At 37.6% G+C, this 60,948-nt stretch overlaps 3 protein-coding genes and 1 long non-coding RNA gene across 7 annotated transcripts; 2 read left to right on the top strand and 2 right to left on the bottom strand.

Annotated features, from left to right (window-relative positions):
* Positions 1-3,384: 3,384 nt before the first annotated feature.
* On the top strand, positions 3,385-5,753 carry LOC110681126 (carboxylesterase 5A-like). Its single transcript, XM_021856897.1, has 2 exons — positions 3,385-4,905; positions 4,964-5,753. Exons 1-2 carry the CDS (start codon positions 3,422-3,424, stop codon positions 5,148-5,150), a joined length of 1,671 nt encoding a protein of 556 aa, XP_021712589.1. The 5' UTR covers positions 3,385-3,421; the 3' UTR covers positions 5,151-5,753.
* Positions 5,754-14,485: 8,732 nt separating this feature from the next.
* LOC110673984 (sphingosine-1-phosphate lyase-like) lies at positions 14,486-17,847 on the bottom strand. Of its 4 annotated transcripts, none has more exons than XM_021856892.1 (6): positions 17,732-17,847; positions 17,246-17,420; positions 15,424-16,286; positions 15,118-15,356; positions 14,902-15,048; positions 14,486-14,847 (listed from the first exon to the last, which is right to left on the bottom strand). In XM_021856892.1, exons 2-6 carry the CDS (start codon positions 17,385-17,387, stop codon positions 14,622-14,624), a joined length of 1,617 nt encoding a protein of 538 aa, XP_021712584.1. In that variant the 5' UTR covers positions 17,388-17,420; positions 17,732-17,847; the 3' UTR covers positions 14,486-14,621. The 4 variants fall into 4 exon arrangements, with proteins under 4 accessions (XP_021712584.1, XP_021712583.1, XP_001656538.2 ...); XM_021856891.1 differs by having other exon boundaries at positions 17,246-17,437; positions 17,646-17,846; XM_001656488.2 differs by having other exon boundaries at positions 17,646-17,846.
* Positions 17,848-37,940: 20,093 nt separating this feature from the next.
* On the bottom strand, positions 37,941-38,824 carry LOC110681122. The gene is made up of 2 exons (XM_021856889.1): positions 38,714-38,824; positions 37,941-38,624 (listed from the first exon to the last, which is right to left on the bottom strand). Exons 1-2 carry the CDS (start codon positions 38,822-38,824, stop codon positions 37,941-37,943), a joined length of 795 nt encoding a protein of 264 aa, XP_021712581.1.
* An 11,440-nt stretch (positions 38,825-50,264) lies between these two features.
* Positions 50,265-51,350, top strand: LOC110681127. Its single transcript, XR_002503101.1, has 2 exons — positions 50,265-50,542; positions 50,809-51,350. It is a non-coding gene; the product is annotated as an uncharacterized LOC110681127 (long non-coding RNA).
* Positions 51,351-60,948: the final 9,598 nt, after the last annotated feature.

The raw sequence follows: 60,948 nt of genomic DNA, 5'->3' as shown, positions 1-60,948 counted from the left end.
TTATATGGAGAATGTTGGGCCCCCAAGGAACATCGGAATATCTTCAAAACTAGATCACCAATGATTCATATCGACACAGATTCTTAAACTGGAATAGTTTTTTGAGATCTTGTGAAAAAATCTTATGAAAATACTCCATGATTTGGACTCACGATATCATGAGTCAGATTGTCGTAACGCGACACAAGTCGCAGCTGTGTGCTCCAAATCATGCATCGAATGCTCGCGCATCCATTTCGGATCTATTTATATTTTTGTCAGCCAACCCGATAAAATAAAAACAAAAAAAAAATAAAACTTTCTAGTGCAAGATTCGAACTAAGAACATTCTGATTGAGAGCCACGTACTTAACCATAATACTAATTTATCGTGATGAATGAAGGGTGATCGATGCGAATGACTTGAAGCAAAGTGCAGCTCTTGTGTTGTCGATCTGGATGTTACGTTTATGAAGAATCATGATTATGACTCCAGGAACCATGATTTGTCGTTCTGATATCATGGCCTAATCAATTTATGAGTTTCATGACTTGTAAATCATGGTGTGGGAATCAGATTTTTATCCGTGCAGTAAAAAATGAAGCTGCCGGTAGAGGGGTTAATCAATAACATTTCAAAGTTTGTCGTTAGTTTGTTTTAGCCATATAAAATTTGAGTATTTCTTGAACCTGGAATTATTTTGTAAAACCTGGAAATATCAGGGAATTTCGTTTCGGTAACCGAGTAGACATTCTGTTGTTATAAGAAGCACTTCAATACGACGCACAGTGGGACGAAATCAAAAAAAGTGGGACATGTGTGTTTGTGCTGAAACTATTGGGTTTAGCGTTTCGACATGTTCTACAAAGTTTCATCATTTGTTGAGTACTTAATTTAGACACTGAAAAAAATTTCACTTAAAGTGATATACACTGAGAAAAAAATTAACTTTTTTAATTATTGTCAAAATTGAAAACTGTCAAAGGAAGTATTGTAGGCGAAATCATTTCATGAAAGTTTGTCGAAGACAGGAAAGCTCTATCTCCTACACTGACGAAGTTAGGGGGTAAAAATGATGGGTACCCCCTTAAAACTCATATTTTCTTAATAACTTCTAAATTTGAATTTTCACATTTTTACAATGTTCTACAATGTTTAAGGTACTGTAAAAATACACATGTTTGCCGAAGACACTGAAGCTCTAGCTCTCCATTTTGAAGATTTACGATCCATTTTCTGATTTTTTCACATCAAATATAAGTGTGCATATCTTGTAAAGTTGCAAGTAGTAGCAGTTAATTTTAGCATCATGCTGTTCCTCAACCTATACCCTTTTAATATATGTACGAATAATTGCGGGGTCAAGCGGGGCTCATCGCAGTTTGTTTAATTGAAAATTGTATTTCCTATGAATAAATGTATGTTTTCTAAATTTTTATTAATGTTTTTTTCTATCTGTTAATTTTTTTTAATGTTTTGTTATAATATTTAACTCTTGGCCCATTTTAAACGGCAAATTTATAATGTTTACTGTTCAAGTTTCAATTTGACACGGCTATAGAGGAGAAGTTGTTGTTTCCGTGAAAATTATCGGATTTTTTCAAGTGTATCAGGCTTATTAATAGTTAAACACAGTTTTATTAATCCTTAAATACTCAATTTTGTCCCTATGCTAGATACCGTCTGTCACTTTTTGTAATTTTGCAAATCTAGGAAATCAATACATATACAGATATACGCTATGATAGATATCCAAGCAATGTCATTGATAGCTATCAAAACAAATTTGTATCTTTCTATGTTTTAATGTTCTTAGGATTGCAATTCATTTTTTTTTTATTACTAAGATTGTAGTTTTTTGAATCAGTTGATCAGTTGATTTTATTCTTATAGCGTTAACATTACTTAAAAACTATACCACATACATAAAAAACTGCAAAAATTTATATTTAATTATGGGAAATACAATTTTCAATTAAACAAACTGCGATGAGCCCCGCGTGACCCCGCAATTATTCGTAAAAATATTAAAAGGGTATAGATTGAAGAACAGCATGATGCTAAAATTAGCTGCTACTACTTGCAACTTTACAAGATATGCACACTTAAATTTGATGAGAAAAAATCAGAAAATCGTTCGTAAATCTTCAAAATGGAGAGCTAGCGCTTCAGTGTCTTCGGCAAAAATGTGTATTTTTACAGCACCTTAAACATTGTAGAACATTGTAAAAATGTGAAAATTCAAATTTAGAAGTTATGGAGAAAATATGAGTTTTAAGAGGGTACCCATCATTTTTACCCCCTAACTTCGTCAGTGTAGGAGATAGAGCTTTCCTGTCTTCGACAAACTTTCATGAAATGATGTCGCCTACAATACTTCTTTAGACAGTTTTCAATTTTGACAATAATTAAAAAAGTTAATTTTTTTTCTCAGTGTATATCACTTTAAGTGAAATTTTTTTCAGTGTCTAAATTAAGTACTCAACAAATGATGAAACTTTGTAGAACATGTCGAAACGCTAAACCCAATAGTTTCAGCACAAACACACATGTCCCACTTTTTTTGATTTCGTCCCACTGTGCGACGTGTTGTGGTTAAAAAAGAGCTCTGTAGCATTACAAAAAAAACTTTCGGAGTAAATTAAAATTATCAGGAAAAGGAGTAGGCTCCCTACTCCATGAAATAAACAACTTTGTCCCACACAAAATTTAAAAATATATCGATCGCCTTGTGTATTTAGCACACGCGGTAATATTCGCTAGTAATACACAGCACGAGTGTGGTGCTGCTGACGAAGGCTGAGGATGGCAGCAAAACCATCCTCATATTCATTCTCATAGACCGCTATCTGTTTTGTCTGCAGAGTGCACACACGAAAGCGAATGAGATAAGGTACAAAACGAAGTTTTGCGCTTAAGTTCGAGCCTGAGCTGTGCGTTTGAGCTACGCACTTGAGCTGCGCGCTTGAGTTGCTAGCCTGAGAAGCAAGTCTGAGTTCACTTGCACCTCGTTCATGCTGTGCTTCCAAGTTCAGCGCTTTCGTCGAACATGAACATAAAAGAGAGCGTGTGCTTAGGTTGAACGCGCACTGCCGAAAATCGCTCACAAGCTCAGCGTCGCTCATGCTTTTTTTGAAGACTGGTTGCGAGCCACTTCTAACATGTAGAACAGACGTTTTATATTTAGAAGCAAACCTCTCGTTCCCTGTCAGCATAAAATTATAGTTCCTATCTTCCCTATGGTTGTCCGTACCTCGGCCGGTATAGGACTCGTTAGACAAGAGGCTAAGAACAAAAAAGCGGTTTTATTTTGAAAAACATCGACTTCTTTTGGGCTGTGTGTATGGCATTTACCTAGTACAGTGTGCAATCTTATCGCATGCTTAGAGTTACCGATTTGATAAAACATATGTACCAGTTTGTTCTACAAATTATTGTACGATGGACGTGTTTTGGCTGTTTGCTGCTGTATTAATTACGGGAATATCCGCACAAAATCGACCAACGATAACTACACCTTCTGGTCAAATCCAAGGCACTGTCGAATCGTGCGGATTATTTTGCTCCTACTATTCTTTTAAAGGTATACCTTACGCGCAGCCTCCCGTTAATAATCTTCGATTTCGAAATCCGGTACCTCATCCGGGATGGAGTGGGGTTCGCGATGCCAGCCAGCACGGATCTTTCTGTCCTCAATACGAACTTCTAACTTTGGAGATCATCGGTGACGAAGATTGCCTGTTCTTGAATGTTTATAGTCAGGAACTGATTGGACAACGGCCGGTGATGGTCTGGATCCATGGCGGCGGTTATAGCTCTGGATTCGGAGATGCAGAAGTGTACGACCCGCAAAAGTTAGTCCGAGAAGGTGTAGTAATTGTAACTATTAACTATAGACTCGGTGCATTAGGTTTCCTTAGCACAGGAGATGAGCATGCTCAAGGAAACTGGGGCCTCAAAGATTGTATAGAAGCGCTTCGGTGGGTACAACGAAATATTGCTGCATACGGTGGCAATCCAAACGACGTTACCATAATCGGGAATTCAGCTGGAGCTTCCTTGGTACACTTTTTGTACCTTTCCGACATGGCAAATGGTTTGTTTCATAAAGCGATAGCTCAAAGTGGAACAGCAATAGTACCATTTGCCTTTCAAACCAATCCTAGATTTTATGCTGATAGATTGGCTAACTTCTTCGGCCTATCAAGCGATAGTGCAAATTACGTAGACCAGCTTAGAATGCTTCCAGCCAGTAGTTTCATTCCGTTTCAAGAGGCTTTGCTGACGATACCAGTTCCGAGATTCTTGCGGGCATTGGATTTTGCGCCTACTGTTGAACCAGTAAACTCTCCAGAACTTAGAGCGCTGACTACTGATCCGATGAGCTTAATGCAAACACGACAACATACTATTCCTTTTCTCATGGGTTATAACGATCTTGAAGGCTCTTTCTTCACTACCGTAGAGTTTGCGGTTGATCAAACTGTTTTCGCACAGTTCAACGCCAATCATGATTTGTTTGTACCCTTTTTCTGGAACATTTATACCGCATCTCCAACCTCTGCAGCAGTCAGCAGTGCATTCCGCCAACACTACTTCAATAACCAGCAATTGAGTCTCGCCCTATTCTTCGAATGGAGTCGATATTATGGAGATCATATGTTCCTATTTCCTATTCACTACACGGCTCAAGTTCACGGCCAGAGCCAAGCGCCGGTTTACTACTATCAGTTTTCGTACGATGGAGATTTAAATCTGTTCAAGAAATCTCTCGGCATAACAGATCCGGGTGCGACTCATACCGATGAAATTCCGTATCTGTTCGAGTTGGCTGAACAAATGGGAGCACAAATTCCACCTGAAAGCCATGCGTTCACCGTTAGCGATCGAATGGTACGAATGTGGACTAATTTTGCTAAATATAGGTAAATATTCGTCACGTTACAAGTGAAGAACTGCAAAATTTAATCGTATATTTTACAGCGATCCAACACCGAATTTTGACCCGTTATTGCAGAATTTAGAATGGCCGACAGTACAGGAAAGTGACGATGGCATTTCGATTATGGATATCGGACAAAACTTGATGATAACGGATGCATCGACAACAGAGACATTCCGGCTGTGGCATCACCTACAAGACCAATATGCAACCAATCCATTTTCATGAACTTCAATTATTAGAAAACCAAATCTAAAATCGTACCATTAATAAACTCAATTTGAACGTTTTGGAGAACTTTGTATGCCTAAGTTATCTATCAAATATTACTTTTATACCAGTTGTAGGTTTTTGTAAAGTTTAAGGATACTTTTGGATGTGCACTATTCAAAATGGCGGCGATATGACGCGACAAGAGTTGTTTTTCATGAAAATCATCAAAATTACAAAAGTGAAATACTGAATAGTACTAAAACTTCAGGCAAATATTGTTTCCATCCTTATGCTCGATAAAAGTGTTGAACCATTGAATACCTAGTCCATGAATGTTGTAGTTTTGTTGATTAGCACATTTTTCGATTTTTTACTCTTGCCAATTGGGTGGCATTAAAGTTAAATAAATTAAAAATTTTAATCCAATTTGAATCAAGGATCATAATAATAAAATACATTAGGTATATTTTAAAAAGATAAAAAAACATAAAAATCTCAAAATCATTTTTGGTAGTTTGTGCCGCCCTTTTATCTATAGCCCGATGCATTGGAACATTTTTCTCATTGTTCAGAATCAACAAATCTAAAAACCAGTACAGAATATAAGCGTGTAAATTATTTTTCTTGTTGTCTAATGTTTTAGGTTCCAGGTACGTCGATAGATTGAATTTTCTGGATTCAACATTTGAAAATTCAGCAGTTTACATCGTTAGTAACGGTTGATTGCAAAGAAGAACCTCCTTGATATATACCGAGAATTACAAATGTTTCTTCTTTTTTATAACAAAAAATCCATGCTGAGACTGATCCTGTTTCTTGGCTCAGTGTTCTTGTATAGTACTTCTACAGCTTTTTTCGTCAACTTATCATTTTTGTTTGTGTATATCGTATGGAAAATGACGATACTGTATGCCCTGAGACGTAATCAAAATGTCCTGAACGGAAAGAATCTCGACCGGTGGAATTTGCACCCACGACCCTCATCATTGTCTTGCTGAATAGCTGCGCGGTGTTAATAAACTAAACCGCTATTATCAGTCAGTCTGCTGGGTTAGTCTTGAATCCCAATACAGTTTTGTATGGAGTAATAAGGAGACCGTTGAAAAACACAAGTGTTACGATTTTCACGAAGTTTGTCCAGTTACATGGTTTCGACGAGGACATCGTCATTGTAGCACGCAACTTTAATAATATGACGGAAACATACTTCAGTCGGAAGGGTGAAGCAAAGTGATTCAGACTGGCCTTCAACGTTACGAAGATAAAGTGGTAATGGTGTGGGTTCCAGAGAAGACAATAAAGCTTTCCACTTCAATTTCGCATTGTCGGTGACGGAATTTGCCATTTGACCATGACTGCATTTGTATATCGTGAGGCAAGCACTAAGATACTCTATATTCTGGGAATTCAAGAAAAATTCCATCCAGGAAGGATCCTTGACCGAATTTAACCCGTATAGGCCTGAGTGAAAGCAAAAATACTAAAACCCTTACCACTCAGCGAATACTTAACGGATTCAAATATTTTTTTGTCAGTATACTGGCCCACATATCTAGTTTCTTAAAGTTGTCGGAGGAACTCGGGAATACTCCTGTAGTCTGAGTTATTGCGGTGGGTCACTGGGTCAAGTCGGGTAGAAAAAGGTGATTTTTTGGCACATGCCAAGTTATCTCATTAAGTTTTAAAAATATAGAACTTGCGATATTTGCATTTTCAAATGAGAAATTAAAGAAATATAAATTAAAATATAAATGATCAATGTTACCTCAGATTACGGTAAGTGGGACCTTCCATCATAGCTCATTTAGGAAAAGTTTTCAAAATAGTATTCTATTAGAAAGTTGAAGATATAATCATACAGAATGTATTTTATGCAAAAAATGTTGTTATTTTTATTATCATGCGCTCCACGTAGCAGTTGTCCATTTAGTGTCGTTGTCAACTTTCATGATGAATTTTGACACGTTTCACCATCAAATTACCATCAGCAAGCTACTGTTTTAAGTATTATTACAAACTGATAGCATAGCATAGACTGACTGTACATGTCAATGGTTGCTACTCCGTGATTGATCGGAACTGGTAAGAATTGCACTAGGATCCAAATGACTAAGGGATGGAAGTTTCCGCTTACTCGCGAAGTGCAATTTTAGCAGATCAATAACGGCGCCGGCCAAGTCCTTACAGTCAGTTGGGATGGGGAGGGAATGTTAGGGTGTAATGAGGTTTCTGCTCGTTCTAACTAAGCGCTTTCGACCAGATTTTCCCCAATTCCTAAGCAGAGCCGTCATAGTCGTAGATGCCCGTTCACTGGCATATTCAACGTGGCAACTTGTTGAATTGCAGCTGAGCAGCTGCATCGTTCACAATAAACACCAAAAGTTCTACGAGAAGCTCAACGCACCCCGTAAAGGCTTCGTGTCGCGAGCCGAAATGTGTACACGGGAAAAAATTCTGTAGTAAAAATTACAATTTTAGCTGACTACGCCCATTCTTGAAACTACCATGCAATTTCAGACCAATTTACTATATTTACGGTACATCCCACCACATTACTGGTACATTTGACAGAAATAATTTACAACAATCTGATTTCGACTACAGACATGGTAAAATCAAGCGCATTTCTGGTCTGCTGAAAATTTCCGGTGCGAGCGCTTAAGTTAACCCCCTAAAATGGTAATTTTTACCGCACATATTTTTTGCGTGTAGGAATAGGGATGGAAGCATCTTGACGGACGGACATGACGTGATCGAAAGATGGAAGCACTGCCCATAACTGCATATTTGTAACATTCGACAAAAGTAGGCATTGAGTAAATGGAACATCAAGTGTGAATTTTATGGCAGTATGGGAAGAAACTAAAATTTCAAAAAATTACCAGGAACTCAAAAGTGCTCATTTGAGGCTGAAAATTTGTACAGCTCATGTTATATATTGGGTGAATAAGCAGAAAAAAATTCTGATGGAAATTTCTTTGCAACTACATTATGAGGCTCATGCATAATCACAATGTGACTGTTATGCGGTTACAATTATCAGTGTGACAAAACAACTTGGTATTTTTTCGAATTTTCTAGAACAAAATCACAGATTTTAATAAATTGATCGAAAGTATGCATCATTTGATGACTCTCCACGGTATTAACTCGAAATTGTTAAAAATGTCGAATGTGACTGATATGCAGTCATGGGCAGAGCAGCACTACGATGAGCACCTGAAAGGCCCGCAGCAGTCTTACCATGAACAGAACCGATGTTAAACTTTGGTTTGAACCTTGCAACTTGCGTTGAATCGCAAACGCGCTGCGTCTCTGTACCGGAGTACCACGCCAAACCCGGTACATGTGTACTTCGGTTTAAACTTAGGTTCAACTGATGGCGCAATGTCTGCTTTGATAAAGAACGATTGAAATCCACGCGGATAAATTCATACGATCATATATAGAACTTCTTGGCACAAATCACAATACTCTTGAGGCTTGAATAAATGTTTTATTCAAGTAGATCACCTAAGACAATTATTTAGGTAACATTTAGCGGTAACTTAATGAAAAAACAAAGGATTTTACTATACCATACAACAAGACACGATAAGTAGAAATTAATAAGCGTGGGTTTCACCGTTTTCTGCCTTTCTTTTTTGCAGCATCCGATGATTTGCACCAAAATTTGAACCGCGGTGACAATCGAGGTTCAAATGGACCGGTTTTTAAACCGGTGAACAATGGTCGGAAAAAACGAAGTTTGGCCAAAACTAGTTTTATCGCCTTAAGCGATGAAATGTGTAATCTGAATATATTATTTGGCGTTTTTATTGTTTCCTTAGGGGTTATTCACATATTACGTAACTTTTTTTTAAAGTTTTTTTTTATTAGAAATGTAATTAAATTTGGCTGAAAGCACAAATTTTGTTTGTACTTTAACGAGTTTTATCAAAATATGTATGAAGAGTGGTTAAATATATTTTATATCAAATTTGTATGGAAAATAGCATCAAAATGTATGAAAATATTGAATAATTCAAATAGCTCTAACTTGCAAAACAGCAAATTTCTGCAAAAAATTTAAACGTTTTTTGTAAGATCTAAGGATGCATTTTAAAGTGTAGTATTCGAAATGGCGGCGACATGACGCGACAAGAGTTGTTTTTTATGTTCAAAATCATCAAATTTACTAAAATGTAAAATTGAACAGTATTAGTATTTAAGCTTCAACCAAATATTTGTTGAACCATAAGCTTTCAGATAGTGCGTAATTTTGGGAAAATATTGCATTCCTTTAATATGAATTTTGTAGTTTATTTTATTGTTACATTTTTCATTTTTTTGACTTCTGTCAGTTCGACGTCATAAAAGTAAAAGAAATTTAAATTTCAGTTCAATTTCAATTAGGAATCATAAAAATATAATACATGAGGTATATTTTAAAATGATAAAAACCATAAAAATCTCAAAAGAGTGTTTTGCTAGTTTTGGCCGCTCCTTTATATTGAGCCCGACCATTATGCGGTGTGCAAACCGATGTTCACTTTGCACATGTTTGTGTTTAGGATCAGGTTCGAGCGTTTCGGTTTACACACGAGAAGAGAGTACAAGGAGCGTACCAAACCGCCTGAACCAACGTGTTTGGTGTTCGTTTGGGAAGACTGGCCCGGAGAACAAAAACACAGAGGGTCACGACAGCGGAGGACATGACTACACTGTGAGAAGTAATCATGTTCAAGTCATTACCAAAAACATATAGCTTTTTTCCATAATGCTTTTCAATTAACTCTTATTTAGAAATCGTATAGATAGAGTTCATTATGAAAATCACATACCTTTTAACCATAAAGACGATGGATATGGAATCCAGTGGAAGTTGGTATCATAGACAAAATCATATACTTTTCATCCGAAACTAATATAGATAATAATTGTTTCTTAAATAAAACTGAAATGGTTTTCAAATGGCATTTACTATATGATTATTTGAAATAAAATTTCAACAATAAAAATGCGTTCAAGTTGTACATTTTAAAATTATTTATTCAACATAACATATTATAATCTACGAAGAAGATTTATTCGTTGACATGGTTTGAGAGGAACCCAAGAAACAATTTTGGCCTTAAGAAAAGTTTCTCAGAGCTGTTTTATTAAACTATTAGTCGCTTTATCATTGACTTAGTGAAAATAAAACTATTATTCAAGCCTTATTCGCCTAGAAATGGAGAATCTATTCAACAATTACCATTTTATTAACGTAATTTAGTACATGTTTATTCGATGATATTACCACGGCTGTTCAACAGTTGTAACATCATAAATAGCTACTACAATGTTTATACAATATTTAAACCACCAGATTTCCATAGAGCATAATAAGATGCTAGTTTAACATTTATTCAATAGGATTGCATGATGTGTTATTTCTTGATTGTCGAAGAAAAGTTGTTGATGCAATTATTACTTATGATCATGAGTACACAAAATAGAAGCCCTTGTTCAACATTCGCTCAACGGAAAAACATGCTGAACACAGTTTGTTTTAGTGCTTTGTTCGACTTGAATGGGTATCATATTTATTTATAGAATTGGTTGTATAAACGTAGCAAAAGAGGTTTCTTAGATGTTTCTTCAATATTTATTTGATAACGAAAATATAAAAAAAATGTTTCTATTTGTACACTTTATTACATATTGAAATCTGTGTATCTATAATTTGATGCATAATTATTGAATTTCAATTGTTCAACCATTTTTGTGGTTCCGGGACTCGAACTCAGGACCTTCCGATTTACAGGCGCATGCTACTCAACTGCTCCAAACAAGGTAACAAACATCTGCAGGTTCAAAGCAGTATTTAAAGATACAATAAGATAATCGAACAAGTTATCGTGCATATGTTGTTTAAACATCGTCTAAGTCTTTTCCTCGCCTTCGGTGTATGTAAACACCATTGTTGAACATTGTTTGTGAAAAGGTCTCAATAGCAATACTTATCGAAGCTATCAGCTTTATTACAGTTTCACAATAGACGAATAATCTCGTTATCAAAATATGTAGTTGAATTAATACTGTACAAAGACTATTATTTTGAATAACGGTGGCAATAGACTTCTACACTTCTACAACTTTTCTTCCACAATTTAGTTATTACTCGTTATAGAACCCTGGTAGATACACGCTGAACAACTATTTCTGGAAGTTCGATGGATAACTGGTGGTTTGAAGTTGAATAAACATTTTAGAGTCTACTTATAATGTTACTACTGTTGAACGGCCGAGGTAAGATCATTGAATAAATATGCACTATATAACGTTAATAAAATGGTTGTTATTGAATAGATTCTCCATTTCTGGGCGAATAACGATTGAATAATAATTTCTTTTTAATTAAGACAGTTATTAAACAACTAATAAAACAGCTTTGAGAAACCTTTATCAAGACAAAAACTGTTTGTTGGGAAGTTGGTTTTTAATTGTATGTTTAAGAGCTTTCAGATTTCGCGCAATGACTTGTAGTCGGTTAAAACGTTGAGTTTAAAGCATTTTCAAGCAAACATGTTTAAATTCACTGTAGTTCTGTACCATTGTTGAAAATTGATGAAACAAGTGTTGTCAAAGCATGTAAACTCTATGTCACGTATGGAACAACAGAATCTGAATCGCTAGAAACAGCTCTATTATTAAAGAGATACTATTAGACAACCAAACTAAGTTATTAACCAACGTTGTATCAACTTTGGTTCAACGAGCTTTTAAAATAACATGAAAGTGAGGAACAAAAGCGCTGTTCAGAATTTATGCAACATTTGATCATCACTTTATACAGCATATAATTTTGTTCAACAGCCACAGCTGTTGTTAAGCACTAGTTCAGCAGACATGTTTATTAACCGCCCAAAATTGTTTCTTGGGAACCAAGTACTTTTCCAGTCTTCAAATTATCCGGATATTCGGATCCACTACCTGTAAAGCCATCTCAGTTACTACTGGAACTTAAACAACAACATTTTAACTGTAGCATGGTCGGTACAAAATCTAAAACAATAAAACCATGTTAACAAAATTTAAGCTCAAAATTAACTGCCGAATAAAACAACTCACCTAGACCAACTACATAAAGTTCTCAGTTGTATGGAATTAGAAGCGAAATTCTCCAACGAGCAGTAAATAATGGTTCCACATTCTAAAATCTATACTTAAAACTATATAATCATTTAAAAGCTGGTATTTGTTAGCTTACCCTTAAAAGCTTGCAAGAATTTGTCGTAAATCTATAATCTGCCAGCAAATTGTATGTAGTGGCCGCCATCGTGTCACTTAATATGAACACAGATTTTTTCATAATAGAAAATCATATAACACGTATCTGATTTTTTAATGACTCAATGGGTAAGCTATGTCCATTAAGTTATATGTGAAATTCAAACGACTTCCATATGGTTATTATTTAAACCTCGTTGGACCTTCATATAGCCTTTATTGGGTGTTAATAAAACCTATCTAATATGAATTCTGATGCGTGTATATGATTTTCCAGATAAATATAATCGGATTAATAGGCTCAGTGTACGTCAGCAAGGCGGATGAAGGAAACCAACCTGTTCCCACATTGGGGGAAGTGAAGGATGCCATCAACCAGATCAAGAATAACAAGGCGGCTGGTGAGGATGGTATTGGAGCTGAACTCATCAGAATGGGCCACTTGTTTCCATCAGCTGATTGTCAGAATCTGGGAAACAGAACAGTTTCACACACACAAGTTACATCAACGGCCGCTCAACGACGGACCAAACCTTTACTGTACGGCAAATCCCCCAGAAATCCTCATCAATTTTAAAAGCGGCTTATGATAGCATCGACCGTAAAGAGCTATAAAAAAATATGTATGAGTACAGCTTTCCCGGGAGCTCACGAGACTAATAAGAAAAACGATGGACGGTGTGCAGAATAGCGTGAAGATTTCGGGTGAACATTCTAGTTCGTTCGAATCCCGTCGGGGACTTCGACAGGGTGATTGACTTTCGTGCGTGCTGTTCAACATCGCGCTGAAGGTGTCATGCGGAGAGCCGGGTTAACCCTCTAATACCCAAATTTTTATTTTCGATCTAAATATCATTTTTCGTTATCTAAAATCGTTCTAAACACGTTTTGGGCAATTATTTATTTTTATTCGCAAATCTATGAATTTTGGTTTTTAATTTTTATAATTTTTATTTTTGAACATCCCTATCTTTTTTTATTTTTTCTTGAAGCCTCTCCTGAGTACTGATTTTTGGCAATAATAAAAAATCAAATTTTTACGGTACTTTTGAAAATATTATTTTTTTATTTTTTTTTCTGAAGCATATTTTATTTTCCGTGTAACTAACGGAAAAACAGATTGGAAATTATTTCAATACCATCAGGCTCTTCTTCTGTGATAGGTTGATTGTAGAAAAATATTAGAGATACGATTTTTTATATTACACGTTATATTAACCCCAGGCATTTGTAGGTTATATAAGAATACAATTTTTCAAATATTTTTCAAAAATTCAAAATTGTTTCAAAAGTCATAAAGAACTTCCCTAATATGCGTGTTATGAGCCAAGGTTTAAACCAAAAATAAAATCATTTTTATTTTCGAGCTACAAAAAATACACAAATTTGCAAAGTGTACCCCGTCTAAAGGCGGGGTTGGGTATTAGAGGGTTAAACAACCAAGGTATGATTTTACGAGACCCAGTCAATTTGTTTGCTTCGCGGATGATATGGTTATTGTCAGCAGACCTGTACACTAGCTTGAAACGTGAAACGACAAAAGTTGGTTCGGTGGTGAATGCGGAGACGCATCATCAGTGGAAGTCGGCCTACTATGGGCTCCAGAAGAAGCTGCTGTCGAGAAAGATTCACCCCCGCATCAAACGTACCATGTACAAACGCCAATAAAACCATGCAGGAAGAGGAGCTGCAAGCACTTGGAGTGTTCGAACATAGGCGGAGAATGAACCACGAGCTCGTCAGGCTCTACGGCGAACCCTGTATCCAGAACGTGGCGAAAGCCGGAAACTTGTCCTTGTTCACTCATTACCCCGGGATGTTTGGGCGATCGCTTGGACTAAATGGTGCAATCACCTACCGAGATAAACGCCTTTCGCTCCGACATACGGTTGTTGACCACGACTACTTCCTCTATGTCATATACTAGAATCCTACACATCTAAACAGCTTTTTAGAAGCTTACATAGCTGGACCGAAAATCTGAGGGCCAAACACGGCCAAAAGAAAACAGTTTTTCCCATGCATTTATCTTTCTTCAAGCTCGTTGAATCCCACTTAGACTTGATCGATTTTGCTAATTTACTCCAATACACAAGTTTCAACTTTCATAAATATATTTCTTATGAGTCAGTTATTTTTAACACTTAAATGCATTATCGGCACATTCTTCGGCGACTTGATCATGTCATCATGCCGACATTTTCGTGCCTTATGCACATCACATCCTTCACATTAGTGGCTGTCTGGTGTGTAGTACATGGAGTCGATGAAACATTTGGTGAAATCACCTATCACTTCCCGATCAGGCACAGCTTGAGCTACTCCATAGATAGCCATCTTTCCTTCCACTGGTTTCTCCGGGTTCTTCATGACTAATGCGACCTTGGTGCGGACGTCGTTCACGAACTTGTCAGCAATTCCATCTTGAGTATGCATGTAAGTAACGCATATGTGAATCCTATAAGAAAGTTTTTGTTGAAAAATATACGGATAACCAACTCTAACATCTTACCCTGAAGGGAACTGAAGTGAATTCAGATTCCACCCTAAGGAGTTCAGCTCGGCGGATAGACGGAAAATATCGAAATCTTTCGACCCAATAGCCACCACACTTGTCGCTGGAGTACCGAACACATAAATACTATCGACCTTGCGAAGCCTAGACGTTTAATGAAAACAAATTCATGTGACGTATTGTTTGTATCTTTGAAGTCAGTTATCAACTTACTGTGCTTCTATGTAGCGAGCAGTGTCAATTATTCGCTTAGTAGCTTCCACGTAGCCGTCGAGGCCGAAGTTCATCATCGTGGCCCAAGTGGCTGCAATAATTCCACCGGCACGAGATCCATTGACAGTTGGTGAACCGTACACACCTCCTGGCCAGTCAGTCGTTACTGTGTACTGATAATGACGATATTTTTTCTCCGAATACAATATCACTGATGATCCTTTTGGAGTAAATCCATACTGCAAGGATTAAATGAATCGATAAGTCACGAGTCTACATATATATATATATAGTTCTGTAACATACCTTGTGAGTATCCGCAGAAATGCTGGTAACGCCATCCAAGCTGAAATCGAATGGTTTTACTTCGTATCCAGCACGTCTCATGAAAATAATCAGGAATCCTCCTAAACAGGCATCCACGTGTACAGGGATGTTGTACTTTTTGCCCAACTTGGCAATGGCTTCGATATTGTCCATAGTGCCGTACGGATAGTTCGGAGCTGATCCTACCAACATGACTGTGTTTCGGTTGATCGCTCGTTCCATAGCCTTAACATCGACTTCAGTAGTTGCAGGATCGATTGGCACCGTTTTGGTAAACATTCCAAAGTACTTGGCAGACTTATCGAAAGCAGTATGAGCTGTTACTGGCAATACGATATTTGGCTTTGTGATACCCTTCACGTCTCGTCCGTAATCTCTGTAGGCTTTGCAAGCCATCATGATGGACTCAGTCCCACCCGTAGTCATCGTGCCACATGCCTTCGCACTACCGTTGAATAGTGTTGCCGTCATGCGAATCACTTCAGCTTCCATTTTGCAAATTCCAGGGAATACATCCGCATGCAATGGATTAGTGTACGATGCCTTTCCGTACACTTCCGTCACCAACTTCACCAAGTCCGGGTTGAAATAGTATACCGCCCCGGAAATAAAGCCTTCCTTCCATTTGTAGTGACCGAGGGCAAGATACTCATCAACTTTTTGCAAGATTTGATCTTGTTTCAGACCATCTTGTGGCAGAACAGTGGTGAATTGACCGTATTGTGCGGCATCTTTGGTAAAACCCTCGTTGATTTTGGCTATTTCGGTTTCTATTTTTTGACGAACAGATGGAATTCGACGTGCCAGTTTGAAGAAACTCCGTTTGAAGCGCGAGTAAAGACCTAAAATGAGTATAGTTGTTACTGTAAACTTAAATGAGAACTCAAGCTAATGCCTATCACACCGTTTATAAAATGCTGCATTCTATCTATTCTAGGTGTAGCATATGATTTAATTTAATTTTAAAATATGATTAAAGTTTGAGATTGTCTAGTTTGTCAAAAAGTGAAAGTGACAAAACCGAAACCACACTGTATCCCTAAATGTAAGAACTGTATCGGATATAAGTAATAAACATATTTAATGATCCCAAAAAAGTTACGTAGATCTTATAAATGACCCGGCAAACTTCGTGATGTTTTTTTTGCCCAAAAACCAAATGTATGGAAAACCAAAAATTTCAAAACTTCAATTCCAGTAAAAATTACCATGTTTTAAGAAGCTTTATGATTCTTCGCGTGGAAATTAGTTATACGAAATAGAATCGGTACAAATCGGATGTTCTGAGGCTATGCGCTCACAAAAGTGTACATTTTCATATAGATATAGATTTGATGATTCTTAGTGCTGTGCATATCCTATCCATTACAAACTATGTAATGGTACTTTTTTTCTGTATCTGATTTGGGCACGATATTAATTTTATTAAAAATTATTCATAAATTCAACTGTTTGAGAATCTTATTGTCCTTCCTCCAACCTCATGTAAGTGTGGATATATGTATGTCAGAATAACTGAAGGAAAAAGATTCATTGAGAGTGGAAATCAAGTGCTTTGAGTTTTTCCAACCTATTACCTAAGAATGAATTTTAACGATATTTTTTGTTCGCACCATTCAGTTGAATAATGATAATTAGAGGAAATAAATTACTCGATCATTTTAAAATTATGTTTTCACTTTTTCCATATCATCACAGGCCACCAAAGCCATAACGATCAAAGTGCACCCGATAAGCACCTAGCAAGTTTAATCTTATCGAAATATACACTCACTAGCTACCACTTTAAGATTATACTCACTTTCATCTTCACTCAGCAATTCCCACAGCCATATAGCCCCCAAAACCGTGCTGGTTGTAATGGCCACAATTTGCCACGGTGCTTTGCCAGCAAAGGCACGATCCACTGGTGCTGTAAGCAATTTCAAATGTTCTTGCACCATGAAGAATTATAACTCCGTAAAATCCGTCAGTATCTACAACAAAACAGAAACTGAAATTAAAGAGTGATGTGATTATGCCGTGGACACAAGATAGCCACTCTGCGTTGAAGGAACAAGTGATAAGCGATGGTCGATTAAATGATGATAACTGAGCTGCTGATAACTATTTACAGAATAACTTCAATCTAGATCCAGGTGTAATCTCTTTGTTCTCGTAGAACAAGGGCATACCACCTTCGTTTTACACTAATGTATTACCTATGTGATTAACTAGTTAAATAAGTTATCCAATTAAAATAAAGTGATGTGCTCAATCAGCTGGGACCCTATAATTGAAACATTACCAATGTTTTCGGCAATCTTCCACTGACTGTCAAAATTAATTGTAACTGCACTTTCGGAATTTTGATGATAAACAAATCCCTTTTCACAACCACATCTGGCACCACTCTGGCAATCGCAACTGTGTGCTTATGTATTGAACATCGCTTCGGTAGCTTGGCCGTTCAATAATTATGTACAAATTTAAGGGGCGGTATTTAATTTAAAATCTTACATATTTATACATGGGTGTAAATATAAACTTTCATGTACTTGAGTATATTTTTTTCTAATATTTAAAATATGTTTTAATTAAACAATTGCTTGTCTTGATTTCAATCTGTACAACACAGCGATAGAATCATTTAAATATTGGTTGATTAAACCGACTCAATTGGATTAGGCCTTATATTATGACACATGCATTTGAACAATGTGAATAATCAGTTGTTGAAAATTGCCATATCGACTGAATCACGTAATGAAGTTCCTTTACAACTAACGAGAAAAGTAGTAAAATTTTGTATGCATTTTTTTTTCTCATAATGCAACATAAATGCTAGTGAACTGAAACGTCTTAAGTAATGCATTAGAATATGCTGTATGAACATAGAGCAATCGCACTAAATTGCAGCAAAACTCATCCAGTACAGCTAAAATTCCATTTTATTCTTAGAATTTTGCTTTTACAAAACCAATATTTAACCCCTTACACCCTCATGAAAAACTGGAATGTATTTTCTCATATATCCTGTTATACAGAATAAAAATGCTCAAAATTTCAGCCTGATTGTTTGATTATTAGATGAAGGAGACAGTTTCGGTTTAATCGGCTATTTTCAAATAAATTTTGCTCACAATAAAAAATAAGACCGTTTGTATAAGTAAGCTTCTATAAAGAAGCATGTAGACATTAGAAGCATTTTTATTCTTCTAAAGGGGGAGGGATCCAAATCCGATAACGAAGTTATTGAATGGACCCTTATATGGGTGGTACTGAACAACCAGTGGGTATCGTACATGTGTTGTATACAGAAAGCGAAATGTCTGTCACTTGAACAGGTAAGCTTTTCTGATTTTGTGTATGTATGGTGGACTTTCCGATAAACGGCGCGTGATGTCATATCAAGTTAGTCTCAAATATAGCAATATTGTTTGCATATAATACCTGTATCAATTTTTGATCCGATCGCAACATTGTGTTTACGTAGGTTTTTTAAACTATTATATAATTTATGTACCCATATAACCTATATTTTCACAAAACATCAGACATAACTTAAATTGATTAAGCTTACAACACTCACTTAAAAATGCTATGTCCTTTTTTAACCCTGCGATCGACTTCTTCAGCTTGATAAAAGTATTTGATTCGGAAAGCGTGGAAGCCATTACAACTCTTTAATGAATGTTCGAATCCTCTGAGCAGAATCTCAAATAGAGAAACTTTAAAGTAGATGGAGTACCGTGTACCTTTTAATTCCGCTCCTAAATGACATGACAGGTATACTCCTGTCGAAATTTTTCCTAGAAAATTTTTACTAGGTAGTTTGATTGTGAAGGTACTTATCTGGTGTTAGTATTTAAGGTAGAGAGATGCGACAATTTCTTCAGTGGATACGAGTAACTGACACTGAAGAAGACTGCAAGTGGTAGTCGAAATACGCGTATCTGTCAAAGATAAGCATTTAGGAGCGGAATTAAAAGGTACACGGTACTCCATCTACTTTAAAGGTTCTAAAGTAATTATCATTCCAAGAACTGATAAAACAGCAAAATATAAAAATGGTTAACATTTAGCTTAAATAATTAATAAAATTTTAAACAGTATAAATTGAAAGAAGAGCCTATTTTTAAAAGAAGGTGAAATTTATGAATAAATCAATAGAAGATTAGACGCAAAAGTTATTGTGGCATAATAAAACGAAAAGACATAAAAAATTGCATTCAGAATCATCGAAGTGATTGTTCTCCTTTTCACTGAATGTCGGTTCCCCGAATGCCAGCTCCCCGAAAAGTGTTGCAGTTTAAATAGGTGCTATAATAGTCTTCAATGGCTGAATGGTGAATGAGAAAGAAGGATAAGCAATCAAAAGAAGGAGGTATTCTGTCATTACTCAGCTAAACACATGTTGGCAAAAATGCTGAGGACGGCAAAACTCGAAAGAACCGCCAATTAAATAAAGAAGGGTGCATATTAGATGACCAGTTCGTTCACCACCCTGAAATGTATAAAGTTACGACAATTATGAATGCCAAAAACTTTTCGGGGAAGTGGGTTATTCGGGGAAGCGGGATATTTGGGAAACTGGCATTCGGGGAACTGGCGGTCGGGGTAATGACTTTCGTGGAACCGACATTGGGGGAAAAGTAGCACAACTCATAGAAGTAACTGCACTAATCGATAACTTGAGCAGATCAATGTTATCGATTGCCACCCTTTTGTCAGTTGGAAACAAAAAAATATCTAAAAATATAGCTCCAAAGAACAGCCTATGTATAAAAGAAGGTGAAATTCATTTAAATTTCAAATCAACAGTTTTTATAGCTATTTATATGATTACATCATATTTAGAAAAAAAAGAATGTTTGAAAGAAGGGCAAATTTGTAAATCTTCAGTGCAAAAATTTATTACAATAGGGGAACTCAAAAAAAGAATTCTTTTTTTGAAAGAAGGGTGATTTCTGGATAAATAATAAAATACTATTGGCAATATCTTTCCTAATATTGTTTAGTTTATTAAAGAGCATATGATTGTTGAATAAAGTGACATTTTGTATCAATTGACTCCACAGCAAGCCTGTTATTATCAGAAAGATTCAATAGAAACGTAAAAATGAATGCAATCTCAAGAAATCCTTGGTTTCAGACTCATTATGCCAAACGATCATTATGCCAAACGACTTTATGCCAAATGACCATTATGCCAAACGACTTTATGCCAAATGACCTACCACCCTATTTTTAGTTTGAAATAAAAAAGCAAGGGACTGTCAGATTGTGATGCTTCCGTAGCCAGCATCAAAACTATGCAACACTGCATTGAGGTTGACTGTCAGCTTGGGACTATGGCTTCAGCCTTGTAATGCTGGCTACGGAAACATTGTGTTGGTTGGTATAGTGCTGCCAGTCCCTTGTAAAAAAGAGTAACCGTTGTTTCCAACTTTACGGCAATAAAGTGTTCTATCACGTTGAAATTTTATGCAAAATAACATTATAATAACTGTAATAGAACAGCAAAAAAGGCGTAAGTCGACTATACAAGCCCTTTTTGTAGTATTGGAAATCAGAGTGTGAGAGATAAAATAAACTGTTTATGCTGCGCAAAATTGCTGAATGGTAGTTTTTTCCATTAACTTCCATTTGATTACAATTTCCAAAATAAAAAAAAAGTTCGTTTTCATGCAAAATAGTAATTTATGGAGGCTTTTACTTAGGTATGTCCAAATGATACTAAATTTTAGTGAGAACTAATCTGCTCATAGAAGAATAATTGTACAAATGGATAAATAAGGCATTCGTACATAAAAATAGGATAATATGTTTCACAAAATCATGTCTTTTATTGAGTAAATATTGTTGCTTACCTTGTTTTTGTAACTGTTCTTTCTCAGTTTCTGATGATGAGCATATTTCTGTAGTATTTTTTTACGCCAAGATGTTGTTTATTTAGTTAGCCCTTTCGGGTGTTTCCGGTCAATATAACCCCAGAGCACTTTGATGGGGCTGTAACTTTTTGGCATAGACAAACAGACGTAACACTTAGAGCAAATCTCAATCAAAATCATAGTCACGAGGACATGTACGCCCAATGCTAAAATAAGCGTGTTTGGCCGATGGGCCAACAGATGGCGGTAGTGTGTAAACGTCAAATGCGAACAAAACGATGCGAGCGCTGCGGGTGGCGGATAGGCCAACTACCATATTTTTGAATCGACCGTTAAAAAGGTGGTCGATGGACAATGATGAGAGTGTGACGTCTGTTTGTCTGTGTTTTTGGTTTATGAAATTTTTTCACACGTTGGTGAGATTCCGCGAGTTTTTTTTTTATTTCCGCAAGTTTTTTTTTTTCAATAATCTTGAGAAAAAGTTTTTCAGAGTAATTTTCATGAAACTAGTACGTTGTCTGTGTTTTGGAATTATAATGGCTCCAAATTCAAATGGCTGTAACTTCGCGAAATACAAATAGATTTTATATTTTTCTGCAGTTTTGTAAAGCGAATTTATTTGAGTTTTACTAAAATATATAAGAAAAAGGGGGATGATTGATCGTGAGGAGGCGAATTTTTGAAACTTTGAAACTCTATATAAAACTATACTTTCCTTGGTGGAGATTTGCATTAGGGAAAGGACCAAAATAGTACACAATGGTTAGTTGGAAATTTCACCGCATGATAGCGCTAGCTTAGAAAATGCTAATACAGTCGACTTTCCACATCTCGATGTTCTACATCTCGATATCTCTCCCTATGTCGATGATTTTTTCGGTCCCTTCATTCTGCATACATTTTCACTCTCCATATCTCGATATCCTCCTTATCTCGATATCTCCCTATCTCGATGTGATTTTCGTTCCCAATTTTCTCTCCGTATGCCGATAAGCCCATTATCAAAGGTTACTAGACTAGATTTTAGAGATTCAAAACAATTTGCGAAGACGAAATGACATCTGTTTGTTTTTGATTTTCCTGGCAACGGAGTGATTTTCAATCTAGTATTCGTTAAAAAATTGTTCTATGTCTCGATCTCTCCCTATCTCGATGATCCCTTCGATATCGAGATGTGGAGAGGCGACTGTATATGGAGCTCATATATTTGTTATGATGTTCTCAGTATCTCAAGACACTGAGTATTTTGAAGAATGATTACTTAAGCAAAGTTGCCGATTGAATCAAAGGCTATAAGCTGTATGTCTGCTTAACTTAGAAAAACTGCCACTAAGAGGCGCTGATGAGCCTTCCAATATTAGAAGACTAGTGTCTTTGGCAATGTTGTTCATTTGTTCGACGACTGTAAAATGGTTGTTCAGTTCAGGTTCCATATGTTGACTGAGCAATAAAATTAAAAACTCATATATTTCAGTATGAAGATCAAGTAGCACGTTGTGTTTTCAGTAAAGTTGTTTGTTAAGCCAAGAGCAATGACTGGCATACCTGATTAGTATGGAATGGTGTCACTAGTTGGCATTTATGGCCATCAAATATTTAAAACCCATATGCCTCAAGTTTCTTAACTCAATTTTGAAGATTGGTGCTTTCGGAAAAGTTACACTTTTGTTCGAATTAAATCAAGGTCATATGTGTTTTCTCTATAACCTGGCATTTCGAAAATATGGTAAAGCAAACGAATACTGCAGGTTTCTAAAACCGTTAACACAAAATTCGATGGCTCGAGAAGCAACGAACATTTTTGTCGACAATATTACAACTAAGTCACCAGTATTTAGATTGGGTAAAAGCATCGGTTTTGGCCATACGCCAGTTGTAGCCATAGTGGATTATACGCCGTTTTAAAAAGCCAATCAGCATGAAACCCTTTTGTTCAGTAGATCACATTTTTAAAATTGCTGTAAAAATCGAAAACCCGATTGAATTTGGCAAAGTTATTGCGATTTGAATTTGGGATCCCCGAAACACAGACGACGTAACTTGTTTTTCGCACAGACAGAAGGTTAATCATGGTCTGCATGCACCTATCTCTTGCCAAGTAGCTTCTGATGGTATACAAGATGTTTTTTTGTGAACTGTCCGAATCTTGACGTTTCAAAACAACCTGGGTAATATGTCCCTCACGTGAAAGAAATAAATAACGGGAGCTCGTTTTCTATGTCTGAATACGTCATTAAAAAAGTGTTCCATTCTATTTCACGTAAAACATATTATACACTATTATAAAATATCAGGATACTGTTCCAGTAATATCCATATTATCTAATGTTGCTCACTGTATGCAAGAAGTTTGAAATCTTTATCAAGCGTTAGCATATTTTTGATCATCGGAACAGTCTTTATCGCCATCACATCATGTGAAGCCCCTGTTGAAAAAAGTTTTTTGAAAGAGCCGCCCCTAAAACATCTTCTAAGCTCAGACGCAAACCTCACCAATACAATTTATTTTGCGCCGCATGTATACTGGTCATGAAGAGAAATTCAATACTTCCACCCACCCAGCCAACCCACTCAGTCCAAAACAGGATAATACCTACATCCTGGCCTCGCTTTGAAGTATGTGTGTCACTCTGCTGCTCCAAGCATTAGCACATGGTTTTTCCCAACCCCACCCGTCGTCGTCTGCGCCATTCCATCACATTTAAATTCTGTTTGCCGCCAAGTCGTCGGCGTTATGGGTGGCTAACATTTTCTCAAAAGCGTCCACGGTTGTCGATGGTGTCATTGTCTGCGTTTGTATAATAATATTGCTAGGAAAAGCTGTTATCGCCTAGAAGGCATAGGTTCTCAAACTATGTTTTATACACCTATAATTAAAGCAATGAAGTGTGATCAAATTGGAGTTCTAAGTGATTTACGCTTCCACTACCGTTCTACGTATGTTTGACCCGCCAGCCTTTCTTAGTTTCAAGGTAATGTACGCGGCTATCAAAGCCATACTGAAGGTGTCTAGGCTCGTTCAGGATCTTTTCGTAATGGATATTTAATTGACTAACTTATGCACAAAGTATTTTTTTCCTTTTTTTATTGAGGGATTTTCTGCCGTAGGCAGGTTCATCTCCAATCCGATAAACAGGACGAGTCAGAAGGACTCGCCTGAAAAAAAAACTGCAAAGTGTTTGGATTAATTCTACGTATCTAACAGAGTTGTTACTTAGCAGACTGTATCGCGGGATCGTATAAAAAGCAATAGCCACATGTTAAAAGTTGCAGCACAACAGCTGAGAGTAGCTACAGGACTACAAACACATGAATCAGAATAAAAGTTCAGAACGGACGATACTTGAAGAGTTTGAAAATCACAGACGTACATAGAGCGGAGTAAATTAAAGCAAGGTTTAGATCAAGATGACAAGAAAACTAAATTTTAGAGTCCAGTATCCTTGACGAAAGATACTATCGAAGCAGTTGCCGTGGGATCATTTCAAAGAGCGTCTCGGATGCTGCCTGAAATCCCGTAGATTTGCCTGGAATTTCTGTAAAGCGGGCATACACAGACTACGTGTTCAACTGTGTTTTTTTGTATCGCAGACCTCGCAGACTTCGCAGATTCGATGGAAAGGTGTCCCTTCAAGATTGTGGGAAACGCTCGTATGGCAAGTTCTCAACCTGGAGATGATTTTCTGGTCCTTTATCGACTTAGTATCCGTCCAAGCATCGACACTTTCTTTTATTTTCCATAAGTACCTAGGTCCCTCGCAAGCTGGTCCACTCAGTTTGCCAAGCCAGGCGTATCGTTGATTTTACTCAACGTCGAATTTCAGGCATGGTTACTGTTGTTGTATACCGGAAAACCTGGAATCTGCTAGGTGATCGGCTCTACTATTACTGGGAACGCCACAGTGTCCTGAAACCCACATGATAGTAACCCCGGGCGGTGCATGTCGGATTATCCCCTGAATCCACGGATGACGAGGAACTTTCGATTGAAGAGCGAAGTAGCAACTTGCTGAGTCGGTGATTATGACGATGCACAATGATACGAGGGCGGAAAAAAGTCGAAAAATTTACTTTTACTATTTATTCCCAGCATATTTTTGTATTTTTATACGATAATTGAAAAGTCTTTTCTAAAAATTTTATGGAGATTGAGTGGGAATTTATTTTTTTAAAGCATTTTGTCCAAAGTAATTGTATTTTTTACTCCTTTATTGCCGTTTGCATTTGAGATGCAAATGTTGAGCAAACGTCCTTCAAATGCGTAACACAAAATAATCAAAGGACACCTAGCAACGATTACATAAATCATAGCCGCCCTAGCCCGAAAAATCTATCTTTGACATCGCATTTCTTGTGAAAAATCTTACCGCGTTTGGTGTTCCCGCATTTAATATTTGCATTTCAAACGCACACAGCAATATATGAGGGAAACCAAACGGAATTCAACTTAGTTTTTAAATGGGAGCACACACTCGTACATATATCACACTAGTTTTAATTAGAATATTTTTCCGTCAGGTTTCGGTAAATCTTTACCCTTATCTTCCGCAAACTTGCGCAACATAGATTTTCAGTCGTTTGACTAACCGGAGTAGATGCGACAATACTGAGTGCGGTCATATATTAATGAGTGTAATGAATACTTCTGTTTGGGCGCCCATAAAAAGGCATGTTTGTTTAAAAATAATTTAATAACATACTAATTTAACTATACTTAAGGATTCTATTTTTCAACCAATTCACTAGATGGGCTCAAGAGCCATATATCTTGACGAAGCCAATAAAACATGTTGGTAACATAAAATTCCGTAGCGGTAAACGCGCAGCCATACAGCATGACCATGCTGAGGGTCGAGGGTTCGAATCCCGCTGGTCGAGGATCTTTTCGTAAAGGAAATTTTCCCGATTCCCAGGGCATAGAGTATCTTCGTACCTGCCACACGATTTACACATGCAAAAATGGTCAATCGGCAAAGAAAGCTCTCAGTTAATAACTGTGGAAGTGCTCAGAAGAACACTAATTTGAGACGCAGGCTTTGTCCCAGTTGGGACGTAACGCCAGAAAGAAAAGAAGGACATAAAATTCTGTATTAATAATATGAAAAAATCATCTAAAATAGGTTAACCATGCGATGATGGAGAGGAATCACTGTGCGATCGTGGGAGGTTGGCTTGGTAGCAGCGTATAGTATAGCCGCTGCTTCAGCGGAAAATATTGATCACTGTTCGGGAAAACTTAAGTTTACTGCAAGCTCGTCATTCGCAATGCCTATTCCCACCCCTTGCGTTAAGAGGGATCCATCTGTATAACGCCGCTGATGTGTTGTATAATCGGATCGAAGGATTTTGGCGACGGATTGCCGCAATCGTGTTGATGAGTGTCCTGCCCTGAAGTTGTCCTTTATACTGCCGTCGAATTTGAGAGAAGAGTGGCGCCAGTCGCGCTCACCGTACCAGAGGATCTTGGCGACAGGAAAGTGGCGAACACTTCTTCTGAACTGGAACAAAAACAAAACCAAACGCTCCCGAGCGTCAGAGCGCTGGTTTACTCGCATCTGTCGGCTCCCGAGTAACTGAAGCTAAAAGTGATTCGCGAACCGCTTCGGAGCTGTTCAGAGTCATATTGTGCTTTTGGCAAAAAAGCTTCTTCCCCTCCGAGATTTATGGTTTTCAAGGGCATTTGATTACAAACTAGTAGTTTACTGTCAATATGATGGTTATACAATTAATTTGTCTGTCAAAACCATAATAAATCACACCTTGTTCGGTTACTCGCGAGTAAACGCTCCCGAGCTTGTTGCTACTTCTTTTGACATGTTCTCCCGAGCAGACGGATGCGGACTTACTCACACCTAGCCAGTTCCCGAGTCTGTGATGTTTGTTATGCGTTGGTATACACTCGTGAGCTGCTTCGTGATGCGAACTTTTCCAGCACTGCCCGCAAGATGTCGGCCTCCTCTAGGAGGTGGGTTCTGTCGTTTCCATCGGTCCTCTCTGCAAAAGCGGCCGCTTTCGTACAAAGTGTAGCAGTAATCAAATACCGGAAGGGAAGAAGGCCGGCCTCGACGCAGGCTGTATCAGCCGGAATGGACGGGAGGAGACCCGAAACTATTCGTACGTAGCGATTATAAATGGGAGACAATGTCTCAATTCATGTTCATCGCAAGAAAAGTTTTTTTTTTTTCATTTCTTATATCTAGGTGTTCTGTGTAATTAGACAACACTATCATCCTAATTTGGTAAAACAAATTTAAGATTTAATTAACATTTTGTTAACAACATATTACATTTCATTTGCCGTAGCAGTTCAGATTTTTTACAGGTGAGTTGATTTCACCTGCTTATAAGAGAAAAAAAACGCTTTGAATATACTTAACCTAACTTAACCTAAACATATAACGCATTAATCGTAGATTGTAAAGATTTTTGCCTGAAATTATTTATTATTTTATTTGACATTTGTTCCAATGTTTCAACATTGGATATTCTATGTAACTCATTGGTACTATACCAGGGAGGAAGTCTCAGAATCATTTTCAAAATTTTATTTTGAATTGGGTCCTAAAATGTTAAATGAAATCTTGTTTTTATTCAATAACACGAAAGAGCACCTTACTGCAACAACTTTAGCAATTTTTTCCGCTCAAATAACGGCTATATCATGTTTAAACTTTAATTTAAAAATTGGGTCCATAAATGAACCTTGACACTTAAGATCATGTTTGACGTTCGCTTAGTCGACAAAAACACCACAGGAGTTTTAGTTCGACCACTGGGGTTGTTCCTATCTGACATTTCGGAAGGGACACGGAAAACAAACTACACCCAAAATTTGAGTTTAAGCCAAGGGGTGTGACAAAATTTAAAAAAATGTTTTTTGGGCTCAAACCAACGGAAAACATTAGAAAATTGAGTAAACATGTGTTATTGGCCTAAACTTAAGCGTTTGGCACTAAAATAGGGACAGGGCTTTAGGACTCTATTCTCTGCAGAGCTTTCTTCCTGGTATTACAACAGCTAGTCCATATTGGTACAGCATACAACATGGCTGGTCTGAAAATTTGTTTGAATATCAAAAGCTTGTTCTTAAGACAAAGTTTTGATTTTCTATTAATAAGGGGATAGAGACATTTTACATATTTATTTCATTTGGCTTGAATGCCCTCAATGTGATTTTTGAAAGTTAAATTCTTATCTAGCATGAGCCCTAGATACTTAACTTCATCTGACCAATTTATTGGGACCCCTCTCATCGTGACAACATGTCTACTTGAAGGTTTTAAATAAAGAGCTTTTGGTTTATGTGGGAATATTATTAGTTGAGTTTTGGAAGCATTAGGAGAAATCTTCCATTTTTGCAAGTATGAAGAAAAAATATCCAAACTTTTTTGCAATCGACTACAGATGACACGCAGGCTTCGTCCTTTGGCGGAGAGGCCTGTGTCATCCGCAAACAAAGATTTTTAACATCCCTAAGGTAACTCAGGTAAGTCAGATGTGAAAGTATTGTATACCCAAGTAACCAGTAAGCACGATAATGCGGCACGGTAACAGCATTATATGCGCATATAGGGTAATCATTTGATGCTTGTCAGTTTTATATACGCATATAATGCTATTATAATGCCAGAAAAGGCGAAATAGCGTGCCATTATAATGCCAAGATATAACCGTGCTTCTCGGCATCACTAGTGCTGATATAAGACCACGTGAGAAACGTCAGTTGTTTTCGCCAGGTTTTTCGGGCGAATATTTTGTGCTTTCGCGTACGCAGCCAGAGAGCTTTCGCGTATGCGGCCAAGCAGCTGGTACACGAGGTAAATAAATAAATGAATGAAAATGGAAACCTCGAATAGTATGCAAAATGTAATAAAATGATTGAGATAGTACTTCTCCGTATCAGACTTATTCATTTTGGTGGTTTTAATCCTTTTGAGGACTTGAAATTGCCACATATTGATCCTTGTTTTATGATGATGAAATTCCTCATTTTGCGTCTCGAACCTGCGACACCTGTATTGTTGAGTTGTTGAAGTTCTGCTCCTTTGCTCCTTCGCCCACATAAGATGAATAGTATTGGAAAGAAAAGTGACCAATTTAAACCACCACTTTTCCCCGTCATAAAAGCTGCAATATTGTAGTAGTGAGAAGACTTATGTTTGACTCCCGCTCACCACTATATGTAAACACAAAGCACGTGGTATATCTGTCAAAACACTGGATGGCATTTAAACAGGCCCTGTATGCGAATATAGAGCCAATATAGTGCTTATTTAATGCCCGTATGCATCAGGCTTAGAAGCATTAATGATGCTGTAATAGGGTTTCTATGCAGCGGAAGTGCTGTTATAGGGTGTGTAAGCATTTGTGGTGCTATTATAATGCATGTACGCATTTATGATGCTGATTAAGGGCTTATTATTAGTGCTTATCCCAAGTAACCAGTAAGCACGATAATGCGGCACGGTAACAGCATTATATGCGCATATAGGGTAATCATTTGATGCTTGTCAGTTTTATATACGCATATAATGCTATTATAATGCCAGAAAAGGCGAAATAGCGTGCCATTATAATGCCAAGATATAACCGTGCTTCTCGGCATCACTAGTGCTGATATAAGACCACGTGAGAAACGTCAGTTGTTCTCGCCAGGTTTTTCGGGCGAATATTTTGTGCTTTCGCGTACGCAGCCAGAGAGCTTTCGCGTATGCGGCCAAGCAGCTGGTACACGAGGTAAATAAATAAATGAATGAAAATGGAAACCTCGAATAGTATGCAAAATGTAATAAAATGATTGAGATAGTACTTCTCCGTATCAGACTTATTCATTTTGGTGGTTTTAATCCTTTTGAGGACTTGAAATTGCCACATATTGATCCTTGTTTTATGATGATGAAATTCCTCATTTTGCGTCTTGAACCTGCGACACCTGTATTGTTGAGTTGTTGAAGTTCTGCTCCTTTGCTCCTTCGCCCACATAAGATGAATAGTATTGGAAAGAAAAGTGACCAATTTAAACCACCACTTTTCCCCGTCATAAAAGCTGCAATATTGTAGTAGTGAGAAGACTTATGTTTGACTCCCGCTCACCACTATATGTAAACACAAAGCACGTGGTATATCTGTCAAAACACTGGATGGCATTTAAACAGGCCCTGTATGCGAATATAGAGCCAATATAGTGCTTATTTAATGCCCGTATGCATCAGGCTTAGAAGCATTAATGATGCTGTAATAGGGTTTCTATGCAGCGGAAGTGCTGTTATAGGGTGTGTAAGCATTTGTGGTGCTATTATGATGCATGTACGCATTTATGATGCTGATTAAGGGCTTATTATTAGTGCTTATGGTTACTTGGGATGGTTACTTGGGTAATATTGGTCCCAAAATGCTTCCTTGAGGAACACCAGCTCTTACAGGAAGTCTTTCAGATCTGGAGTTCTGATAATTAACCTGAAGTGTACGATTTGACAGATAACTTTGAATTATTCTAACAATGTATGTTGGAAAATTAAAGTTTTTTAATTTTACAATCAAACCTTCATGCCAAACACTGTCGAATGCTTTTTCTATGTCTAGAAGAGCAAGACCAGTAGAATAGCCTTCAGATTTGTTGGAACGGATCAAATTTGTTACACGTAAAAGTTGATGAGTGGTCGAATGTCCATGGTGGAATCCGAACTGTTCATTGGCAAAAATTGAATTTTCGTTGATGTGGACCATCATTCTGTTCAAAATTACCTTTTAAAAAGTTTACTGATGGATGAAAGCAAACTGATTGGACGATAGCTAGAAGCTTCTGCAGGATTTTTGTCTGGTTTTAAAATTAGAACAACCTTAGCATTTTTCCATTTGTCAGGAAAATATGCTAATTGAAAACATTTGTTTAATATATCGACTAAAAATGATAAGCTGGAAGTTTCTTGATGAGGATGTAGAAAATTCCATCATCGCCAGGAGCTTTTTTTCAAGATTTTAGATAATTTCCAAAAGGGCTTAGAGCCAGGGTCCAATTGAGATATTTTATTTTCAAAATTTTTGTTTCTTAATTGGGCAAAACGTTTCTTGATTTCTTTCTGCAAATCCTGCCATATAATTTTCATAGCAGGATCGCGAGTGCGTTGAAATTGCCTTCTCCTCACGTTTTTAAGACGGATCAAGAGTTTATGATCATCGTCTATAATCACGGATTCAAATTTTACTTCACATTTTGGAATTGCAATGCTCCGGGCTTCAACAATGGAATTTGTTAAAGTTTCAAGAGCATTGTCAATATCAAGTTTAGTTTCTAAAGAAATGTTAACATCAAGATTAGAGTCAACATACGTTTTATATATATTCCAGTCGACTCGTAAATAATTGAAAGTGGAGTCATAGGATTAAGAATCGCCTCATGGTATATTTGAAATGTAACAGGGACATGATCAGAATCAAAATCAGCATGAGTAATCAGTTGGCTACAAAGATGACTAGAGTCGGTTAAGACCAAATCAATCGTAGATGGATTTCTAGACGAGGAAAAACATGTGGGGCTATCAGGGTATTTAATTGAGAAATATCCTGAAGAGCACTCATCAAATAAAATTCTGCCGTTGGAATTACTTTGAGAATTATTCCATGACCGATGTTTGGCATTAAAGTCACCAATGACAAAAAATTTTGACTTATTGCGAGTCAATTTACGCAAGTCAGTTTGGAGCAAATTAACTTGCTGTCCAGAGCATTGAAAAGGCAAATAGGCAGCTATGAAAGTATATTTACCAAACTGTGTTTCAACAGAAACACCTAAAGTTTCAAAAACTTTTGTTTCAAATGATGAAAACAGTTGATGTTTTATATGTCTATGAATGATGATTGCAACTCTCCCACATGCCCCATCAAGTCGATCATTACGATAAACAAAAAAGTTAGGATCTCTTTTGAGTTTAGATCCAGGTTTTAAATACGTTTCGGTAATAACTGCTATATGCACGTTATTAACCGTAAGAAAATTGAACAACTCGTCCTCTTTACCATTCAGAGAACGAGCATTCCAATTTAAAATATTTAAATTATTTGGATCCATTAGAAAAACGTAATCCAATAACAATTTGATTTGTAAATTTTACACCTACTTGGACTGCTTCAGTCATAGTGGTGGCTTTGAACATTGCATCAATCGTTAGATTCAATTGTTCAGTTAGAAAATTAAAATCAGAGGCAGACATGTCATGTGATTTCCCATTGGAATTTTCGGTAGACGAAGAAGCGGAGTTACCTGTGGTGGTAGGGTTTTTTCCATTTGATTTGAAACAAGTAGAATGGGTACCCATGGATCGAACAGGGGAGGAGTTCGAATTTCCTGCTACGATATCGGCAAAGGATTTACCGTGGGTAGATACATTCGAAATTGGAAGATTCGAACGGCTACCCGACGGATTAAAATTAGTTTGTGAATGAGCATGATTATGATCTTCCTGATGGGTATGATTCATGATCAAGCGATCGTTAACTGAAAAATGAGCATTGTTCGATACTCTACCAGGCAAATTCCGGAAACGACCGTTATCGTAACGGATATTATCTTTCAAGTGCCTGGCACGAGCCTCAATGACCTTTTTGCGTGAAGGGCATTCCCAAAAGTTAGCTTTATGAGGGCCCTTGCAATTGGCACATTCAAACTTTCTGGTATCTTCTTTCACAGGACAGACGTCCTTAGCGTGAGAAGAACCTCCGCAAATCATGCATTTAGCATCCATGCGACAATTTTTTGTACCATGACCCCACTTTTGGCACCGACGGCACTGAGTAGGGTTCTGGTAATTTCCTCCAGGTTTCTGGAAATGTTCCCACGTCACACGGACATCGAACATAAGTTTAGCTTTTTTAAAAGCTTTAAGGTGAAACAGTTTTGAATCAACTTCTAAGATTGCACTAAAACTTCAAAGGCACAAATCTCACAAAGAAAGCATCCAACAACCGTGCACTTTTTATTTTGGCTTTGTGCACTAGCAGAAAGCTTAAAATAAGAAGATCAGAAACGATTGCCAACTATTTCTCCAGTTTTGTGCCTTTGAAATCGTGAGTAGGGGCACAAGTCGGCCATTGTGCCGGCCATCTTTGGATTCTGAGAAGTTTCACCTTAATATTATTTAGTTCTTTTTTGTTAAAGTGAACTAAATAATATTCTTGAGAAAGCCCTTTCCGAACAATGCCAGATTGGGTTCTCTTTTTCATAATGATTACTTGGACTGGGGAAAATCCAAGTAAATCATTTATTCCATTTTTGATCTCTTTAGGTGACTTAGTCACTTGAGAGACCTTTCAAGACAACTTTGAACAAACGTTCAGTTTTGTCGTCATAAGTAAAAAAATTGTGCTTCTTCCCTTGTCTGAGAAGAAGTTCACGATCTTTGAGAGTTTCCGGCAAAACGCGACAGTCTCCTTTCTTTGCGATTTGGAAGGAAACCTTGATTCCCCTAATGGAGTTCAAGATCTCCTGCCTAAATCCCCCAAATTCGGAACAACTGACCACGATAGGCGGCACTCTTTGCTTCCTAACTAGAATCAAAGAGCCTGGGCTAGAGGCTGCTTCGATTTGGTGTTCGGAAAATTTGTCTAGAGCATCGAACTGATTGCTCATTTCGATACAATTATTCATTTCACCCTTGGAAGAAAGTTCGCATTCCGGGGAAGCGTCCTTTCTTCCATTCTTGCCACGAGTAGTGATAGTTTTTAAACCCACTTTTTGGAAGGAAGTAGTGAATTCAGAGATTCACCCTTCCTTTTGTTAGTTGTTGATACCATGTTTAGTTAACCCCTCTACCGGCAGCTTAATTTTTTACCGCAGGAAAAAAAATCAAATCGCGATAACTTTTTTGTTTCTCGGTATTTTTGCACCATTTTTTCACAAGTTCTCAAAAAACTCTTCTAGTTTGAGGATCCGTGTCAATATTGATCATTGGTCATCTGGATCCTGAGATATTCCGAAATTCCTTGGGGGACCGACGCTTAATCATAACCCACGTATATATCTTAGGCTACAGATTTTTTAACGTATTCACTCTTTGGAACAATACATTAATGAGAGTATGTTGTGAAAAAATGAAACAATTTGGGGCAGCCGTCTTTGAGTAATGAGCGTTTATGTTGCTGGTACCAAGCTGACCAAATAAAGATCTTGAAAACTTCAAAAAACCTCATATCGTAATTTTAAGATATCTCTACGAATTTAAGGTGTAGAAAATAAAAACGCCGCGATTACAACTAATTCTAGACGGAGCAATTTATTTGCTGGTGTTATCGTGTGAACAATGTGATCTGAACTGAGTTGAGCTTGGTGGAGGTTTTATTGGTATGGATGCCGCAGTGTAGCCAGTTTGGCTGCGCACCGCAGTACTCCCCCTTCCTAGAAAATTACTGGATCCGGAATCTAACATGATGTCCGCTTTTAGTTATACGGTCCGAACTAGCCCTGTGATGATCTAACGCTAATTCAGGATCCTTGACAAAGTAGGCTGGCTTAACTCTGTCGATTGAGACTGTTACTGGTTTGTTTTTAACTTTAATTGTCAACATTTTATTGCTCCTTGAAAGGACCTCGTATGGTCCGGTGAATGGTGGTTCCAGAGCGGCTCGAACCTTATCTGTTCTCAAAAACACGTGTGTGCAGTTTCCAATATCCTTCGGGATGAATATCTGTCGATTTGTATCGTTATTAGATGCAGCGCGAGGTACTATTGAATTCATTTTTTCCCGTAGGTTGGCTACAAAGGATTCTGTCGGGCCTCGAAGTGTTTGCTTTTCTATCATAGCTCCAGGTATGCGAATTGTTGTACCGTATAGCATTTCGGATGCTGATGTTTCTCCTCGGATCGCAGTTCTTAAACCAAGCAGAACTAACGGCAACGCATCGGTCCAACTTGATTTGTGTGATTCTAAAGCTGTTTTGAGTGGTCGGTGCCAACACTCAATCATCCCATTCGATTGTGGGTGATAGGGCGTGGTGCGCACCCGTTCGAGCCCTAGGAGTACGTTTAGTTCCTTCATTAGTTGCGACTCGAATTGTCGACCCTGATCTGATGTCAGTTTTGATGGAGTTCCAAATCGTGCGACCCACACCTCAACGAAGGTTTTGGCGACTGTTTCTGCGGTCATGTCTGGAATAGCCGCTGCTTCAGGCCATCTGCTAAATCGGTCGATCATTGTCAAAATGTACCGCATCCCGTTTGATATCGGCAAGGGACCAACTATATCGATGTGAACATGCTCGAATCTATCATCGGGAATTTCGATTTGATCAGGAAACGACTTCGTATATCTGGAGACTTTGTTCTGTTGACATTCGTTACAAGCTCGTATCCAATTTGAAACGTCCTTCTTAACTCCAGGCCAAACGTAGTGCTGCAAAATTTGAGCTTGTGTGGCCTTTACCCCCGAATGCGCTAGGCGATGAACCTGTTCGAAGATCGTTTTTCGGTATATGCTAGGAACACAAATGCGTATTTTATCTCCTTGTTGCTGGCAAAGCAATTCGACAGCGAGCCGAGAATGTTTCAAGCATTTAACATCAGGATTGCTGTTTCGCCAATTTTGCAACTCTTCATCGCAGTCCTGTCTTCTAGCAAAATCAGCATGGTCGATCGTAGACGGTAACCAGATGGCATCCACTCGTGAGAGAACGTCGGCTGGAATGTTGTCGACGCCGGAGATATGAATCAAATCTGTAGTGTACTCGCTTATAAAAGACAACATTCGTTGTTGTCGTGGGCTTGGCTTATTTGCATCTTGTTTGAATGCAAACGTTAGTGGTTTATGATCCGTAAATATTACAGGATTACGCCCTTCAATGACGTCCTTGAAATGTTTGACACCGAGATATACAGCTAGAAGCTCTCTATCGTATGTAGAATATCGCTGTTCACGGTCATTGAATTTGACGGAGAAATATCCTAATGGTTTCCATGCACCCCTGGATCTCTGCACAGAAAAAAATCCGTTCTCGTATCCGTGAACAGCAGACGTGAACTCGTCAACAACAAAAATACACCGTGAACTAGATCATGTTTATGTGACCATTTGTGGTAGTTCATGGTGTATTTTTGACAGTTCACGTTTTTCAGAATTCTTTTTTGAGCGTGTGTTGCAACACGGCTCCGGCAGCTAAATCCGACGCATCGACCATTAGGGATAGCTGAGCATCCGGATCATAGTAGTCTAGCTTCGTTGCTTCTACTAAACGATGTTTACATTTTTGGAAGGCATCTTCAGCTTCATCGTTCCAGAGGATAGGAGTTTTATCATTCTTCTTGTTTGAAGGCATCAGTTTGCGCAGTGGAATTTCAGCTTCGGCGGCGTGTGGAAGAAATCGACGATAGTAGTTTACTAGAGCCAAGAAACGTCTCAGTTTCTGTACCGTGTCGGGCTTCGGGTACTCCGCCACTGCACGCACCTTTTCAGGAATCGGTTGACAACCACTGGTAGTTATCAGCTGCCCCACGAACCGTACTTTTTCTTTACCTAGCTGGCACTTGTCTACGTTGATTTGTAGTCCATTCTCCCGTAATCTTTCAAAAACCAAACGTAGGTGCTTTTTGTGTTCCTCTTCGGATGACGAAGAGATGAGTAGGTCATCTAGGTACCCTATAACGAACGGCATGTCAAAGAATATGTTGTTGATGAATCTTTGGAATGTCTGGCCGGAATTTTTCAGTCCAGGAGGCATTACAAGAAATTCATACAATCCCAGTGGCGTTATTATGGCTGTTTTCTCAATGTCGGATTCGTGCATAGGGATTTGATAGTAAGCCCGTTCTAAATCAATCACGGAGAACACGTTCTTACCTTTGAGCGTTTGACAAATGTCGTAAATGTGCGGTAATGGATACCGATCTGCGACGGTGGAATCGTTGAGACGCTTGTAATCACCTACAAGTCTATATTTGACGTCACCGTTTTGCAACGTTTTGGTGGCCAAATGTACTGGGCTCGAATACGGGCTTTTTGAAGGCTGGATGTACCCGAGCTCTAGAAACAGCTTCAATTCCTTCCGAAGAGCTTCGAGCTTATGCGGTGGTAGTCGGCGGAACTTAGAATGACAGGGAGGCCCGTCAACCTTGATGGAATGTTTGACTCCGTGTTTTACCTCCTGCTTGGGAAGGCGTGGCCTAGTAACATCGGAGAACTCGCTTAGTAAACCGCCATAGTCGCTACTGCAAGAGTATGTTTTCAATCCGAAAAGTCCTCCAGTGATCAAATTGATTTGACCTCGTGCCTTGATGTTGGTCATTCTATCTACTAAGCATTTGCCTTGCAAGTCTACCATTAGCCCGTAATGTTTCAGAAAATCCGCACCCAGGATTGGAGAAGTCACGTCCGCCAATATGAACCGCCACGGAAAACTTCGGCGGAGGCCGAAAGTTGGTTTGTATATTTCGGTTCCATACGTAGCAATTCGGGAACCATTAGCTGCATACAAATTCATACCTGGTGTAGGCTTAAGCTTCTTGCACGGTGTGCACGGCAGAACCGAAAGGTCTGCGCCGGTGTCGATGAGAAACTTGTAGTTTGTCGTGGGATCCTGGATGATTAGACGGGATTGTAGAATCTCACTGCCTTCGCCCGTCGTCGAATGCAGCTGTCTTAGTTTTTTGCTTTGAACTGACAGGGCGTTCGACAGTTTCTTGCGTCAGCGCCGAACTTTCGATGATAAAAACAATACGGGTGATTATCTCGGGAGCTGCTTCGGGCACCAGGTTGTCTGCCGAAACTCCTGTTCCGGGAACGACCTCGTCCTTGGCGAAAAGCAGCGATTTCGTCGGAAAGCACAGAAACTTGCTTGCGCAGTTCCTCAAAGCCGATATCTTTGTTTTCATCCCACAGGGCACCAGCGGATGAAACTGTTCTTGTTATGGTGATGTCAGCGAGCTTATCTGCTTGTTCGGCAAGCTGCGAAAGTTGTAGATTAGCTTCTGATACTTTCAGGACGGCTTGAGTAGTTTCGGGAAGTTGTTGCATCCATAAAGATTTGATAATCTTTTCATCGGTGATAACATCTCTGGCTAGATCCCGCATTTCACGTAGGAGCTGTGACGGTTTGCGATCGCCGAGTTCACACCCACGCAGCAGCTGCTGCATACGATTCTGCTCACTGATGCTGTATTCTCTGATGATTCTATCCTTAATCGCCGAATACTTGCCGTCGACTGGTGGATCTCGAATGATGTCCGAGCAGCATGCCAATATTTCCGAATCTATGGCGGCCAGGACATGATAATAACGGGTGTCTTCTCGTGTGATTTGGTTCAGCGTGAATTGCGCTTCCAGCTGAGCGAATCAGAGGGTCGGATCGCGCTTCCAGAACGGCCCGATTTGATGGCAACTTTGTTGATCGAGCTGTCAGGAGCATTGTTTACATTAATACCGCTGTTCACAATCGCGGAGTTGTTTGCAGCGGCTGCTCGTGCGGCTTGCAGTTGTTGTTGTAGATGGACGATTTCATCTTTTAAGCGCTGTTCATCCGCCATTTTGTAAACGCTGTGGATGGGCGCCTTGGCGAAATTCCGTCGTGTAGGTAGTCAAAATGGCGATCTGCAAACGATAGCAAAAAATCGACACACAGCCAGTTGCGCCCAAGTGTATTAATTTGTGTGTTTTCTTACTTATTGAGCAGGAAAAACGTTCGGACACTCGAGCCGGAATCACGTCGGGGTCACCAATAAGGTGTAGAGAATAAAAACGCCGCGATTACAACTAATTCTAGACGGAGCAATTTATTTGCTGGTGTTGTCGTGTGAACAATGTGATCTGAACTGAGTTGAGCTTGGTGGAGGTTTTATTGGTATGGATGCCGCAGTGTAGCCAGTTTGGCTGCGCACCGCAAATTCTTAACCAATTTGTTTTATTTTTTCAGATTAGCTCCTTATTACATGGCATTGTATAGCCCACATTTTACTTTTTCGATAAGTTGACGTAAAACAAAATGGCCGTCTAAAACATTTTGTATGGAAAATGTCGGTCCCCCAAGGAACATTAGAATATCTTTAAAACCAGATCACCAATCATCAATATCGACACGGATCCTCAAACTAGAAGAGTTTTTTGAGAACTTGTTAAAAAATGGTGCAAAAATACCGAGAAACAAAAAAGTTATCGCGATTTGAATTTTTTCTTGCGGTAAAATATGAAGCTGCCGGTAGAGGGGTTAATAAACGAGAAAGACGTGACCTTCGAGAGGTTTTTTCCCAAGACGGTGTCCAAGAAGGATTACCATCGCTAGCTTTCGCCAACGGGTCCAACGAAAAATCGAAGGCACGGGTCCAAACAAGGATCGTAAAGGGATCAATAGTAGAAAAAAATAGTACTGAAAAGTACTGTTTTAGTAGCACTGAAAAGTACCGTTTTTAATTTTAGCACTGAAAAGTACTGTTTATGTAGCACTGAAAAGTACTGATTTATTGCTTTAGGTAGTTTTTAAGAAAACTTCCAAGAGCAGAGAGAATTCGTGTACGCACAGCACGAAGGTACGATGCGCACTATCGCAAGAAAAGTGATTTTTAGACCATAAAACAGTCGACTGTTAGTGAGAGCGGCGGCGACACGGAACTAGATACCTTGGTTGTTGCTGCGGTGCGGTCTCGAGAGAGTTTTCAGTTGGTTCAGGCGGGTACGACAGTTGCCGCTGACTGCTTCACAGTGGGGCTTGATTGAAGGTCAGGCTGCCGTCGAATATGACTCCAAGAACTTTTGCAGTCTTACGAACAGGGATGGCTTGGTTGTTGGTGTCGATCGGAGACCAACTGATTCTATGCCCGGATGAGAATACATACGTGGAACCCAATGCTCTTTGAAGCCGACATGGTAAAACCAACGGAGGTGGTCCATTTGGCTACCCGGGAGACGGCTGCATGGGTTTTTCCGCATGTAGCTGCGATTGTCGGTCCAGATACTACTATTAGTATATCGTCCGCGTATATAAATATATGGGCTGCGGCAGGGAGATCTTCGAAAACGCCATCCATTATAATCAGGAACAGGGTTATCGATATGACGGATCCCTGAGGTCCCACTGGTTTCCTCCTTAAAGGATGCAGACTTTGTGTCCTCTATGACTACCCTGAAGAAACGATTTGTTAGAACATTTCGAATAAAATGCAGAATACGACCGGTTAGGCCCCAGCTGACGAGCTTTTCTAGCACAAAAGGCGTCCAAATTTAATTTTGCAATAAAAGTATCACGAAGTATCATTGTTACCTATCACAATCACTTATACCAGTGGTTTTCAACCGCAAGAGGTTTAAGAATAAAAAAAATCCCTATCTACTAAATTTGGATCTCTAAAATTTGAACATGATGTCAAAATTTTTACAGCTTGTATATTTCATCATTTTATTGCAAAATTAAATTTTGTAAATCTACATAATACGCCTAAATGCAGTCAATTTTTTTTTTTGAAAAAAAAAGGTTATTTGTCAAAAAACGGTTTTATGAGCAAAAAAGCTATGTTTGTAATGCTGTAACATTTCAGAAATGAGTTCAACAGTTCACATTTGAGCTTACACAACATTTTTGATCAGTACCAGCTGATCATAAATTTACAAATAATATAAATAACATGAATTTGTAAATACGTAAATACCTCACTAACCCTATAATTTTGTAATGAATTTGAAATACCCTAACATTGCAATTTGGTACCGACCTGATCAAATTCACCCCAGTGATCAATTTGCCCCCGGATTACGGTACTTATCCTTGTCAAAAAACTTCAATACTAATCGAAAGTTTGATACCGTGCAGTTATGTTTCTTGGAAAGAGAAGCTCTAAATTAATAAATGTGGAAGTCCTGAGGGGCTTTCCTTAGCCGAGTGGTTAGAGTCCGCGGCTACAAAGCCATGCTGAAGGTGTCTGGGTTCAATTCCCGGTCGGTCCAGGATATTTTCGTAATGGAAATTTCCTTGACTTCTCTGGGCATAGAGTATAGTGTATATCAGTGATCCTCAGCCTAACTAGTTAGGCGGGCCACCGCTTTGCTCTTAAAACATGTCGCGGGCCACAAGATGTAAAAATATCTATTTTATAAGTCCTATCAAAACGACTCGACTAGAATACCAAAAAAAATCGCTCGGCACTACTCTGTCAGTCTAATTTTTCGACAGTTGTTACTTAACTTGACTGGCTTATTATCGGAGTCGACAGGTGACTTCGGAAATTTGCATGCCTTTTGTGTTCGACAGTTTCTAGTGGTTTTAATAATCTTTCCTAGTAATACCATTGTCCTTGGATTATCAAGAGTTCGTCCTTCGCGAAAAGATTAATGTCAAGAATTACACATCAAATATATATTAGATTTACACGCCACGTATTTTTAGCTTAAATCATGTAAAGCCATTTGCAATAAATTGTTCAGTGATAGATCATAAAAACACAGCTATTATATCAAACATTGCAAACAAAATTCTTAAAAATTACGCAAAACGTCCTCTTTTAAAGAATATTGCAAGCGAAAACGCTCTGTACATGATTTTACACTGAAAAATAAATTATGCACATGAAATGACCGAGCTGTAGATCCATTCATGTGCAGATTGTTCAGAGTTCGGTCGTGAGAACCGAGCATACTCGTTTGCAATTTTACATTCAAGATGCAAGTAATATTGGCGGATGTTTGATGCAAGATCATGAAATTTTTAATTTTCTCTCAAAATTGCAAGCATTCTAGAATGCAATGAGACCATCATTATTATCATCGTTGAATATTCAGGTATAACTCGTTTTATATGAAAATCATGAAAATTCACGTGTAATGTATATTTGTATGGGATTTCCGGAAGTAAATCATCATGAGATAAACAATCCAGTACCGATTCAACAGATTAACGTTCAACGCTTCGTCATCGTAATCATCGTCATCATCGAAACTTCAGACGCAGTTTTTCTGGTCAAAACTAAAAATTATTCGATGAAAAAGTGTTCACTGTGTTTCGGTTAGAGAGTAGTATACTGTGAACACATTTTCCTGTAAATTTTCTTAATTTTGAATGAAAAAACTGCTTTTGAAATTTCAGCGACGAATCCTGCCCCCTTAAGCGAAAAGATTAAACTAGCTTTGACAAAATTCTATGATCTTTAATATTCTTTTGAATAGAGTATAGAGTAATTACAGCACTAGAATAATAACAACAATTAACCTCCATATCGTGAAATCCTTAGCCACAGCTAACCTAAAACTTCAGCGAAATTGTATAGCCAAAATAGAACTACTTGAAAAAACCACTTTCTTTCTTGAGGAAAAGATGATATCAATATTTGGAGAAACTTTGGGTTCTGGACAAACTCCAGAAACAAGAAACTGTATCCATTTCTCTTAGTTTCTCGCTAGCCATTCCCTTGCTCAACACATAGCAAAGAAGAAAATCCTAAAATTAATCGAATGGCCTACTACAGGAAAAGATTGCTAGACTTTACAAATTATAAATTTTGAAATTCTGAAATCACAACATGCGGGCCACACTACTCTAATATGCAAAATCCCTCCACGGGCCGCACAAAACCTGGTTGAGGGCCGCATGCGGCCCGCGGGCCGCAGTTTGGTGACCACTGGTGTATATAATCGTACCTGCCACACGATATACGAATGCAAAAATGGCAACATTGGCATAGAAAGCTCTCAGTTAATAGCTGTGGAAGTGCTCATAAGAACACTAAGCTGAGAAGCAGGCTCTGTCCCAGTGGGGACGTTAATGCTAAGAAGAAGGAAGTCCTCATCTTTCTTTTTCTTGGCATTACGTTGTTCTTATGTGTACTTCCACAGTTATTAACTGAGAGCTTTCTTTGCCAAAGTTGCCATTTTCGCATTCGTATATCGTGTGGCAGGTACGGTGATATTCTCTATGTATCTATCGAAGTCTTCATAGATTACTATTTATTTATTTATTTATACATCAATTAACTTGATAAAACTTTGCCAACATTATTTCGCAAATTCACATGATTCATGGTTTGACTCTCTTCATCCTCGACTGCGACCCGCGTTCTCCAGGTCCGGGTGTTTCTGATCAATCCACCTTGCTCGCTGCGCCCCATGCGATCACAATCTTTACAGGGCTGTTGTCTAGCATTCTTGCAACATGCCCTGCTCAGCGTAGTTTAGTCATCTTCAGGATACTGGATTCGTCGTAGAGTTGAGCGAGCTCGTGATTCATTCTTCGCCACTACACACTGTTTTCCTGCACGCCACCAAAGATCGTCTTTATCACTCGGCGTTTGAAAACTAAACTATTTTAACAACTACCGAAAAGCTAAACATTACATATAATTTGCAATTGCATTAGATGGACAAATTGATGTGAAGATTTGCGAAAAATTTACTCGTCTTCTCAGTGAGAATCGAACTAACGACTCCCTGATCTCTAGTTAGGGCGCGTTACCCCTACGCCATGAGAGGACTAATGAACGCAGAAGTTAACCTGAATTCGATTTCAGCTCAATAATCACGTGGTCCTTTTTCGCAAAGTGCACCTCTTTCGAAAAGAATTAGATGCCCATCCAAACACAACGCTTTCTATATATATCCAATGCCTAGCCCGAGAGCGCATTGTTTTTTAGGTATTGAAATAGCACACTACACTACACATATTTTGCAAATTCTCCTCGAGCATAGTCCACGTCTCATGCCCGTAGAGGACTTCCGATCTTGTTAGCGTTTTAATCATCGTGCATTTGGTGCAGGGGTGAATCTTTATTAACCGCTGTTTCTTCAGGAGCCCATAGTAGATACGACTTCCACTGATGACGCGTCTGCGTATTTCACGACTAACGTTGTTGCTAGGATCCGAGTTAGACGAACTCGTCAACCAGCTCGAAAATACTTATTCCGAAACTGCTTCCTAGCAGTGATGCATTTTAAGGTGCAAGAAAAAATGGCTCAAAAGTCAGAACTGAAAATGCAGTTTTCTCCTTATAAAACAATAAATTGATGAAAATAAGAACACACAGCCTTTTTATTTGGCAAATAATAGAACTGTGTGTTTTTATTTTCTTCGATTTGTCTGCTATTTAAAAAAGAGAAAAAGTACTGCTATTTAAACATTTCATTTTATATTTTATCAGTTTTGACTTTTGCACCATTTTTACTTGGGCCTTAAAGAGAACGCGAGAAAAAGGTAAACTGAACGCGTTCTAATTTTGTACGTGAACGCATTAAACATTGAACTCTCGTGCCCATTCACTTCAAAATGCACAATAAAGCACAAAACTTTAATAAACTACTTCAAACTAGATAAAATGCATATCCCGCACAATGTATGGAATCTTAAATGTTCCTTGACATGTTTTGAAAATCTTTCTGTATTGGAAAGTGTTTTTTTGCAATTTCTCATCGTAATAGGCTGTTTTTTATCATGCCAATCTGTCATGAATCGGCCTACTTTCCTGCACTGAAGTATGGAGTGCGGGAATAGTCATTACCTAATTGAAACCAGTGCTGTAATGATTCATTACGCAACGCTTTCTCATTACGCAACTGTTTTGAGTTGCGTAATGAATCATTACACAACAATTTTTCAGAAATTGTAAAATAATGGTGAATGCATTCTGATATAATATCTGATACTCTCAAGTGTTCTTCTACGAAATTGCAAAAAATGTTGTACGTAACTCGTTGCAGAACTCGGTTTTTACAGCACTCGTCGTAATTATCCTACTCGGCAAGCCTCGTAGGATAAATTTACGACTAGGGTTTTGGTACCGGGAGTACCGGTACCGAAAGTACCGGTACTACCAACAGTTCTTTGGTACCGAAATACCGGTGCTGGAAAGCATTGAGTACCGGTATTTTCGGTACTGATGAAAAATATAATTTGGTTCAAAAAATTTCTTCACACTAAATGTTACTTAAGTTTGGTCAAGTTCGTTAATGGCAAATTTCACTGGTCGATCAAGGAACGTATTACATAATGGCTTATTCTAATTATCATCTTTTTATCACTAAGTATGGTTTTCCTCCATACATAAAAACGTTAGAAGTACGCTCATAGTTTGCATCTTGATTAAAACATGTTTTGGAATATTCAAAATGACTGAAGGTGAAGTTATTGGACGGAAATGATTCAGAAGATCTTGTTATTACCAACAGGATTAACGGATTATCGTTTTTCTAATATAAATAAAGTGAATATCGAGTTTTCTAAAAAAAAAATAGGCACAAATGTAAAGACTGGTTTCAGAATATTGTAGAATTTAAAAGTGTAAAGTTATATGGCACAAAGATTGATATACATTGTTCAAATTCATTCGTGTATTATAAGTCTGTTTTAAGCGAAATATTTGTTGACATTTCACGAAGCATGGGCAACAATTGGAGCAACATGCGGATGACCCTGAAAGAGCTTTGTCCGTATCTGAAAGTCTTGTCATAAAAATACGCAATCGAATGACAGTTGAACATTTATCTTTAACACGCTTTGCAGTTTTGACAGTATTTTCACAGACATATTTGAATAAATGAGATCCATCCAGTCACAAAAAACTTGAATTTCAACACATATTGTATAAATTAGAAGGTTAACTCATTATTATTTTAAGACCATATATATTTTAGTGTGATAATTCATAAAATTGAAGACTAAGCATCAGCAAACTTGTGTTTATTGACAAATTCGAAAAAGCTGCATTTTTTTGTCAAATACTGTATGCTTTATATTTATTGCAAAAAAATCTTCCAGTACCGGTATTTTACCGGTACTACCGGTACTGAGAGTGACAGTACCGTAGAACCGGTACTCGTCAAAAGGGCTCGGTACTAGGAACCCTATTTACGACTTGTGCTGTAAAAGTCATCATTCTGCAACTTGTTCCGTAAACTACTATTAAATCTGCCATGGAAACTATTTTCCTTACGCGTTCATTTTTCAGCTCTTTCAGGTTCAAATTTTTGAACTGATCAATGTTCAAGCCTACTTGATCTCTCGTTGAAAAAATTGAACTGGAACGCAAATTGAACACGTTCAAATGCATCACTGCTTCCTAGGCGTATCATATCGCGCTAAGTTCCGCCTACCAGTGTGTCTTACTTTGAATCGATTCATCATTCGCGTTTAGGACGGGAGAACAAATCTGTCACCGTTTCAAATTTTCTGCCAATAATATCCATGTCGTCCGCGAAGTAGATAAATTGTCCGGATCTCGTGAAAATCGTGCCTCGAATGTTAGATCCGGCTCTTGACACCTTCACCGTAATATTGATCAGCAGGCACGAAAGTCTATCACCTTGTCGTAGTACCCGGCGGTATTCGATAAAAGTGTAGTGTTCGCTCGATATCTTCACGCAGTTTTGACATAGGCGATAGACAACGGAAGATGATTGGCATGATAATTTTCACACTCCAGTTTGTCGCCCTTTTTGTAGATAGGTCATATAACGCTTTGCTTACACTCCTCCGGTTGGTGTTCCGACTCCCAGATTCTAATTATCAGCTGGTCAACCTCTCTGGGCCCATCTTGATGAATTCGGCTCCGATACCATCCTTGCCAGCGGCCTTGTTGTTCTTAAGCTGTTGAATGGCATCGTTAACTTCCCCTATCGTGGGAGCTGGTTGGTTTCCACTGTTCATCGTGCTGACGTAGCCATCATCACCTTCGTCACCTGTCCTGATCTTCTATGCCTGTGTTATCTGCGCCATTCAAGTGTTCATCGAAGTACTACTTCCACCTTTCGATCATTTCGCGTCCGTCAGTCATGATGCTCCCATACTTATCCTGGCACATTTCAGATGACGGCATGAAGCATTTGTGGGATGCTTTGAGCTTTAGATAGAACTTTTGCGTTTCTTGAGAACAGTACTCCAGTTCTTGGCATTCCACCTCTTCCAAGCGGCGCTTTTGGTCCCGGAATAGGCGGGTTTGCTGTTTCCGCGTCAGTCTGTATCGTTCCAAGTTTTGCCGAGTACTCGCGCTGCATTCCTCTCCTCCTTAACCTATCTATCTAAATCCTCGATCGACGAGACTGAAACCAGCGACGCTTAGCTGTGGCGATAAAAAAGAATAGCCGTTCAGTTCTGACATTCAAACTGCAAAAAAAACGAAATCCGCGAAATTTTACTTTTAGTGCGTTTTGGAAAATAGCATTCCAGGAAATGGTTTCCGGGAAACGGCATTTCGGTAAATGGTTTTCCAGGCAATGTTATAGAATCACTTGATGTAGATAAGTCCACAACTTCCGGTCGTGCGAATTTTTGTAACGCGATTAGTCGTGCGTTGTACTTTGTACAACACGCTTGGTTTTTCATGTTCGACATGAAATACTTCGCGATCAAGATAAGATATAGAAAAATAATCTCTGTCAAAGTTGTTTAGGAGATCAAAAGCTGACATGCAGTCAGTGTTTGGATTTTGATCAGAATAAGCCGATCGAACCATATTCGGAGAGTGTAACAGTTCGCGAATCATAACAGTTCGTGGCACATCGCAATTGGAGAGCCCCATGAATGTAAATATTCACTCTCTCGTTCGTTACGTGGCACGAGAGCGTTCAAGAGCAGCAACTCACACAGACTGCTACAGTATCGAGCCATTCGGGTGATTTATGTTTGCATAAAATTGGTAATAACTTACATATTTTCTGGTAATGCAGCCTTTATCAACCTAATCATAATCTATTGGATCATTGAACACCCCTTTGGTTGCAAACATAGCAAAGTAAATGGAAAATATTCGCCTCTGTTTCTTGAACAGAAAGAGAGTGGCTCGGCGAATGTTACAAGTGTGGACACACAGTAATGGGCAGCACATCATATCTGGTAGTGTGTTCATGGCTCGTTATCTTCCCCGAACGATAAATGTCATGCGTGTTGTATGAATGCAGGCGGATAAATGGGATGAAATTATGGCTCGTGTGTCAATGATCGTTAAATTTTCCAAAGCCTTCATGCAGTGATTATTCAGTTTCGGAATTCCGTCACCAGTAAGTGCTAGTGAACATGAAAATTTGGTTTTGCAAATATCTCATGAGCCTGGCCACTTAGAAAGATGGCGTATTCGGCAAAGTTATTCGTTAACTTAAGGACTATCTTTATTTGAGCAAAGAAATTCGAGGTTTTGCTACCAGGTGACACTAGTGAGCATGAAACTTTAATTTTGCGGATATCTTAGGATCTTGACAACTTAGAAGGATGCCGCCTTCGGCAAAGTTGTTCAGTAGCTCAAGGGCTATCATTGTTATAGGCAGTTGATTCAACATTTTGCCAGCAAGCGCTAGTGAACATGACACTTTTGTTTTTCAGATGTTCCAGGAGACTGACCACTTAGAAAGACGACGTCTTTGACAAAGTTGTTTTTTAAGTAAAGGGCAATCATGGATTGAGCTAGTTGATTCTAAATTTTGCCATCAAATGACCCCAATGAACATGAAACATTTGTTTTGTATATATCTCAGCAGCCCTATCACTTGAAAGGTGGCTTCTCCAGCAGAATTGTTAAGTAGCTCAAAGACTATCTCTATTTAGGTCTTGAAATTGGAGATTGACTTAAATAATGATAGCCCTTGAGGTACTGAACAACTTTGCCAAAAAAGCCGTACTTCTAAGTTATCAGGGTCCTGGAATATCCTCAAAACAAAAGTTGCATGCCCTCTAGCCGCCTGGTAGCAAAATGTCGAATCTCTTGCTAAGAATAATTATTGCCCTTGAGCTACTGTACAACTTTGCCCAAGACACCATCTTCCTAAGTGGTCAGGCTCCTGAGATATCTGCAAAACGAAAGTGAAAGTTTCATGCACACTAGTGCCACCTAGAGGTCAAATTCCGAATTAAACGAGGTACAATATTGACCCGATTTTGTCAGCCCCCGATTTTGTCTACCCCCGATTTTGTCAGCTTTTTGACCCGACTTTGCCAGCCTATTTCAAATTTGTCAAAAAAATTGTATCGTCATGTTTTACCACGTTTACATTAAAATTGATGATGACGTTTGATGCCATGCACGCATAGGCGTAGCCAAAGGGGCAATGGCCTTTTATTAAGTTTTAAAAATCGATATTACCAATATAAGGGAGGGGGGAGCCCCGGATAAAAAAACTGACTACGCCCATGTCCATTGCCCCCTTTAAAGGTCATGTAACCATGTAACATATCAAAATTTGAAAAACAGGAACAAAATAAAATGACCCGATTTTGTCAGGTTCCCCATTTTGTCAGCCTAAAATTAATCGAGGGGCTGACAAAATCTGGTCCTTACTGTACTATCATATAGAGCTCCACCTCATAAACAACTTTACTGAAGACTGCATTTTCCAAAATTAATTAGATTTTGAGAAATATTAATTTCAAATTGTAGTCTTCTCAAACCGTATATAGTGCGTTCATTATTATGCGACTTTTATGTACACTCGTTGATTTTATTGCATTATAAAAGGCCATACTGTAAACCAAAACTGTTGAGTATTGTTCTTGAGAAGATAGTTGATGAATACATTTTGGTGTGGTGTCGATAGATACCTTTGTTGTAAAATGATAGCATATAAATCACAGCAATTGTACAAAGTAAAAAGGCCCGACATCCCGAAGGTAGATATTGCATATCAAAAGACCAATTCAGGAATAAAAAGGGCAGCTATTTTCTTTCTACACTTCAGGAGCGATTCTACCTCATTGCCCCGCATGTCATGACTCAGAATTTCATAACCCAGAATCACATTGGATCAGGGAATTTTCACGCAGTATAATTGTGCATTCGGGGTTCTTAACGATTTTAAGTAATGTTCCAGATAGTGAGATAACCAAAAGCAACGTATGTCACGGGCTTGGGAACGCCTGCAACACACTATGTTTTCCGTGAGTAACACTTCTGGCCCGACACAGCGTCGTCGTCCACGGGCTGTTGGGTGGAAAATCGATACACCACACCAACACAAACGCGCGCAGATGGGTGGCATCGCGTGTCCCAATGTCGTAGTAGAATGCCAGGCGGCGGCAACAGAAGAACGGACGCTCGATGGTCTGCTGTATCGGAAAAGTGAAAATTTTCTCGCCAGTTGCAGATTTGACGTTTACCTTACAACAAGTTCTCCTGGAGCGATTCGTTGGTGTCATTCGCGACGCGATTTTACCTCTGTAGTCCATTTTCATCCAGAGGTTTTTCCTGAAGTTGGTTCATCGTTGTCTTTGGGGTTGAATTTTCTTAAGTTTGTAATGTGACTACGCGAAGTTTTTGTGCGATTTTAAAGTGTTGAAGGATTTCTACGAAAAGGTTAATTGGAATTGAAATTAAAATTTTCGTGTTGGATACATTGTTCTTGGAATGAAAACTGATGTGGTTTAAGGTTGCGCTTCATTGGAAAACTAATCACCAGAAAACACAGTGTTGAGATTCCATTTCTGGCAAGTGTGAAAACGAAAACGAAGCTAAAAGAAAATCGTGTGTACATATTTTATTTTTAGCTCGACAGGACTGTTATTAAATCAATAATTCTTTTTTCCCTTTGGATCTTTGTACTTACTATCAATTGAACGAAGGTGTGTTGGAAAAATCCGAGCAGAAAAGTAGCACACAGCCTAGAAAAGATTTTTCCTTACAAGGGAGGATACGGAAACATCAAGTGACATAATTTTTATCAATTTTGAGCTACTCCTGCCCTAGTATCTACGGCGAAGCGGAAACTTTGCAGTCTTCTGATCTGGATAAGTGTGCGTTTTTCACTTGTGCGTTCCGATACACAAAAAAGGCAGTGTGTAGCAAACGTGAAATGTGTGTCTGAGGAGAGAGGAAAATCAAAGAAATAGTGATTTCCAAAATTGGATTATTTCAAGAAGAACAACAACCTGAAAGCAATTCCCTGAATGCAGCCTTCATCACATCGCTTGGGGCTTCTATTGTAAACCAATCATTGGTATTTCGGATGAAGCCTGAGTGAAATCCACCGGTCACCAAGCTTATCAATAATTCTCTCAATAGAGCTCCCATCGCAGAGCTGTTGAGGGCGAGGTAGCTCTGGGGCTGTGTCCTGTTTTGGGATCGGTGCCAAAAAACATTCATCCACCACACGTTGGAAAAGGAAGCGGAACAACAAAAAACGACGTAGCTGCATAAAGGTATAGTTTTAGTATATGATCACCCACCTGCAAAATCCTCGGCTAGTTTATTGCTAACGTGTTGACTAATCGTTTGGTGCTAATTTTGGTACGACTTGGAACAAGACGTGGCATCAGTTGCATAACCGATTCCGGCGCTGAGTTCTGCAGTCCACTATTATGTATACGCTATCGTCGTTGGAAAAGTCAAGGGCAAGCTAACGGACCGTAAAATGTAAAATTCTATTAAAATGTCGATAGTCCTTTATGAATAGTTCTAAAGAATTCAGCACAACATTGTTATTTGAACATAGAGATATCATTATCGAACTTGAAAAATCTCAGTTCATACGTACATGAATGCATAGAACTCTTTGAAATAAACAGGGAAAATATTAGTCCTTGCCCATGTCTGAGTTTTGCTACATTGCTTTAATAATTCTCATTTTTTTTTACTGCTGAAAGAGCAGTCGTATCAGCTTTTGTATCTGTTTTATTCGGAGTAAAAGACTTGCTATTGATATTTAAGTAGGAGTAACGGTTTCGAAGTCGAAATATAAATTCAATTATCACTAAAACATACATTGAATACACGCTCCAAATTATTAAGAAAAGTTATATAATTTTTTGAAGTACATTTTTTTCTTAAATGCACGGTGAATGGTAGCTTGATGGTAACACCCTTTTCCACTTCAATTCTGCTTCAATGAAGCATATAATGCAGTATGACTTTATGTGCCATATTTTTTAGTAGTATATAAAGCGATATTAATGCGACTATATACAGCTCTACGGTTACTTGGGTAGCATTAAAAGAACGTTTAGTCTGTGAAAGATATTTGGTTTCACAAAGGTGTTGAAATTGTTGTTAGTTGTTCATGAGAATTCTTTGAAGCACATAGAATTTTTTTTACAATTCAAGAAAATTTTCATTGATCAAAGACATAATTTGGCATTTAATTCCTCGCTGCCATTTTCAACGAATCTGAAAGATATGTCAGTGAGATTATTCAAAGCATCCAAATTTGATATTTGTGATAATTTGCTTAGAAAAAACTTCCTTTCAATTGTTTACATACTTTTTTTAGACACATCGATAAATAATTTGAATAATGGAATGAATTGCTAAAAACCATTAAAATATTTTGCATAATTTATTGTGTTTTTCTTCTCTGGCGTTACGTCCCTACTGGTCCAGAGCCTGCTCCTCAAATTAGTGTTCTAGTGAGCTTCAAGTTATTCGTTTTGTACCTCTACTTCAAAATCATCACTTAATTTTGGTCAATAAGTTCCTTATAAACAGGAATTTTGCTAAACATTCACCTCGAGTTTGTTTTCCGGAGTTCATGTATTTGATAAATTACGAGTTTTCTTCCGACTCAAATTAAAAATTTAAAATAGTAACCCATACCAAACTAATATTCGTCTCGTACAAAATGAGAAGTGAATTCTACAATGCCGCATCTTTTTTGATCATTTATGGCAATCAAGTCTTATCCCGGACTGATAACTGTTAAGAAATATTCAAATTACTGCAGTTCTCTACATATTAAATTCATCCAATATGTAGATTGGTTAGGATCCACATGGAACGTATTTTCATTTCTAATTATTTAAGGTACAGTGGGGGAAGTGTATCAGTGGGATAAGTGGATCATTTTTTCATATTAAGCATAAATACTTGAATATGTTGAATGTTTTCGCACCATTGCTTCGTTTTAGGTTACATTGTTACCTAAACACTAATACTATTGCAAAACTGGTAATACACTAACACAAGAAAATTTGTTAGCTGCAAACATCAATTAATTTCAAAATTGTTTTCTATCAATCAAAAATTCATTGTATCACTGTCTAAAATCGAATTTTATCAGTTTTTTCAACACGTGGTGAGCATTTCAGTTCTAATTGAGTGAATCACCATAAAAAATATGTGATTTTTATAAATAAATACAGATATATTGGACATGGTACACTTCCCCCTATTTTTTAATGGGATGGGGTAAGTGGATCAAGCATTATTATCGCATATTGGCAGACTGCTTATGCGAATTTGAATCAGTTTGAATATCCTCAAATATTGATTTCCTTTATTTTTTTTCATTCCTAGCTTAAATTTGTCAAAGTTCCATAGAAAATTCGAATTAACCCACCTATAAGTATTTTGAATGTTTCTTTCTGGTATAAAAAATATAAAAGAATGAATAATGCAAAGTTCAAACAAAACTTTTCGTGGTTTATCTAAGCTGAATTGCGAAAAAGCAAAATAAACAAATATTCCAATTGAAAGCATATTATCGTACCTTATTTAACGATATAAATTGTTCTAGACAGATAGTACACTTATATTTCTGAATAGAATACAAAGATTTCAGAATGTTAAACAAAAGTAAATGTAACTAATATTTTTAAACTACGAGTGTTTTGCAAAAACATCATTAGGAATAATCCTACAATACATCTGTATAACTCATGAGAATAAAATAGATGAATTTTCTTCAAATTATTTTAGTTGCATTATATTTTTAGTGTGAATTAATGTATACATATTTTTAATAATATTTTGATCAAATAAAGATTATTTTTGATTTCAAAGGTATCAAAATGTAACATAACTAGCACTTATAACAAGAATGAGAGTAATATCATTCTTACCATACATAATTACACCATGGTGGGGCAAGTGGATCATTTGGCGCAAATTTTCAAGTCCCTCATACTCAATACATAGCAATCAGAAAAACCAAAATGATTGACGATTTGAAGTACATTAGTCCCTCATTTGTGATCCACAGAAAAAAGTTTGAATTACATTATTAACGTTAGCTGTACATAACAATGAAGTTGACTATTGATTTTTCTGTATCCCTTTACCCCACGGTACCTTATATGACTAATATGTTTAGTTTTGAAGTCACCTTAGGTCACTCCACTTTCAGGAGAAATCGATGCGATGGGCCTAATTAGGAACCAAGGTTAAATATGTAGCTGAAACTGGTTCTGGTGGCCTATATCGACCTAAGTAATTTTCAATGCGAACATAAGGTTTCTGCTTAGTTTCGATATTTTTATACGTAACATGGTTTGAGAATTTCCATTTCATGTACTGCAAATGCAAGTTTTTGTTTTTGATAAATATTTTCGCTTAGGCTGGACAAAACAATCCTATCTAAAAATATTATCATTTTCTTAATATACTTTGTCTCTACATCTGAATGCGCGATTTTTGCTCTTAACGCCAGACTAAGGATCTTGTGAATTGAATTGAATTACTTTTTATTGAAGGGATTTTCTGCCGTAGGCAGGTTCATCCCCAGGACTAAGGATCTGCATGACCTAAGAATAGACAGTTTTTTGCAAATTGACCCATTCGGTTGTGCTGCTTTTATCCGGATGTTGGTTCTCCGAAAGTCGTTTCCCCGAATTTCCAAAGTACCGCGTATCCCGGAATAGCCCATTTCCCCGAAAAGTGCTTGGCACCCATAATTGTCATAACTTTATCCATTTCAGGGTATGCATGTTTCATGACCAAATATCTCCTATTTTTGATTGCTTATCGTCTTTCTAAGTTGCCACGAATGCACCTCTCTGGTGTAAAGTGTCTGTAATAAACACAAAAAAAAAGTTCTTTCTAATTTACCATATTCTGGTGCATTTTTGAAGAGGAAATGGGTCATTCGAGGAACTTACGTTCGGGGAAACGACATGCGAGGAAACGGTATTCGGAGAAAAGTATCACAATCGCTCTCTTTATTTCGTCTATACACGGATTTCACGCCAACTCGACAAAGGGATTGGCAGCACCCTTTACATACTTTGTTTTTTTTTCAAAATCGATCTAGACTAACATTTGGAAAGGGTCAAAGTTTTTTTTTATAAACCCGTATAACTCGAAAACGGTAAGACCTACAAAAAGTGTTGTATGGGGGACTGTCTGAAATTTTCTGAAGTTTTAGAAAAAAATATTGAAAAAAAAAATTCTACACTGAAAAAAAATGATTCAAAACTTTAAAGTCGATTTAAAAAAAGGGCATTTCAGATTTTGATTGTTCTTAGGCAAAAAGTTTCGCAATTCAGTTTACTAAAAGTCGTCCATACATTGCAAATTGGGCATATTTAAGGGAAAAAAGTTTTTCTAACAACGAATTTTTCAAGTCTAAAACTGATTTTTTTTCAAAGATTTTGTTCTAAACCGTCAAATAGGATCGTGTTTTCAAGTGATAAATGAGTTTGAATCAGAAAATAGATTGTATTTTTTTATTGAGAAAATTCCACTCCGTCTAACAATCCGACGGGTTTTTATGGTTTGAAAGAAATCACAACAGTATTGCAAACATTGAAAAGTAACCATTTTATCCATACCCCATTAAATTCTTAAATGCTTAACAGTTTAGGAATTGTCTCTCAGGCAGAAATTAGTTAAAAACTGTTATGCGATGTTTTAGTCAGAACGACTGATTGTTTTTTTTCGAGCATGTGAAAATTATAATTCCAAAGAAAATACTACAGGAGAACTAATCTCGCTTTTAGAGGAAAGCGACAAAGAAGATGTCGTTTTTCAGCAATTGCTCACCACCGATCGCTGTAACTTAGAAACTATAAAAAAGCCTGTTAAAGAATTTGTTACGTATTTCGTGAAGAAAGTTGATAAGCTCATAACTCATGATTTTATTTGCAAAGAACAGTCTTTTTTTCTACGAAACAAAAAAGACTTCTTAAAACAAGGTGAAATACTGGTAATTAGCGACTTTTCTGAAAATTATAGTTTTATCATACAAAACGCTGCTCAAGGATATCACTGGAATAATTTCCAAGCAACGATACACCCTTTCGAGATTTACCATACAAAAGATAATAAATTGGAAAACGACAGTTTTATTATATCAGAAGTGTTGACCCATGGCGCAGTAGCAGTTCAGCTATTTATTTCAAAATTGATAAATTTCGTTAAACAAAAAATAAATTTCTCAAAAGTTTTTTTTTTGTCAGATGGAGCAGCTGCTCATTATAAAAATAAAAAAAAAATTGCCAGCTTAAGTAATTTCAAGAAAATACATGGATTGGAAGCAGAGTGGCACTTTTTTGCCATATCCCACGGCAAAGGCCCCTGTGACGCTATTGGTGGCACTCTCAAGCGAATGGCAAAAAGAGCAAGTCTTGCAAAAGACTATGGAAACACAATTGCAACTCCGCGAGAACTATTCGACTGGGCAGTGAAACAAACTGATACATGTATCACCAAATTTGTTAAAATGTAAGAGGAACTGGTGGAATTGTTTGATAAGGTTAAAACTGTCCCTGGTACCCAAAAATATCATTGTTTTATGCCTATTAGTGATACACAAATTGCAGCCAAACGGTATACCAATTCAGAGGATGAACTAAAAATATTCCATTTATTTAGTAAAGCCTAAAAATAATGTAAATATTCATGTGCAGACACTACGTTTTAGGATATATAGCAATAATAGAAATAAAAACAAACCACGACTTTTTCCATAAGCATAATATTGACCCTTTCCAGACACCTGTTAAGATTGACTTTGATCAAATAAGAAATGAAATATTATTGTGATATCTTTCCAACCATAAAAAAACCATCGGATTGTTAGACGAAGTCGATTTTCTCATAAGCGGTTTGGTGCGAGATCAATTGTATTTGATTTAAAAAAAAACTCTGTATACTTTCGTTTTATTTCTTTTAAATACTCCCAATAAAATAAATATTATCTATTTTGTGATTAAAACTCATTTATCCCTTGAATATATGATCATACTAGACTATTTAAAGCGAAATAAAAATAAAATAAAATCATTTTGGACTTAAAAAATTCGACGTTAGGAAAACTTTTTTCCCTAAAATATGCCCAATTTGCAATGTAATTACGAAACTTTTTGCTTAAGGATGATCAAAATCTGAAACGGCCGTTTTTTTAAATCGACTTTAAAGTTTTGAATCATTTTTTTTTCCAGTGTAAAAAATGTTTTTTTTTTCTTTCAATATTTTTTCACGACAGTCCCCCATACAACACATTTTAGTAGGTCTTACCGTTTTCGAGTTAAACGAATTTATAAAAAAAGGTAAAACATTTTCGACCCTTTTCAAATGTTAGTCTATATCAATTTTGAAAAAAAAAACAAAATATGCAAAGTATCATAGTTTCACATACTTTTGACATTCAGAAAGTTTCATTGAATTCTGAAGGGGTGCTGTCAATCGCGTGTCGAGTTGGCTTGAAATCCGTCTATATTCTTCAACACTTTAGGTCGTTTGAAACATGCTCATGATATCTTTTTTTTATACTTGCATAAATTGAAGATTACTCGTAATACTTCTAAAATTCAACTTATAATATTCCCACATAAGCCAAAAGCTCTTTATTCTAAATCTTCAAGTAGACAAGAAGCAATTTCCTTGACTTCCTTGGGCATAGAGTATCATCGAAGCTGCCACACAATATACTAATGCGAAAATGGCAACTTTGGCAAAGATACCTCTCAGTTACTAACTGTGGTAGTGCTCATAAGAACACTAAGCTGAGAAGCAGGCTCTGTCCCAGTGAGGACATTAATGTCAAGAAGAAGTAGACAAGCTGCCGCCACGATGAGTGGGGAACAAGGTTGTGAGAAACTCAAATAACTCTCGATTGAAAATTTTCATGCATGTTAATCATGCAACTCAGTATTCAAAAGATCATGGATGAGTTGGTTCGTTTGTTTGATTCATTGTCTCCTTTTTCCACAATTTATTCACACAAAGTAATGATTTCTTGTTAGTCGGGTAGAATTATAGAAATCCTTTCTAAAGTTAATCACATATTTCAGTTTTCACGTGTTTTTGATAGGCTTTATGACTGAATAATTGTTGACGGATTGAGTGTGATTGAGTGATTTTGCTCGAAAAACTCAAACATAAATTTTCGACGCAGATTTCCAATGAGTTTGCTCTCGCGGGGGAAATCATTGATTGAGATTTGAGTGTGAGTCTGTCAGCCAATAAATTGGTCTGATGAATTATACTTTTTATTAAATAAATTGTTGCAAAATCTCTTCCACATTTTTCGGTTCAAATAACATGAAGAAAATCTGGCTCTTTAAATATACAGTGAAGATCTTTGACCTGATTTTAGGAATGAGATCGTAGGCAACATGGATATTGTAGAATCACACAGAGACAATACATTCCATAAGCGCTTTACCGTGTTGCATTCCGAAGGCGATCATCCGTGACACAATCTATCCCACATTCGCACAATTGAACTGGGTTGGAAGTTCATGATCATCCAAAAATATCTCGCGCATCATCCATTCGATCAGTCTGCGGTGTCATCGAACGTCGCGCTGTATGTCACCGATGTCACCGTTTGACCGACGATGGAAGCCACGATCGACCGAGCCGGTGGTTTGAATTTTCACATTCTGAAACGATCGTTTTTCACTGTCTAAAATTAGCTAGATTGTGTTGGTGACACAGTCGGATGCGGATTCGAGCTGCACAGCTAGACTTGAAAATCGCGTGCGGTTTGTTGTACAACATCAGAGTTCGAATGCTTCTGTGAATCGATAGATTTGTTTTGTAAACAATTTTCAATTTAAGGTAGGAAGATGCAAAGTAGGTCTGCGAGTCTACGCATTTTTGGATATTTTTATTTCTCTTTACAGGAATTAGGAGATTGAAGTTTTCATAAGAATTTTCCAGTGAATTCGGCAGACATTTCTCTACGAACATTTATTATTAGAATTACGAGTACATATTACTGCTTGTTATACTGTATGCATGATTTGAAGTTTTTTTTTCCCAAAAATCATCACAAATTAATTTAGGTATTTGCTTGAAGAATTTATTTATTGAAGGTTTTCTTAAAGAATTCTTGAAGATGACGGAATTGTAGTCTAACAGCTACCGCTTTTAGTTCGTAAGCAGAAGGTAATGGGTTCAATCACAGGCACAGGCGTCCCTTTCTTTGTACTTTATAATTATATCTATTAATTGCTTCTATCTAGAGTGTTCATTTCCCGGCCATTTTGCTTGTCCCGGGAGTCGGGACAAAAATTGTTGCTTATCTCTGATTTTCAATAAATTGATATTTTTGATGGAATGGAAGTAAAAATTTAACAATAAAATGTTTTTACAACGATATATAAAGAGAATTTTACTTTCCAATATTTATTATAACAAATAACATTTTATATATGAGTATTTTATTCTTATTCAGTAACTGAACACAAATCATTACTTAAATTACGGATTTTCTAGGATTTTTTTTTCTAATTTTCTATATTTAATTCTTTCTATTTAAGAAAAACTTGCGTTCTATACACTAAAGCTGTAGCTCACCTAGTGAAAGACTTTCAGTTTTGAGTTGTCAAATTATTTATTACCAAAGAAATTCAGGGCTTCCAATATTTACAAATCGCGATTTGCTTTCGTTTTAGGTGGGCAGTCCACCTTACGGGAGCCCAATTAAAACGAAGTGCAATGAACAAAATTCGACTGTAAATGATAGTGCATATATAAAAAAAACATTTTTTTAACATTTCATTCATTATTTTACACAATTTTGCTTCAGGTGTTTGAGAAGTCTTTAAAAATACAACGAAAGAGCTGGTTTGAGATAATTGATGGTACAAGATCATGCTAAAAGATTATTACTGAAATTTTTTGATTGAGGTTTAAGCCTGTCATTCGTTTTGACAACAATGATGACTATTCAGCTTGCATTTCAAAGTGATAATACTCAGCCTTGATAGTTTATATTGACTTGAAAATGTATCACTGTATGCGCTAACATGCATAAAGTATGCTGATACTTTTTCAGGTGTGTCAGAGTAAAACCAACTGATTTTCTTTGATTCGAAATCGTGAGATGAATTAGCAACAATCATCAACGACACATACAAATTTCAATGACGGCCTACTTCGCCTTAAATGTACTTTTAAATTTGCTTTTTGATCCTAGGCTTGTAAAAACCGCAAGTGTTGGAGAGAACAGCAATAAATAACCAACTAGACAAACAAAAACATGTTTCGCTTATCTGGTAAATTGGTCTTTTCATGAACATAATTACCTGTTTATTCTTCTATTTTATCGAATAATGCTTGATTCTAAGATAAAATGTCCTTGTTTTGCATAAAAAATGTGGTTTTCATCAAATTTTACATTTACTTCTGGAATCCCGGGATTCCCGGGACGTCAGAACTTATATCCCGGGACACAAGAAATTCCGAAATTCTGCGAGAAATCACGAATTGATTGAGGAGTTTCTGGAAGAACTCTTTCCTGAAATAATCCCTGGAACAATTTTGAAGCTTTTCCTGTGATGAATTCACGAAGATATCTGTTTGAGTTGGCTGGAGAAACAACTGAAAAAATCGGAACAGGAAATCCTTGAGAAATTCTTGTATTGGTTTCTGGATGATCCCTTAACAAGTGTCTTCAAAAGCTCTAGAACAAACATTTTTTCTTGGAAGGAAATGTGCTGTGGGCAGTCTTCCCAAACGAACATCAAACACGTTGGGTACTGATGTTTTCGTACTCGCTTGGAACCCTGTCCTCGTGTTCAAACCGAAACCACGAAGCAGCT

This window comes from Aedes aegypti, unplaced genomic scaffold (genome assembly GCF_002204515.2).
Source record: "Aedes aegypti strain LVP_AGWG unplaced genomic scaffold, AaegL5.0 Primary Assembly AGWG_AaegL5_hic_scaff_445_PBJ_arrow, whole genome shotgun sequence".
Taxonomy (NCBI): Eukaryota; Metazoa; Arthropoda; class Insecta; order Diptera; family Culicidae; genus Aedes; species Aedes aegypti.
The sequence above is the reverse complement of the archived record's forward strand: the minus strand, read 5'-3'. Positions and strand labels throughout refer to the sequence as shown.

Excerpts from the sequence above, each read along its gene's own strand:
- LOC110681126 (XM_021856897.1), top strand. The coding sequence starts at position 3,422 with ATGGACGTGTTTTGGCTGTTTGCTGCTGTATTAATTACGGGAATATCC. Across the intron at positions 4,906-4,963 it reads ACTAATTTTGCTAAATATAG|CGATCCAACACCGAATTTTG; the intron begins GTAAATATTCGT and ends TATATTTTACAG.
- LOC110673984 (XM_021856892.1), bottom strand. The coding sequence starts at position 17,387 with ATGGTGCAAGAACATTTGAAATTGCTTACAGCACCAGTGGATCGTGCC. Across the intron at positions 16,287-17,245 it reads ATTGCTGAGTGAAGATGAAA|GTCTTTACTCGCGCTTCAAA; the intron begins GTGAGTATAATC and ends TACTCATTTTAG. Across the intron at positions 14,848-14,901 it reads TCACTTCAGTTCCCTTCAGG|GATTCACATATGCGTTACTT; the intron begins GTAAGATGTTAG and ends ACTTTCTTATAG.
- LOC110681122 (XM_021856889.1), bottom strand. The coding sequence starts at position 38,824 with ATGGCGGATGAACAGCGCTTAAAAGATGAAATCGTCCATCTACAACAA. Across the intron at positions 38,625-38,713 it reads TTGTGAACAGCGGTATTAAT|CTGGAAGCGCAATTCACGCT; the intron begins GTAAACAATGCT and ends TGATTCGCTCAG.